The 71,218-nt window shown below is 34.1% G+C and overlaps 7 protein-coding genes and 1 pseudogene across 9 annotated transcripts; 4 read left to right on the forward strand and 4 right to left on the reverse strand.

Annotated features, from left to right (window-relative positions):
• Positions 1-401: 401 nt before the first annotated feature.
• LOC116126675 (protein ALP1-like) lies at positions 402-7,795 on the forward strand. The gene is made up of 2 exons (XM_031412353.1): positions 402-554; positions 7,050-7,795. Exons 1-2 carry the CDS (start codon positions 402-404, stop codon positions 7,743-7,745), a joined length of 849 nt encoding a protein of 282 aa, XP_031268213.1. The 3' UTR covers positions 7,746-7,795.
• A 1,691-nt stretch (positions 7,796-9,486) lies between these two features.
• Positions 9,487-12,605, reverse strand: LOC116126651 (methyl-CpG-binding domain-containing protein 7-like). Its single transcript, XM_031412324.1, has 7 exons — positions 12,402-12,605; positions 11,714-11,836; positions 11,461-11,565; positions 10,577-10,696; positions 10,373-10,483; positions 10,056-10,269; positions 9,487-9,871 (listed from the first exon to the last, which is right to left on the reverse strand). Exons 1-7 carry the CDS (start codon positions 12,570-12,572, stop codon positions 9,843-9,845), a joined length of 873 nt encoding a protein of 290 aa, XP_031268184.1. The 5' UTR covers positions 12,573-12,605; the 3' UTR covers positions 9,487-9,842.
• Positions 12,606-28,679: 16,074 nt separating this feature from the next.
• On the forward strand, positions 28,680-29,365 carry LOC116126672 (zinc finger protein ZAT11-like). The gene has a single exon (XM_031412351.1). The coding sequence runs from the start codon at positions 28,736-28,738 to the stop codon at positions 29,201-29,203; it is 468 nt and encodes a 155-aa protein (XP_031268211.1). The 5' UTR covers positions 28,680-28,735; the 3' UTR covers positions 29,204-29,365.
• Positions 29,366-30,952: 1,587 nt separating this feature from the next.
• Positions 30,953-34,299, forward strand: LOC116126670. Of its 2 annotated transcripts, none has more exons than XM_031412347.1 (6): positions 30,953-31,085; positions 31,347-31,420; positions 32,576-33,640; positions 33,723-33,788; positions 33,867-34,065; positions 34,213-34,299. In XM_031412347.1, the coding sequence occupies exons 2-6, from the start codon at positions 31,418-31,420 to the stop codon at positions 34,275-34,277; spliced, it is 1,398 nt and encodes a 465-aa protein (XP_031268207.1). In that variant the 5' UTR covers positions 30,953-31,085; positions 31,347-31,417; the 3' UTR covers positions 34,278-34,299. The 2 variants fall into 2 exon arrangements, with proteins under 2 accessions (XP_031268207.1, XP_031268208.1); XM_031412348.1 differs by having other exon boundaries at positions 32,585-33,640.
• A 617-nt stretch (positions 34,300-34,916) lies between these two features.
• On the reverse strand, positions 34,917-39,195 carry LOC116126671 (ras-related protein RABE1c-like). 2 transcript variants are annotated; one of them, XM_031412350.1, is made up of 9 exons: positions 39,071-39,195; positions 38,866-38,938; positions 37,553-37,625; positions 37,358-37,458; positions 36,224-36,289; positions 35,899-35,996; positions 35,559-35,621; positions 35,392-35,484; positions 34,917-35,277 (listed from the first exon to the last, which is right to left on the reverse strand). In XM_031412350.1, exons 2-9 carry the CDS (start codon positions 38,936-38,938, stop codon positions 35,197-35,199), a joined length of 648 nt encoding a protein of 215 aa, XP_031268210.1. In that variant the 5' UTR covers positions 39,071-39,195; the 3' UTR covers positions 34,917-35,196. The 2 variants fall into 2 exon arrangements, with proteins under 2 accessions (XP_031268210.1, XP_031268209.1); XM_031412349.1 differs by having other exon boundaries at positions 38,866-38,974.
• A 7,264-nt stretch (positions 39,196-46,459) lies between these two features.
• Positions 46,460-48,301, reverse strand: LOC116126673 (40S ribosomal protein S15a-1). The gene is made up of 4 exons (XM_031412352.1): positions 48,193-48,301; positions 47,494-47,641; positions 47,219-47,379; positions 46,460-46,744 (listed from the first exon to the last, which is right to left on the reverse strand). The coding sequence occupies exons 2-4, from the start codon at positions 47,624-47,626 to the stop codon at positions 46,646-46,648; spliced, it is 393 nt and encodes a 130-aa protein (XP_031268212.1). The 5' UTR covers positions 47,627-47,641; positions 48,193-48,301; the 3' UTR covers positions 46,460-46,645.
• A 10,934-nt stretch (positions 48,302-59,235) lies between these two features.
• Positions 59,236-71,218, forward strand: part of LOC116126662 — a 12,154-nt pseudogene continuing 171 nt past the window's right edge.
• Positions 63,836-65,549, reverse strand: LOC116126667 (glycine-rich RNA-binding protein 2, mitochondrial-like). The gene is made up of 5 exons (XM_031412339.1): positions 65,335-65,549; positions 65,117-65,185; positions 64,919-65,025; positions 64,757-64,822; positions 63,836-64,201 (listed from the first exon to the last, which is right to left on the reverse strand). Exons 1-4 carry the CDS (start codon positions 65,414-65,416, stop codon positions 64,775-64,777), a joined length of 306 nt encoding a protein of 101 aa, XP_031268199.1. The 5' UTR covers positions 65,417-65,549; the 3' UTR covers positions 63,836-64,201; positions 64,757-64,774.

Here is a 71,218-nt window from a genome sequence, read left to right on the forward strand (position 1 = left end):
AAGAAGAAAGGATTTCGAGAAACATAGGCGAAATATAAGGTAGTAAGTTGCAAGAAACGGCACGGTGGGCTCGCACAATGAGAAGGAAGAAAAAGGAAAGGTTTGGAGAAATCCTATGAAACTGTGTTGGTGAAGTTTGGGATTTTGTCTATTTCAGCTTGGAGTTTTGGGCTGGAGTCAGCACAGTTTGTGGTTCGGTGTTAGTGGGGATTGAATTTGATCTAGTTTTGTTTATTTGATGCTAACCCCATTACCTTTTTTAAGCCCTTCTTTTGACTATATGAGGACTTTGGAACATGGGAAATGGAATTTTGTCCTAGGTATTACCATCTACTTTAGTTCATCGTCTTCAAGTATGCACATGAGTCACGAGGAAGTTAGCTATTTTGACTCAATACGTCATGGAGATTGAAGAGGTCGAGGCTCTCTCAATCTCCGAGAAATTAAATGTAGCTTTTGCTTTGCATTTTCCCCTTGGCCCTTGGTGTGTAGGTTATGGAAATTTGGACTTTGGAACTCAACCAGCCACTAATGCTGTTGAAGCATTTGTACTTGTATGCTCACCGTGCTTGTAATTTACATTCTGACTTTGTTTTGTAGCAGAAATATTTGATGTATTTTCTTCTCCACGGTGGCGTATTGTATGTGCAATTATTAGGTTCATGTAATACAACAAACTGCGCGCATCTTTGTTCAAGTTCAAATTCAATGGTGTTTCTATTAATTTGTTTGATGTTTTCTTGTTTTATCGTACAACAATTACACCGATTGTTGTTTTTGTATGCTGTGAAGAAGCCAGTTTTGAGTACCAACATGGAATGGATCTGCCACGTGAAGATAAATAATACAATAAAGAAAAATCTATTAAACAGACAAGAAAAAGGGTACCAATACGAATATAGGCTTAAATTTAATATTCGTACGAGCTTAAGTTGAAGCTAGGAGAATCTAGGAATAATGCTACAATTACTAAAGGATGCGCACCAAATGACGTGGCGTAATCCTGATCGTTGATTCATTATAAGTTGATATTAATCAACGATCAGGATTATACTACATCATTCGATGTGTAATTTTCGGTAACTCTATTATTTTCTGAGAATCTAGCCCACTATATTACAGTATATGAAACTGTGATATATAAGCATAAAATAAGTTACTCCCGATGAATGAAGGTGGTACTAATTCGTTGTGGAGTAGGAAACACTGCTATTTTCAAATATTTTATAGATTGTATATAGTTGTCAAAGCTTGGTTTTGGATGCGAAGAGATCGTTTTAAAAGAATAAAAGCAATTTATTTACCTGGTGCAATTATTAAATAGTACAACGTAGTGGTCTTGGGCTTGTAGCTTCGTTATAATTTACAGTTAATTTAAGCCCAATAATTATGGGCTATTAGACTTTTATGATCCCATTCCTGAAAAGGAAGTCAGATAAATTGCTAGTCTTCGTTTGAAACATGTGCCTGCTGCCCTTTCCAGAAGAAATTGAAAAATCAGAATTGGATGCAGTCAAGCAGTCAACCAATGTAATCCTTTATAAAATTGATATTTGTCTAATCATAATATGCTTTTCCATTAGTCTCTACATAAATTGTAAAAAAATAAAAAACTGTGTATTAAAACCATCAAAATCATCTTTTCCAATCACTCATAATTATTCTAATTAAGTTGCTCAAAAGTAAAAACAAAATAATCTTCTTCTTTTAGATGAGGTTATATTCAAATTGTCTAATTGAACCTATATTATATCGGCCGAACTCTAATAAAAACTAATATGATTGTCCATTTAACCCAAAAGGGCCAACAGCAAAAAGGTCTGACCGCTGCTGTCAGTTTACTCACTAAATATTAAAAAAGTTAGCTTCATCACTCTTATGAAGTTTGTATAGCAACCATACGCCGCAACCGTGAGGTGTGGCTTAACTGGTAATTAGGTTTCAAGTGAGGCAAACTTTACTTATAATGTCAAGAGTTTAAACCGCACTGAAAACATCTTGTGGTCATGGGTCGTTATCCGAGCCCCAATTGAGATTAGTCTCATACTTTCAAATATGGGAAGATTCAAGACTTTCACACAAAAAAAAAAAAAAAAAGGCAATCATTCGCCAGAAATAAACAGATTGTGCACCAACTTGCAATATACAATTGCTCAATTCGTCTTCAATTGCAATTTTGTTCTGATTTTACTCTGAATTTCTAATATTTTCATCCACCAAAATCAAGTTTTTGTCNTAAACCGGTTTTGCCATTCAATTTGGTCACGGATTTCAGTCGATTTAACTTGCATTTAAGATTTTGTTGTATTGTTTTAGATTTAGGGTTTTGATGGAGTTGTTGGTTTAGGATGTAAGATTGGGTTAACTGTTGTTTGATGGTCCGAATGTAGGTGGTTTTAATGGCTTTCGATGGTGGAAAGGGACTTGCATTTTTTGGCCGACAGAGGGTATCAGCCGGATTCATTCAGATTCGGCTATTTGTGCAGTTTAAGGTTGAAGACGACAAAAAATGGCTGAAACCGACCAATAAAGGGTATGGACACTTTTCCTACCTATAGAGGTATCTGAAATTTTCATAGAGGATTATTTTATATTGTACAAATGAGGTGCCAACTAGTTTAAATTACAAATACCCCCATCAACCAGAAGAAAGTGTTTGATACACTTATTGGTCGATTTCAGCTGGTATCGACCCTTTTTCATTGTCTTCAACCTTGAGCTGTCCAAACGGTCGAATTCAACCAATAGGCAGTTCCAGTTTTCGTCAAAAACATCAAAATCCTTCAATTTTCAACATGCCTATCTAAAAATTATCCCAAGCAACCAATATTAACCACCCATCTACATAAATATCCTTTGATTTAGTAGGGATTGTAGTTATTAGATGAGTTTTAAGGGTTGAAGGATGAGTTTTGGTTTAAGGTTGAAGAAAGAGTCAAAAGTGGCATTTCCGTCCACAAAATGGAATTACGCTATATTGTGAGAGACTTTCCAAAAAGTGCTAGTTTTAAACTTAGACCTCAAAATAGTGCTATTTAATACAATTTCTCTTTTATTGGGCAACCTAGAATTGTAAATCTAATGCCAAAAATGCAAAAAGTTTTGGATTATTTGTGAAATGTTTTTTGTTTGTGATATGAAAAGGAGGAAAGGAAAACTTAATTTTCTTGGATTCCATTACCATATTTTGCATATTTAAATTGTGTTGTCTTAATTCCTGTGTAAGTCTTGATCATACTTTGAAAAGCAATTCTTTGCTTGCAAGTAAGAGGGAAGCCTCCCACAAACTGAAAGCAAACTTAATTTCCAAAAGTGTATGCGGGTCAATTCGTTGAGCACACCTACTACAAGTCCACACGCTACTTGTTCCATTCCTGTAACCTACCAACCCTTTGAGAATTTCAGACGTATTGCAATCCATATCGAATCTTCCACAAGATAAATACATAGTCGAACCTCTTTATAGTGATACTTTATATAAGAACAATCTCCACGTAATCATAAAAAATTATGGTCTCAACTTAAGTCAGTTATAAATAAGAATAAATTTCACATTATAATAAGTTATAGTTTTTCTAAGTCTCGTCTTAAGGAACTTGCCTCTACATAGTAATAATTGTATGTATATTATAAAAAAATATGTGTTATGTTACATTAAATGTTTAAGATAAAATAAAATATTTATCTAAAGTTGTTTGAGATAATGATTTCTACTTTAGAGTTGTTACCATATCTTTTATCTTGCGGGTATATAATAGGTCGCCAACATAAACACCTTCTTGTTGAAGCTAAAATATTTCGAGCTCTCAAACATGTTTTGAGCTTCTTGACACAAAACTTTTGGCATTTCCATACTATATTCATCATCAGGATTATCTTTTTCCTCTTCTTGTCTAATTCCAGTAATGATTTCTTCTTCAGTTAAAGTATATACAACTTATTGCTCATTTAGATGATTAATGAAGATATAAATATTCATTTGATTAGTGTAGTGAAGTTATCAAATCTGATCACTTAATTTTGTGATGACTCTTTGATATCTATATCCATACTATCCTAATGCTACTAAAACAATGAATTAAAATCATAATACTACTAAAACATGAATTATAAAATCAAAAATCAAAACAGTAATTCTTGTAACTACACCTCTATTAAGTTATAACCTCCTAATAGTAATAAATTTAGTTAGTCCCTATATTATGACTATAGAGAGGTTCTAATGTATCATGTTACATACACGTAAATATTTATATAAATATTGTTTGATATACATCATATTTAAGATTTTTTTATTTTTATGTATAAATATCAAAATAATAATTCATTTGCCGATGGTATGTGAATAATTTTTAGAGTTCATAACAATAATGTCTCTGAGTTTTAATTAAATAATAACAATCTCTCCAAGGATTTTAAATAACAAAAATTCATCTATTGTTAAGTTTTATGAGTTAAAGATAAACTATAAGGGAGTAATTTAGTAAATTTTCATGCACTCAAATAATATAAGTTCTCATTAACAATAAGAGGAATTTTGTTATTTAAAAAACTTCAACATCATTTTCATTATTACACCATACCTTAGGGTCAATATCTGTGGCTGTGTTTGTTTTAATATTTTTACACTATTATCCTACTCAAAATATATATTTGTTTCCCTATTCGGAAAATCATATTCTATTTATTCAATTATTTAAAACCCCTTAGGTTTGTTAATTTAATTAAACATCTTCAAAATAAAAAAGTTTAGAAATTAACAAAAACGCCTCCACCTATCCACATTTGCCAGGAATCTGACGTAATGGCACACTACCGGTTGGATTTGGTCAGTAGTGTGTCGATGTAGCCTTTTCCGGCCTAATCTTTGGCTGTAACTGGTCGTCAACGATGGTCAAGATATGGACGTCGTTGACCATCAACGACAGCCATATCTTTGGGCGTCGTTGATGACCAAATGTGGCTAAATCTAGCCGTCAACGACCAGATCTGGCCGTAGATCTGGCATTTTTCGACCAAATCCACAGTGAATATGACCAAAAAATGTCATATCGACACACGATCGGCTAGATCCAATCGGTCGTACACCATTATGGCGATAGCCAACCACCCTTCGGTGATGGTGGCCGGCTACCGGCTTTTAATGGGTAGGTGGAGGTGTTTTTATTAATTTTTAATATTTTATTGTAGGAGTGTTTAGCTAAATTAACAAATCTAGAGGGTGTTTTATTAATTTTTAAATCGTACCTCGCAGTAACTATCCAACTTTAACTTTTACAAAAACCATACCTAAAATAATAAAACAAACACACCCACGTAACGTATATATGATTAATAATGATATTTTTGTTCATGTTAACTGTATTTGATCATATTTATTCTTAATATTAAAAAAATCCATATCTTAATGTCCTTAAAGAAAATAATTAGAAGCGTGCAAATTTCTACGTTAATACGTATGTTGGTCATGTACATAATCTAAAGTCAAAAAATTTCTAGAATGAGAATCTAGACTTATAATGTGTCCAATTTAATAAAAAAAATAAAAATTCAGCACTTAAATTCTAAAACAAAATGCTAATCTCTCTATTAAAATTCATCAATTGACTGATATATTCAAATAAAAACAATAACAAAACAAAAATGATGTATTTACCAATTTATATTAGAAAAAAAATGTAGATACGCTCGTTTGATAAAGAATTTAAGTACAAATTTTGTTTTTCAAAACAAAAGATACAAAAAATCTTATGAAAATATGTTTAGTAGAAATAAATCAAAATGTTTTTAAAAACAGTTTTTTAATACAATCCTAAAAGGTTAGTGTAAATATAGAAACGATTAAGAGTTGTTTTACAGTTTTCTGTAAGTCTTAATTTAAAAACAATCATTAAATGTTACATCAAATATATTTTAATACTGTATTAAGAACTACTCAAAAATTTGGATCATATTTCAATTATTGGAAATTATTTTCCAATCACAAATCAAAATTTTCAATAAATTAATTTTTTTTCTCCTTGGTATGTCATACTTTATTAAAAAAAATTATGGAAATTGATATAATAGTAAATACAATTTTAAGAAGTAGATATTTTGTAAGGTAATTTTGCAATGAAATTGAAGTGATGCCATAATAAGAAAACATGAAGAACGTGAGGTCAAGGTCAAAAGTCTGCTGGGCGCACGTGTGGGGAATGATGTGGAATTGAAAATAAATCTGAGTGAAATTATTAATCAAATCCACGAGACCACGAAATATAATATATGGTCTAAATTTGGTGCACATGGGGGCACCGCACCACCACCCTAGCAGTTTATGCTGACTTGTCCAGATTTAACAAAATCTAATTAAGCAACTAACCTCAATTTTGACCAAGAAAATTAATGGATTACGATTTAATTAGGTAAATCAGCCACCTCATTCTTTTGAAACTAATTTATTTTGCAAATTTTTCCATTGATTTTTTATTTTATATAATGATTTGGTAAATCTCTTGGATTATATTAATTAATTTATGGTTACTGTTCCAACTTTGCTTTTGACTTGATTAAAACCTTCAAAAACACACTAATTATTATTATTTATTAATTTGTCTTCTCGTTTATGTAATTTAGCTAAAAATATGCACAAACGTCCTTGATTGGTCATGAATGAGGTGTTACAAACGTCTTACTAAGAGAAAATATATGAAAACCATATACTAAAAAAACAAAATTAAATTAAGTGGAATATAGAAAGTGTAATTGTGGACCAAATCTTGAGAATGAGTTAATTTTTAATTTATTTTTTGATGGTAAATTAAAATATAAACAAGTGGATGTACAAATTGAGTGTGACATTTGGTCATCACATTCACATATATGTCAATTTGCTTTTTATTTATGTTGATGATCATATAATCCATAGAGTATCCTAAAAAATTGAAATATAATATATATATATTATAAATTGGGTTTGTGGATGACTGTATAATCCAGAGAATATCCTAAAAAATCTTCCTTCCGATAAGGATTATGTTTTATATATATATATATATATATANAAGATACAAGGCCTCCCTAATTGCTGTGGTGTGGTTGATACCACGCATGTAATGATGTGTTTGCCTTCCTCGGACCCCACAAGTAATGTGTGGCTTGATCAGGAGAAGAATCACAGCATGATCTTGCAGGCAATTGTGGACCCTGAAATGAGGTTCCGAGACATAGTCACTGGATGGCCAGGGAAAATGGAAGACTGGTTGGTCTTTCAGAGTTCAAATTTCTGCAAAATGTGTGATAAAGGGGAGAGGTTGAATGGGAAAAGGTTAGAGCTCTCTGAAGGATCAGAAATGGGAGAATATATAATTGGGGATTCAGGCTATCCTTTACTGCCCTATCTTATGACTCCTTATGAAGGAAAAGAGCTCCCTCAGTTCAAAGCCGAGTTCAATAGACGGCATTCTGTGACGCAAATGGTGGCACAAAGGGCATTGGCAAGATTAAAAGATATGTGGAAGATCATACAAGGAGTCATGTGGAGACCTGACAAACATAAGTTACCAAGGATTATTCTTGTTTGCTGCTTGCTTCATAACATTGTTATAGATTTGGAAGATGAGGTGCAGGAGGAAATGCCTTCGTTTCATGACCATGACTCAGGTTATCACCAACAGATTTGTGGAACCCTTGACATAAAAGGTGTACATTTGAGAGATGAGCTCTCTCTCTATTTGTCTAGAAAATTGCCGCCAGGCTTCTGAAACAAGATTTCTCAGTGAAAATTACAAATATGAAGTCAGTTTCTATATATATATATATGCATCATTTTGACAATTGGTGTAAGCACTTAGATTTATGAGGCAATGGTTGAGACGACAAGTTGAGGAACTGAGATTGTTGTATACATCATTGGGTGGGTCAGCAGAATTATCATTTGTGACTTGTGAGTTAATTTAATTGTCTGAGAATGTGGATCATTGCATTTTGGTTAATAATGGTCATTGCTCCATATTTTATCTGAAAGATGATAAATTTCTGTCTTTTTTTCTGATTCATAACTAAGAAGATTTTGTGGAGAAATGAGCATAAATAGTTTTAGCAGATTTTTCAATAATTTTTTTTTTCTTTCATACGTAACTCACAAAATAGAATTTAAGCCATTGCAAGTTTGGTTAAGTGATAATGATTTAAGATGTTATGTCGATTACACTCAATCAGTCAAAACAACGATATGGTTGAAGTATGAGTAAGAGCAGGAAGTTGTGATGGTCGAAGTGTTTTGAGTTAAAACAGAACTTATAGTGTTCATTAAAACAGGGAAGTTTCAGTGTTTAATTGTGTTTTAGTACATGGAAGATGGAAGATAGTGTTTCATTATGATGGAATTTATAGTTTTGGAATTAAAACAGGTAAGAAATGTGTTTAAGGTTAAATTTAAATGAAAGAGCAAGTCGCACAGGATTTTAGTGAAGAATATCAAGATGCTTGGTAGATTTCACTGCTTGAATAATTTTCAACTTCAGGGTTTCGAAATGTACTGTTTTCTTGTGCTATTTATCTTAATATGGAGACAGGAAACCTGGGCTTCCAGAGGCCTAATTTCAATGATGGACAGCCCAATTCTTGTTCCTTAGCTACTAGTTCGTCTCTTTCTCACATCCGATAAAAAGGGGTTAATCTCTGACCCCAAAAAAAAAAAAAAAAAAAAAACTGGTTAATCATATAATGAATTTCATTACAAGATAGACCCGATCCGTCTTTCGATATCCCACCAAACACCCACGCAGGGGCATCCACGTGTGATTATAGATCTACACGAGAGTGAGGTGGACGGGTAGACAAGGGGCCCCACCTGTGACGAGAGCGTCACAGGATCTCTCGTCACAGGATTGGGTGGGAAAGAATGTAATGAATCCCACATCAGAAGCGTATTGAGGAGGTCTTATGCTTATAAATGGGGGGAGTCCCTCCACCTAATAGGTTAGCCTTTTGGGTGTGAAACTCCCAACCCGTGACAATCGACAGTTGTGGTGCTGGTAGAGGTCGTTCTCCTCGTGGGGTGACATCACTACCGTTGTAAGAGTCAGAGACAGCTAGGGACATTCAGGTCCTAATCCAAACTGAAAAAATGCATAAAAGAAAGTCTCAAGGCATTATGAAGATCAAGGAGTCTTAGTCTATAAGAAGCACAGAGAAGAAGCTTCAGTGAATTGCAGACTTGCAATACATTTGTTAATGGTTTTAAAAGATAACCATTTCTGGCATAGAATGAAAGACCTCTATTGATCTAGGGGACTGAAGTCCACAATAAAACAAAATAAACTGATGGGTAATTGGCTCAATCAATTATCAGCAGGCACTGCTCTGATTGCTATAAGTAAATTACGATAAAAGGAGAGCATTATGAGAAAGCATATCATCACAGAATTTTGGATGAATCCAACTTCTATTCTTCCTTTTAATTTCGTATATCGTTTCTCAAGTACAGAATTTTGGATGAAACGGCTTATTCATTTGAGAGTATTTTCTTATGAATATTATTCACATGTAGTTTTGAAGATAACAAATTATAGCATAAGAGGTTCACATTAAATTATCCTGCAGGGTTGATATAACTTTAGATAGCCTTAAACCAGGTTCACAAATCAAAATGGAACGCCTTCCTCAAGTTTCATATATAGTTCCATGTCTAATACATCGATATGAAAAGCAACTGAAGGTTGGACCTACACCTCCAATTTGGAACTTTGCCTGAAAACTTCATCAACAACTGTACAAGTTGCTTCACATCTGTAGTCAACTTGGAACCTGGCCTCACCTGAATCTCTAATAAGGTTTCCAGCACCATTTAATCTGCCTTAAATTCCTGTGCCTCCATTATCAGTGGCTGCAAAATAAATCAGACAGATTGTATTATCAAGAAAACAATTACATTCATCATTATAATATACAAGAAAATGTGTACACAAGAACATAGAATAAATATTTTCTATATACTTTAGAAGACCCTCTATTTTCAACTGTTATATAAAAAATTTCAGTATTTGCAGGGAACTATAAGAGTTAATTACCTAGTAACTGTATAGAGTTTACAAATGTCTCGGACCATTCTTGCTTCACAGATTCTGGGACCATAGATTCACCCACAAAAGGATTCCACATATTTCCTCCAGGGCCACCAAGAACCCATTTCACTTTTGCTGGTAGGCTGGGAAAATCAATTGTTGAAGGATTAACCGCCATGACAGAACTATGTTTCTCCTGAAAGCTAAAATTCTTTGAAGGCTGAAAAAGAAGCACAGTTCAATAAGATTAAAAAAAATAAAATAAAATAACAGTTCATATTTATTTTCTTTTTATATCATGAAGTTAAAATTGTCCAACTCACCGCAGAATGATTGTCTAGTTTTAGTGCCTTGGGTTTAAATTTAATCTTTCCTGCATCTTGAAGGTGTTTCACCATGATTCTCAAGGTTTGGTTCTCATCAGAAATATCTTTCTTCACATAGCCAATATAGTATTGAGTTAAGGACAGTATAAAATAACCCAGAAAGTAACTTTCACAAATAAAACATTTTATCATCAAACTCACAGTCAACTGATCATCTGATTTTGCCTTGCTTGTGGACGTAACTTCTCTCATTGCTGCAAGATATCTCTCAAGGGCTATCCGAGAACGGAAGCGTAGTCCAGTCCCTGTCTCAATGTAATACTGCAGTATGCAACTTAAAGAAAGAACTGTTCACGAAATTAAACATTCACTATTTTTTAACTAATTAAGATCACAAAGATGTTACTAACATACGTTATTTCCACAATTTTTTCTCAGATTCTTAAATTTTAGAAGGGTTTAATTTTCAGCAATTTATTTTACTAAAAAAAAAAAAAAAAAAAAAAAATCACAACTCAAATGGTGAAAGTTTTTTAACTCTGATGATATTTCTGGGTTCTAAAGTAGCCAGATTCTGAAAAAGGTAAAAGCAAAAGATTTGAGCAGATTTATTAGGAGGGAATTTGGAAATTACTTCAACCCAGGAATCAAATCTAACCCTTCCTCTTTTTTCATTTTCAGTAATGGTTTTGCCTGTACATCATAAATTCATGCAATACTTTTAGTAGGCACCATTGTTCTTTATTTAATGTTTTAATCAAACCATAATATACTCAATACTAACATACTCCCTAGAGATTTCCTTGTTTTTTAATCAATGGATAGTAGAAATAGTCCAAACCACAAATTAAACCACTAAAATAAGCTTATGGATCATTCAGACTTTACCCTGAAACATATCTCATATACATGGCACCCGTTATTAACCATAAGGTATCTGCATTCGTTCTGGAACAAACACTTATAAATTTGTGCTTACAGTTTTCACAAGCATCCCTTTATCCTAATTATAACCTACAAGAAATTGTTTACATAAGAACACACCTAGACACACCCTGTCACAGAAATGTAGAGTAAAAGAGTACCTTGTCAATGATGCTGCCTCTCCTACGAGGCCTTTCCTCAACAATCCAATGGTTGGGCAGTCCAAATGATGAGGTATTCTTGGTGTTGAAGGGCACAATTTGCATCTGCAGTGTTATTGGTATGGGAAAGAAGGTAAGCTGATACCCAGATTCAGACACAAAAATATGAACACACCAGCTGATTCTCATAGCAAAAATTCCCAAACATGAATAAAGTCTTGTCATCATAAAAGAAATCACTTTCAAAACTTACATGTTTTTCATTGCCATACTTCACTCTCTTAGGCATAATTGCATATTCTGTTTCCCCGCTCAGATATTTTTGAACAGATATCAAGGAACGAAACTTCCGTCCGGTTTTGGGCTCATAGTAATACTACATAGTCATCAAAATGCAATGAATATAGCTGAAAGGTACAATAGCTATAATGTCCAATCTTTTCATCAAATAAATAATTAAAACTCATCAAAGATGGGAAAAATTAAGCTCCAATTTTATCAATCTTTCTCTATAAACTTTGAAACTCTCCAACTATATATGCATACTTTAAACTGCAAACTTTATACTTAATCAAACACTAATTCACTTGCATATCTCCAAATAAACCCCAAACATATTCTTCTAATGTATATACATACACATAGACATACATTCGAGATACATACATAAAAATATATGCTTAAATTTATTCAGGTAAATTAAAATGTGGACAGTTATATGAATTGTTTTGCTTTCTTTATAAAATGGTCAACGCTTTCAAGTTTTGTATAGTTTAGACATTCGTCCTAGAGGATAATTATAGTTTCAAACGTTTACATACAATACATTATACATAGACATAACTTGCAGATATAATGCTAGTGCTTTAACAAGTTTAACCGGAGTAACAATAAACATAGAATAGGATTGAATAGACAATTAAAGAAGAGAAAGAAAGAACCTTGTCGACACGGCCAGGGTGGCTCTGAGAGTTAATACGGGGACGTTCTTCGACAGACCAACCACGAGGCAACTTGAAAACTGATGATGTTGTGAGGTCCACTATCTGCAACTCCCTTGTTGTTTCTTGTTCAGTTGGACTCGACAGCGACGATTTCTCCTCCTTATTCATGATGGCTTTGTGTTGTGCACCATAACCGTCACTCTTATCAGTTCAGCGATATTGACTGAAAATGACAGAAAAGCTTTCGTTTTTATACTGGGTTGCCGAGTCAGTGACCCGATAAAGTCTGATTTCGGGTGTTTCGGATGTATTATTCGGGTGTCTTAATTTTTTGACTGGTGTCATCGGGCACAAGCTTGCTGTCTCCCTTTAAGTACAACACCTGTAATGCTGTCCCTTTTCAGGCAATTTTTCAGTTACATTGTAAATGTATTTTTTAATATAAAATAAAACCCTTTTCATTTCCTTTTACGATTACTTCAAAGCACTTCCAAGTTAAGAATAACACTGGACATGAAACAGTTTGCATATAAAATCTTCTAAGTGTAATATATTCATTATTTAAAGAATATATAACTGATTTTTAAACAACGCCTGCTACATAAATGAAATATTCATTATTTGAGAGAATGGAAACTGATAATACAAGAGAAAGTTGGCAGAAAGCATTATTATGTACTAGAATAAGAAAGTTAGCAGATCAGGAACAGTTTTCAATTTGTAACAATACGGGGCCCTATTATATCATGAATCCGTGATCCTTGCTAAAGGTCGAACACTGACTGCTCTCATTGAGAAGATCAACCAATCCAAATAGTTTGTGACCAACCAGTACACCACCATTACTTATAAAACCTTCTCTATTGTCGAATGAAAGGCTCCTGGGACTTTACGGATGGTGATCCAATGCAAGATTCCTGGGACTCGACAGATGGTGGTCTTGGCGGTGGCCATGACGGCTGCAGTGGCATTGTGTCAATTACTATCCGACCAATTCCATAACTGGCGTGTCCCTATAGTCGGATTAAAAGCTATCAAAACCCTTTATAAATAGCAGAATGCCTTGACTTCCAATACGTTCAGAAACTTACACAATAATAAAATCATTTCTCATCGATAGCCTATGGTTAGGTCAAATTAGAGATAACGAGGATAGATACATAATCTCAAGTAATACTACAAGTACAATATTTTCTATACAACATTATGTGGTAAGATATGATTTGTTAATTAAAAGTTAAAATTAAACTTTTACCCAATCACATCTTGCCATATAATGTTGTATGAGAATGATGTATGTGAAGTATTATTCTCTCAGGTTTGACTCCCCATCTAAACATCCGTCATTTAAGTGGAGATTATAACAGTAGATTATTGCGTTAGTCTTCCAAAGATTAATCAAGATATACATAAACTGACCTCTCAAAGATTAATAAGGTGTGCATATTTAATTTTAAAAAAAAAAAAATCAACCTAAGATACTTCTAATGCAATACACCTTAGACACCCTGGTACTGTCGCTGCCAACAGTAAAATCATGTCGTTGCCGACAGTAAAATCATGTCGTAGAAAGGGCGTCACCGGGTTGACACTACAAATCAAAAACACATCATTACGAAGCTTGAGGGTACACAAGTCAACAGAATGAGGATCACTCGATAAATAAATTGCAAAATGTTCTAATACCAAGACAATTATACGAAAGCTTGTAATCGCTGGATTTTCTATAGAATTCAAACTTTATATGTTCTTCATTTAGTTTTCGTTTCTCAAATATGCCAAAAATATTCTACTGTCTTGAATGTTGTTTATGACAATCATCACAATTTCACTTGCAGTTATCATTTTAGACATCTGAGAGAATCTACGCACCAATTTATCATAAGAAATAAAGTACAAGAACAGTAACAAAGAATCCTAGGATGCAATTATATGTCAACATGTTGTAAGATGGCGGCGTTGGTCGTGGAGGAGGTGGTCGGGGACTCAAAAGGCGTATGGCCATATCTGTGTCAACCACCCTCTGACCATTCCAAAACAGCAGGCGTTTCCCCTACAATCAGATTTATGCTATAATAAAATCTAACACAACCTATCTCAAGGTTAATTAATGCAAATAATATTTCATATGTAATGACTAATGAATACTTTAATAGAGAACAATATTTTAAACAACACGAGTAACAGACAGTGTCCTTTAAATTTACCATAACTTTTCCTCGATGGTCTTCCATATCGGGCAAATAACGTTAAGAGTTCAGGATGGGCGTGACTTGTGATTTTACATTTTTTTTTTAAGTATAAACGAGATATACCCACCCAAGGTTTGGCAAATTTACAAGTTTCTACCTATAGTTTCATAAATTCCATATTTACACCCTTAAATTAACATTATTAATGAATTTTGACTTCTCACACAGTTGCAAAATGTGCTATTACCATATTGCCCATAACTTTTGATTACACAGCCACCCAGCCACCATCACCACTACCACCACCCTTCAACACCATCACAACCGAAACCCCAAAGTCACTACCACCCATCACAATTCCACCCATCCACCACCATCGACATAGTTGCAAACAGTGCTATTATCATACTGCCCTTGACTTTTGATTACACTGCCACCCAGCCACCATCACCACTACCACCACCTTTCAACAACATCACGACTGAAACCCCAAAGTCACCACCACCTACCACCATTCCACCCATCCACCACCATTGCAATCCCTCTAAACCCCAAAGTCAGCCCCATCGTCACCAAAGAACCACCAAATCACTCACAAATTCAGCCGCAAACTCAGCCACAAACCCACCCAAAACCACCATAAACTCAACTACAAATCCATCCAAGACAAACCACAAACCGAGCCCACCACCACCATTCCACCCATCCACCACCACCGCAATCCCTCTAAACCCGGCCCAAAGTCAGCCCCGCCGCCACCAAACAACCACCACCAAGTTACTTACAAATTCAACCACAAACCACCGCCCAAATCCACCACCCACTCACAAATCCGAAAAATGAAAGACGATTGCAAGCATGAAACGGCAACAGTGCGACCTAAGATGGTAACCGTTGTGTCAAGGGAGAAGAAAGGAGCTTGATGTTGGCGGTGGACAGTAGACTAAGTGAAAACACAACAAACTTAGGCACACATCACGGTGGAGAGATGCAGTAGCGAAAGGTGGAAATGAAAGCTGTTGGTGGTAATGTTGGTGGGGTTTTTGAAGAGGATGGTGAGAGGAAGATGATGATGGAGTCAAGTGGTTAAATCGACGCCGGAAACCGTCCAAATCGGGCTTGAGAACAGTTGATCGAGCAAGATTGGGGGTCACACAAACAATGCAAAAATGGTGCAAGATCAGTCCGAAAACGAACCAATCCGGCTTGGGAAAGGTGTAATCAGTGATGAGGAGATGATTTATGCAGATTTTGGTGCAAAATTCGGCTGAAATCTGACTAAAATCTAGGAGAGAAAGGAAGGATTAAAAGGAGGGAGAGAGAGGAGTAGGACGGCTGTGTGTTGACCATTTTACCCTTTAACAATTAAATTAAACAATTTTCTAATTTAAGGGTGGAAATTGGAATTTATAAAACCATGGGTGGGAATTGGAGATTCGCCAAACCTTGAGTGGGTAAACGGCATTTACTCTTTTTTTAACCCAATTGAATAATTCTCTCCCTTTACCTACCCCGCTGATTATTTTATCTCACTCTTAAACCCTTAATTAAAAATTCTAAGTGGGTCTAAGAATAATAAATCCCTCATCACTCCTTAAGAAGCCACACAGAGGTCTGAAGTTTGAACTCACGGCATATAAAAAGCACAAAAGGGCGCCGTTATCCCGATTTGACTAATCAAAATATCCAAAGCGAGAGTTGATATTGATTTTGTCTTCTGCACCAGACGCAAGGGCTGACGACCATATAGAAAATAGTAGGCGTCATTAAAGTAAATAAAAGTCCAGGCTGGTTTTTGTCGACTTAAAATGAAAACTGAGGTTCTTTCTCTCTGCGTCACTGCTTTTGTTTTCTTTCATTTTCGAATACTACTTGTATTCGTGCAGAAATGCTCACGACTTAAATGTGTTTTTCCAAGGTTATTATTTAGACTTGGATTACGTGCAAGTAAATTACAATGAGGAAACGGTAATAGTGAGCTTACGAGGCTTCGCTAAGTAGGCTTTTTGTTTAACTGTGTTTTTCCAAGGTTTTTACAAGGTTATGTGTGTGTGTCCCCTCTAAAATGGAGTTGACGCCCCCTTTTATACATGCATTCTAATAATAGTTGAGGGTTGATAGGTTACAATGTGGATTACACGATGTTAAGAATTTCTTCTCTTTCGATCTGAAGTTTCTATGAGTGATCCATGCAGGTACCATTATGTTGACCAATACTCCATGCAACAGAACGCAAAGTTCAAAATTCTCCTCGACTAATTCATGTGCAATTATCATACAGTAACCCAGATTGGCTTTAAAATTTTTTATATATATATGATCCAGACCAGATCCTGTGGGAATGTTGAATAGAATTTTTCCAAAATTTCAGAACAACCTTTTAAAAGTATTTCATCCTATGCTTGCTCCAATCAGGATTTGTGTCTGAATCTTTGAATCTCCAAAAGTGGGTACGTATAGTGATTTTGACGAAGCAGTTTCAAGGAAGGATGGTGAGCGTGTTATGTGAGATCCCGCATTAGTCATGCACTCATGCTTCTTCTAAAATAATATGATTAAGGATTAAAATAATTCCTGCATTGTTACAAATAGACAAAATAAGATTTCCCACTAAATACTTAGCCTCCGTTTGGTTCATTATTATGATAGTTTTTAGAATAATCTTTTAAAAAAAGTTAAATTGGACAGATATTACGATGTAGGATTTAGAAATTAATAAAAATATCCTCTATGTTTATTTATTTATTAAACACTCCTATAATAAAATATTAAAAGTTAACAAAAACACTTTCAACCCACCCATTAAATACGGACAGCTGGCCACCACCGTCGGAGGGTGGCCGGAGTGTTTTTGCAATTTAAAAAAAATATATTTGAGGATGTTTAGTTAAATTAATAAATTTAAAAGGTTTAAAAGAAATTGAAAAATATAGAATAATAATTTAGGAATAATGATATTTTACTGTTTAACTTTTTTAGGAATACTAATAATAGTATTCCCAAAAGTAAAACAAATGGAGCCTTAATTCCTGTGTTCCACACCCACAGTTCAATTTTTCATTTTATGGAGCCTTAATTCCTGTGTTCCACACCCACAGTTCAATTTTTCATTTTATAGTCATTCAAATCTACCTTTTTTTTTTTTTTTTTTTTTTAATCTAAAGGTTGGTTTGGTAATTAAAGAAATTTATTTTTTATAAGAGAAAAAATCAATAATTTAACTACTCTGAAGTGATTGAGTAATTCAATAAGGACACTTAAATATATTATTTAAGAGATTTTGAGTTTGAATTTCTTTCTAACTACTAATAAGATAATTATTAATATTCTTATTTAATTATTAATTTTGCGATTTTAAAAAATTAATTGTTGTGTGCTTAAGCGGACTCCAATACTCTCAATCATTCAGAAAAAAAAAAAAAAAAAAAAAAATCAATGACTTAACCCTTTTTTAATTATGATATGACCATAAATAAATAGAAGGGTAGTATTAATTGTGATGGCGTGACACGGTGCGTGATGTAAGAGCGAGGAAGGTGTGTGTATGTTGTGAATTAGCAGTACAGGTATCTAGAATTAGAAGCGTAGTACTAATAGTGTGAAAAGAGGAAGCTTACACTCAACTTACTTAGAAATGGGTTAAATATGGACCGCGTATATTTACTGACAAGGCGCCAATTGAGTTGAATACTTGCCAAGCACGTTTCTTATCTTCCGACTATTCCACTGCATTAACTATTGTACTTTTCTTTCTTACTTGCTCTCATACTTAATCCCCCATTACGTCTCCACGCGCTTTGCTCGATTGTAGTCTGTAGCAGCCTTTATGGTCTGATAATACAAGTTTGGAGGATGATTTTTCTTCCATGTTCTGTTTATATCTTTTTCTTTCTGCTTCAGTTGACAAGGTGTGAAATGGTTGTGAAAAAAGAATATGGTTATAAAATGGTGATGTTCATTTGTGTCTTTTATGTTCTGATTAATGCCACAGCTGTGGATGAGGTTTTAGGCTCTATTATATGATTGGAATCTGATAAACATGGATTGTTAAAGTGTTTTTGTCAATTTTAAAAAAAAAATTAAAGATTGTTTAGTTAATTTAATAAATTTAAAAGGTTTAAAAAAAATTGAATAATATAGAATAATATTTTTAAAATAAAAAAATAAATATATATTTTAGATAAAATAGGAAATAAAGTAGTGAAAAATTGTATACAGGCACCCTGCGATTCTTTCTCTCTGCATCACTGCTTTTGTTTTCTTTCATTTTCGAAATGCTCAGGAGTCACGACTTAATGTGTACGGTGTTTCTATTTTCCTAGTCAACCAAAACCAAACCTAACCAAGTACAATTACAATTACAATTTTAAGAAAAATAATAGTCAGGTTCCAAGATAATACTTTGACAATTTAGGACGCCTATAGTGGAGTATAATATTTATACAATATACTTTTCAAAACGCGTCAATTGGGATAAGATTTATTATTCTTTGGTTTTAAATATTTAAATACAGTATATAAACATTTCAATTTGTGTTAAATATAAATTTTAATAATTACAATTTTTATTATTATTTATTTTACAAATACTTTTTTTAATTTTTAACTTAAACAAATAGCTAGTAGACATCTACAACTTGCAAGCCTTTAAACACATTTAATTCTATTGTTACAAAAATCCGCAACAACAAAAAATATCCGATCCACCAAGATGGGACTAGGTAGGATGTGTGTAATTACGGGTAATTAGCTACGTAATGGAGTTTATGTCAAATAATGAAAGACAAACGAGATTTTTAAAGTGATTCGACGGATTAAAACCAAGTCTATGTCCGCTGCTATCTTATTATTTAGACTTAGATTACGTGCAAGTAAATTACAAGTAGGAAACCGTAATAGCGAGCTTACGAGGCTTCGCTAAGTAGGCTCTTTGTTTAAGTGTGTTTTTCCAAGGTTTTTATAAGGTTATGTATGTGTGTCCCCTCTAAAATGGAGGTGATGCAATCCTTTTATACATCATTCTGATAGTGGTTGAGAGTTGGTAGGTTACTGTATGGATTACACGTATAATCTCTCGTAATTTGAACCTGAGTCAGTTTTGCCCATACTTAAGTTAGAGTAATGATGTTTAGGTCTAAAGGATTTATTGACTAAATCATTTGTTACGGGGTCGACACATGGGATGATCATGTCTGTTCGATCTTGGCATGGTTCGCAATCAGTTGGCGCGAATCGGACTGTAGGAAAATCATGCACAACAAATTCTTGAATCAGACCGTTGGAAAATCATGCACAACAAATTCTTTTAAAAACGTATATATAATCAATATATTTCCTAAAAAACGTATATATAATCAATATATTTCCTAAAGCGTTTCTAATTATTTATACTCATGCTATAGGCATACCCTCTATATAAATAATTGATCAACAATATCGGGTTTTACAAATATTCGATACTGACAAAAAGCTGTTATTAAAAAGATGCTCAGCTTGGCTCATGTTAAGAATTTCTGCTCTTCGATTGAAGTTTCTACGAGTGATCCATGCAGGCACCTTTATGTTGTCCAAGACTCCATGCAACAGAAGTTACAGAACGCAGAAGTTCAAAATTCTCCTTGACCAATTCACGTGCGATTATTATACAGTACCCCAGATTGGCGTTAAAAATTAAAGTATATTATGTATATATTACCCCAGATTGGCGTTAAAATTAAACGGATATATATATATATATATATATATATATATATATAAGAGTAAAACCTATCTGATACTCTATATAAGAATAAACTTTATATAGTCATAAAAAATTATATTTTTAATTTGGGATAGTTATAAATAAGAATAAACTCTACGTTATAATAAGTTGTAATTTTTCTAATTCCCGTCTTAAGAAAAATTGTCTTCATATAATAATAATTATCTGTATATTAGAAAAAAAATATATGTTATATTACATTAAAGGTTTAAGATGAAATAAAATATTTATCTAAAGTTGTTTGAGATAATGATTTATACTTTAGAGTTGTTACTACATCTTTTAATTTACGGGTAGATTACTCGCTAGCATGAACATCTTCTTGTTGAAACCAAATATTTCTAGTTTCTCAAGCATGTTTAAAGCTTCTTGGCACAAAACTTTTTATATTTCCGTACTATCATCCTCGTGATTATTTCTTTTATATTTTTATCTAATTGTAGTAATGATTTCTTCTTTAGTTAAAGCATACATGACTTATTACTTATTTGGATGATTGAGAAAGACATTAATATCAATTCGATTAGTATAATGAAATTATCGAATCTTATCACTAAATTTTACAATGATTCTTTGATTCTTCTTATCCATCTCGTTTGTAACTTGCAATTCATCGACATCGGGAATCCTAATTTGGTAATGATTAAAACAATTAACAATAGACAATAGTACGTGGCTTCACATCAATTTGCTACATAATTTTGTAATGATTAAAACGATTGGCAATAGTTTGTGGCTTCACATCAATTTGACAATATAACAACTGCATTTACAATTTCATCTGTTTAAAGACACAATCTTTTATCTGTTTCAAAAATAAATAATTGAAGCGTTGAATTGAAATCTTAATAGTATTAAAACATCAATTGAAATCCTAATATTATACTATTAAAATATGAATTATAAAGAAATTTTTGTTACCATACATCTATTAAGTTATAATCTTCTCATAATAATAAAATTAATTAATCAAAGCATTACGATTATAAAGAGATTTTACTGTATATATGTGTGTGTGATCCAGACTAGACCCTGCGTGAATGTTGAATAGAATTTTTCCAAAATTTCAGAACAACCTTTTAAAAGTATCCAATCAGGATTTGTGTCTGAATCTTTGAATCTCCAAAAGTGGGTAGGCATAGTTGATTTTGACGAAGCAGTTTCTACGAAGGCTGGTGAGCGTGTTATGTGGGATCCCGCGTTATTCATGCGCTCATGCTTCTTCTGAAATAATATGATTAAGGATTAAAATAATTCCTACTTACTTCATTATTACAAATACACAAAATAAGATTTCCCACTAAATACTTGTTAATACTTAATTCCCGTGTCCACACCCACACCCACAGTTCCATTTTTTATTTTATAGTTGTTATGCCTAAAAAAGTAGGGTTGATATAGAGTCCTGTCAGTGTAAGCGGTCAGAGTTTAGATAGGTCCTACAGTCATTCAAATACAGTCACGTCGCATGCTGACATGAACGAAATGCTCCTGATAGTGTAGTGCGTGTGCGCCAGATTGACGAAAGGCTAGGGACAGCCCACGTGTCCAATCCCTGCACACGTCGAGTAAATCACTCGATTAGGTGAACAACGAGACATAAGGAATGATTTGCACGGCAACCTGACCCACTCATAGATTTAGTAATCATTACCTTAATTCATCACACTATAAATAGAGGGCTCCTCTCCCATTTGCGGGATTGGCTGATTTCTCTCTGGAATAACATATATTCTCTCCCTTGTAATTACTTGTATTCTCCAAAATATACATCAACTCACGGAACGCAACCTGATCCCATATATTAATACAATACCAATAGACGTAGGATTCGCTTACTTAAGCATCTGAACCACTTTAAATATTGTTCTCCATCTCTTACTCACTTCAATACCCTCATATTCACGTATGTCTTCTGAGCCAGCTCAACATTTCCCACGTGCGGTTAGTTGGTGTCAAAATCAAGCATCAACAATATTCATTCCTGAGATGGTAACGGATGGCGATCCAATGCAAGATTCCTGGAACTCGACAAATGGTGGTCTTGGCGGCGGCCATGACGGCTGCAGTGGCATTGTGTCAATTACTATCTAACCAGTTACATGACTAGCTTGTCCCTATAGTCGGATTAAAAGCTATCAAAACCCTTTATAAATAGCAAAATGCTTTGACTTCCAATATCGTTCAGAAACTTACACAAGAATAAAATCATTTCCCATTTATGGCTAGCTCAGATGGTTAGGACAAATTGGAGATAACAAGGATAGACACCCGATCTCAAGTTTGATTCCCCATCTGAACATCTATCATTTAAGTGGAAGTCGTAGCAGTAGGTTATTGTGTTAGTCTTCTAAAAATTAGTCAAGGTGCGCATAAATTAACCTAAATACTTTAATTTAAAAAAATATATAAAAAATAAAAAAAATAAAAATCAACCTGAAGATACTTCTAATGCAATACACCTTATACACCGTGGTACTGCCGCTGCCAACAGTAAAATCATGTCGTAGAAAGGGAGTCACTACAAATAAAAAACACAAAATTCATCATCATTACGAAGCTTAAGGATACACAAGTCAACAGAATTTATCGAGGATCACTTGATAAATAAATTGCAAAATGTTCTAACACCGAGACAATTATACGAAAGCTTGTTGTTGAAACGTGATTTTGACACCAACTAAATACACGTGGAAAATGCTGAGCTGACTTAGAAGACACATGTGTATGGGAGTATGGAACTGGATAAAAAATGAAGAACGGTGTTTAAAGTGGTTCAGATACTTGCGAATCCTATGTCCACTGGTATCGTATTAATATATTTGAGAAAGCGACCTGATTTACAGAAGATTACAAGAAAGAGTATATATGTTGTTCCAGAGAGAAATTAGATAATCCCACAAACAGGAGAGGAACCCTCTATTTATAGTAGGATGAGTTGAGGTAATGATTACTAAATCAGTGAGTGGGTCAGATTGCCGTACAAATCCTTCCTTGCGTCCCGTTATTCACCTGCTCGAGTAATTTACTCGACTCTTGCAGGGATTGAACACGTGGATTGCCTCCAGCCTTTCACCAGCCTGGCACACACCTACTACACTGGCAGGAGCATGCTACTTGCGTCAGCGTGCAACGTGGCTGCGTCTGAATGGCTGATGGACTTACCTAAGCTTTGACCACTTACGCTGATAGGGCACTGCATCAGCCCTGCTTTTCCAGGCATAACACTTGTAATCGCTGGATTTTCTATAGAATCCAAACTTTATATGTTCTTCATTTAGTTTTCGCTTCTCAAATATGCCAAAAATATTATATTGTCTTGAATGTTGTTTATGACAATCATCACAATTTCACTTCCAGTTATCATTTTAGACAACTGAGAGAATCTACGCACCAATTTATCATAAGAAATAAAGTATAAGAATATTAACAGAGAATCCTAGGATGCAATTATATGTCAACATGTTGTAAAATGGCGGCGTTGGCCGTGGGGGAGGTGGTCGGGGACTCAGAAGGCGTATGGCCATATCTGTGCCAACCACCCTCTGACGATTCCAAAACAGTAGGCGTTCCCCCTACAATCAGATTTATGCTATAATAAAATCTAATACAACCTATCTCAAGGTTAATTAATGCAAATAATATTTCATATGTAATGACTAATGAATACTTTAATAGAGAACAATATTTTAAACAACACGAGTAACAGACCTTGTCCTTTTAATTTACCATAACTTTTCCTCGATGGTCTCCCATATCGGGCGAAACGGAAGGGTGTGACTTATGATTTTACTTTTTTTTTTTTTTTTTTTTTTTTTTTAAAGTGTAAACGACATGAACCCACCCATGGTTTGGTGAATTTACAAGTTCTCACCCATAGTTTCATAAATTCTAGATTTCTACCCTTAAATTAACACTGTTAATGAATTTTGACTTCTGACACAGTTGCAAACAGTGCTATTACCATATTGCCCTTAACTTTTGATTACACCGCCATCCAGCCACCATCACCACTACCACCACCTTTCAACACCATCACGACCGAAACCCCAAAGTCACCATCATTCCACCCATCCACCACCATCGAAATCTCTATAAACCCCAAAGTTAGCCCCGTCGTCACCAAACAACCACCAAATCACTCACAAATTCAGCCACAAACCCACCAAACCCACCACAAACTCAGCTACAAACCCATCCAAAAACAACCACAAACCGAGCCCACCACCACCATTCCACCCATCCACCACCACCGCAATCCCTCTAAACCTCAAAGCCAGCTCCACTGCTACCAAACAACCACCATCAAGTTACTCACAAATTCAACCACAAACCACCACCCACTCACAAATCTGGGAAATTAAAGATGATTGCAAGCAAGAAACATTAACCGGTGTGACCTGAGATGGTAAACGATGTGTCAAGGGAGAAAAGAGGAGCTTGATGTTGGCGGTGGATGGCAGACTCAGTGAAAACGCAACAAACTCAGGCACGCATCACGATGGAGAGATGCAGAAGGGAAAGGTGGAAATGAAAGCTGTTGGTGGCAGTGTTGGTGGGGTTTTTGAAGAGGATGGTGAGAGGAAGATGATAATGGAGTCAGGTGGTTAAATCGACGTCGGAAACCGTCCAATCGGGCTTGAGAATAGTTGATCGAGCAAGATTGGGGGTCACACAAACATTGCAAAAACGGTGCAAGATCAGTCCGAAAACGAACCAATCAGGCTTGGGAAAGGTGTAATAAGTGATGAGGAGATGATTTATGCCGATTTTGGTGCACATATCGACTAAAATCTAGGAGTGAAAGGAGGGAGACAGAGGGACTGAGGGGTGGGACAGCTGTGTGTTGACCATTTTACCCTTTAATCATTAAATTAAACAATTTTTAGTTAATTTAACAGTGGGAATTTGGAATTTATAAAACCATGGTGGGAACTGGAGATTCGCCACCTTGGGTGGGTAAATGTGGTTTACTCTTTTTTTACCCAATTGAATTATTCTCTCTATTTACCTACTCCGCTAATTATTTTATCTCACTCTTAATCCCTTAATTAAAAATTCCAAGTGGGTCTAAGAAATAATAAATCCCTCATCACTCTTTAAGAAGCCACACAGAGATCTGAAGTTTGAACTCACGGCATATCAAAAGCACAAAAAGGCGCCGTTATCCCGATTTGACTAATCAAAATATCCAAAGCGAGAGTTGATATTGATAGTGTCTTCTGCACCAGACGCAAGGGCTGACGACCATATAGAAAATAGTAGGCGTCATTAATGTAAATAAAAGTCCAGCTTGGTATTTGTCGACTTAAAGTTAAAACTGAGGTTCTTTCTCTCTGCGTCACTGGTTTTGTTTTCTTTCATTTTCGAGTGCTACTAGTATTCGTGCAGAAATGCTCACGACAAATATGTGTACGGTGTTTCAAAACGCGTCAATTGGGATAAGGATTTATTATTCTTTAGTTTTAAATATTTAAATACAGTATATAAGCATTTCAATTTGTGTTAAATATAAATTTTAATAATTACAATTTTTTTAATATTTATTTTACAAATACTTTTTTTAATTTTTAACTTAAACAAATAGCTAGTAGACATCTACAACTTGCAAGCCTTTAAACACATTTAATTTTATTGTTACAAAAATCCGCAACAACAAAAAATATCCAATCGACCAAGATGGGACTAGGTAGGATGTGTATAATTACAGGTAATTAGCTACGTAATGGAGTTTATGCTAAATAATGAAAGATAAACGAGATTTTTAAAGTGGTTCGACGGGTTAAAACTAAATCTATGTCCACTGCTATCTTATTATTTAGACTTAGATTACGTGCAAGTAAATTACAAGGAGGGAACCGTAATAGCGAGCTTACGAGGCTTCGCTAAGTAGGCTCTTTGTTTAAGTGTGTTTTTCCAAGGTTTTTATAAGGTTATGTATGTGTGTCCCCTCTAAAATGGAGGTGATACAATCCTTTTATACCTGCATTCTGATAGTAGTTGAGAGTTGGTAGGTTACTGTATGGATTACACGTATAATCCCCTGTAATTTGAACCTCAGTCAGTTTTGCCCATACTTAAGTTAGAGTAATGATGTTTAGGTCTAATGGACTTATTGACTAAATCATCTGTTGCGGGGGCAACACATGGGGTGATCATGTCCGTTCGGTCTTGGCATCGTTCGCAATCAGTTGGCGCAAATCAGACCGTGAGAAAATCATGCACAACAAATTCTTGAATCGGATCGTTGGAAAATCATGCACAACAAATTATTTTAAAAACGTATATTTAATCAATATATTTCCTAAAGCGTTTCTAATTATTTATACTCATGCTAAATGCATACTCAGTATATAAATAATTGATCAACAATATCGGGTTTTACAAATATTCGATACTGACAAAAAGCTTTTATTAAAAAGATGCTCAGCTTGGCTCATGTTAAGAATTTCTTGCTCTTTCGATCTGAAGTTTCTACGAGTGATCCATGCAGGTACCATTATGTTGACCAATACTCCATGCAACAGAACACAGAAGTTCAAAATTCTCCTTGACTAATTCATGTGCAGTTATTAAAATTAAAGTATTATTTATTTATGTATATATATATATGTGATCCAGACCAGACCCTGTGTGAATGTTGAATAGAATTTGTCCAAAATTTCAGAACAACCTTTTAAAAGTATTTCATCCTATGCTTGCTCCAATCAGGACTTGTGTCTGAATCTTTGAATCCAAAAGTGGATAGGTAAAGTTGATTTTGACGAAGCAGTTTCTAGGAAGGACGGTGAGCGTGTTATGTGAGATCCCGCATTACGGCATTAGTCATGCACTCATGCTTCTTCTAAAACAATATGATTAAGGATTAAAATAATTCCTGCATTATTACAAATACACAAAATAAGATTTCCCACTAAATGCTTAATTTCCGTGTCCTACCCACAGGTCTTGAATTTGAATCTTTTCTCGATTACTAATAAGATAGTTATTAAAGTTTTTATCCGATTGATAGTTCTAAAATTTTAAAAGATTAGTTAAAATATCTGTAAGTGAATTCGAACATTCGCAATCAATTAAAAAAAAAAAAAAATCAATGATATGGGCATAAATAAATAGAAGGGTAGTATTAATTGTGATAGCGTGACACGGTGCGTGATGTAAGATCGAGGAAGGTGAGTATGTTGTGAATCAGCAGTACGGATAGTGTGTGAAAAGAGGAAGCTTACACTCAACTTACTTAGAACTGGATCATATATGGACCGCGTATATTTACTCACAAGGCGCCGCTTGAGTTGAGAGTACTTGCCACGCACGTTTCTTATCTTCCGACTCTTCCACTGTATTAACCATTGTACTTTTCTTTCTTACTTGCTTTCATACTTAATTCCCCTATTACGTCTCCACGCGCTCTGCTTTACTGTAGCCTAACCGCCATCTACAAGTTGTTTGGTACAACCAATCTCTATCTAACTATCCGACTTTTATTAAAGTATTCAACTTCGATTTTATGTTTTATTGACTCACTACTTATTATATAAACTATTTAACTTAAGAATTTATTTTTTATTAGTTTACAAAGTTATTTCATTTACTAGTGACTTTAATAACAGCTTGTGAAGTAAGTAAAATAAAAGTCAAACATCATAAATTTCAGATACATGAGTATATAAAAGTCTATATTATTTAATTTTTTTGATAAATAGAAAAAAAAAATTGTTTGATTGGGATATGTAATTTAGAGTGGCTTTTATTGAATTTTTACAAATTCTAGCATAAGTCTAGATACAATGTTTCTAAAAATAAAAAATAAAAAAATAAGTAATTTTGTTGCTAAAATCTAAATCATGAATTAATCAAGTCATAAATGGTTTAGTCTATTCAAACTATAGAATATTGTCGCACTTTCACAGAACTGTACATAATTTGAATTATTTCAATGTTTTCATAATTTCTCTTGATATTTTCAGCATGTATTTGGCACGCGCTATTAGTGCGCCTCGAATAGAATAGATATCTAGAATCGTCAATGCTGAAGGAAGACTGCTGGCTTCAAACGGCTCTTTACCAAGTTTAGATCATCACATACGCGGACACGCTAACGAACGTGGCACACCCGGCGTTCGTACTTTCTTATCCATAAGTTCGGTCATATTTACACTAGAACCATCATGATTTTTCTTAATCCCCAAGTCATCAAGGGCATATCTGCCATCTAGTCAACGACAGATACAGGTCATACTTCGCTAACTTACAACCTATAAATACAACTCCCACATGTATCAAGCTCCATTCCATTCAACAATCAACAAAACAAACTCACAAAGTAGAGTAAATCTTTTAGTTTTCAGATTCATCAATTCAGTTCACACTTAAGCGTCATGAAGAGAAGCATTGCAGAAATTGAAGGTGAAGTTAGAGCCATGGACATGGCCAAGTGTTTGATGTTGCTCTCTAAGGTTGGCGAAACCGATTCGGGAAACCGTGTCTTTACGTGCAAAACATGCAACAGGGAGTTCTCGTCATTTCAGGCGTTGGGCGGGCACAGAGCTAGTCACAAGAAGCCGAAATTGATGGGAGGAGAGTTATTTGATAATTCCCAGATGCCTGCTTCTCCTAAGAAGCCTAAAACACACGAGTGTTCGATTTGTGGGCTTGAGTTTTCCATCGGCCAAGCGCTTGGTGGCCACATGAGGAGACACAGGGCTGCTATGACTGGTGATGCGTTGGTTACTCGGCCTCTTTTGCCGGTTCCAGTTCTGAAGAAATCGAACAGTAGCAAGAGAGTTCTGTGCCTGGATTTGAACTTGACGCCGTTCGAGAATGATTTTAAGTTATGGGTGGCTTAGATTAGTTTATTGTATCTTAGATACTAGGTTTAGTTTCTTCTTCTTTGTATTTACCAACTTGTTGGAATTTTGTTCCGGTATTTGTTCATTTGTTTCTACCGACAGTCACAGATATATATTTTCGTTTAATTTCTTGTATATGATTCAGACTTGTTTCAGTGAGATATTATCTATGATTCTATTTGAGTTATTTTATTTATTTAAACTTTCCTCAGCAGTACTGAATTTTATTCTTCTTTTATTGAGAGGTTTCTGCATATTTAAAATTGTTTGATTTTCTTCAATTCATAAAGTTTGCCTGGGCATGCATCTGTACAAATTAAAAGGAAACCATCCTTCCTAACTAATTTGCCGTTTGTCATGGCGTAGAACATTTGCAGAGTGATATTCTCTCCATTTTATGCATCTGAATTTCTCAATATCAACCTTGATTGCCAGAGGAAGAAGATATAATTTAAGTTTTATTACTTAATAGTATGTATAAGTATAAAAAGCAATATCAGAATACTAAAATTATACACCATGTTATGTATTCTACTGTATTTTTTGCTTAATATATCCTATCCTTTATGCTTCTCAGTCCATTAAACAAATTATATTTCGAATGAGTTGGAGAATCTATTTGTGAAAAAATAACGAAAATGATTAAACCTTTACGTGTTTGGAGTTTAAAAAATAAAATAAAATAAAATTTAAAGAAGAAAATGTATTTCAATTTCAATCGCTTTCATCTTGATCACGCCAATTAAGCAATCTATAATGCCTATATATTATGATAGGCAAAAAGTATCCAATCACACCTCACTTTATCAAGTGCCGAAACTTCTTCAACCGTTTTTAGTTTATCTAACATAGTATTCTAAAGAGAGTAGTAATCAGATAAGCTCCAGCCTATACTAAAATATTGTTTTCTCTTGTTTCTTTATTTTATTCTCAATTACGTCAATTAACCACTACAAAGTCTTATTAATTCGTACTAGAATTAATGACTTTTTACCCAGTCAAATAATGATTTAATGACACTTTTTTATTCACAAACTTTTAAAATATTATTTTAATATCTAAATTTATGTTTCAACAAAGAACAAAGAGTAAACTCGATCCAGACTATTAGAGTTTTTAAAAAAGAGTAGCTGATAAGTCTTTTGATGGTGAATGTTGGATTTTAATAATTGAAATTGATCAGAATTTGATTTAAGAGGGGTAATTATGTAAACTTTAATCGTTCGATTGTCGACGATTAATAAGGTTGGCGAGAATAAGATTTAAGAGGTTTTAGTAAGTGATGATGAGGAAGAAGAATAGTGATAGTGTGTTATCTGAATCGAAAACGAAATATAAATTTAGATAATAAAATAATATTTTAAAGGTTTATAAGCGAGAAATTGTGCTTACTTTTCGCAATTTTCTTAAAAATCATAAACATAAACAACGTTAACACTAACTTTTTCTTAACGATTACAGGCCGAAACTTGATTGGCTACATAAACAAGTAACCTAATTTTTTACTCTTTCATATTTTATCCATCCATATTCGGCCACGTGTTATGGTTACAAAGTCCACCCGTTCGTTTAAGATTCTTTTACTATTGCTATATCCAAAAGACCAAAAACTCCCTCAACAAGGTGGTTTCACAAGATCAACGGCTTGTATTCATCATCCACCATACACGTGTACGACAAAGATGACATGCAACCTTGACTTACTGATCATGCAGGTGTATTCTATTTTTATATTTCGAGAAAAAATCAAGTGCTCCTCACGCACACCACATTAACCGTTTGTTCTTTAATTTATCGTCGCCGGTATCGCTTCGCCGGAAATTCGAGGCGCTGCCGCCTACGATCAACTGTACGATCAGGTTTCCGGTGATCGTTGAAGGTACGCATACACAGTCGAACAATTATTTGTACACATTTATTGAGTTGAAATGAATTGCATGTAAAATTCTTAAAATCAAAGCACTTTTCTGAGAAATGAACGGCCGTTGTGGAATTTTTTGTGTTTACATAAGCTTTGTGTACTGTTACCGTGTAACGTTAATTTTCTATTTTGTAAGTGTCTCTGTGTGTGTTGTTTTTTTGAGAAAGAGCGTGAAGGATTTTGTTAGTAGGCTAAAACGACTGTCGTTTGTGTGTTCAGAGGTTGCTTGGAATTTTGAATGAAAGAAGAGTGGAAAGTGGAAAGTTTAGTGTACGGATTGAAGACGAAAAATGGTACGTTCTAGATTTTTTTTTGAAGCTTCTTGCAGTATTTTTTTAGTATTTTATTATTTATCTGTACTTCTTTAATTAGAACTTATATTTTAAATATAATAAGAAGAAAATTAGTTTAAATATATATCATGGAATGTGATTGTGAAAAGGGAAAACTTTAGTGTTTTAGTGAACATTCGAAGGTGAAATTATGCAGTGGACCTTGACTGAGTTTGGATAACAGTCTCTACTTGAGGTACTAATTGCGAATCAATTTTTAGTTCAATACTCAGAGCAGTATAGACAGTGCTTCGAAATCAGTTAAGTATTGGAGACTTCAGAACACATCTTTCATTGTTTTCAGTTGAAGCTACTCCAGGGAGAGTAAATTTGGAGGGTTTGCATTTATTACTTGTAGTATCTCTTTTTGAAGATTATTTTTTATCCACAAATTTGAGAAGAGTCTCCTTTATTGTAATTAACAAGTTAAATGATTTCTGGGAGCTAGTAAGTTAGGTTCCCATAGAATGCCAATCAATGGTGGTACTTGTGAAAGTATTTAGAAAGGATTTCCATAGTTGTTACAGAGAAATGCTTTTTGTTGCTTGAATATTGCCATTGGGCACGGTGAATGAGCTGGTTCCTAAAAAATGCTAGTGCCATAAATTTTTCCATTGGCTTTCTGTAAATGAATTGTTCCTGAATTTATAGATGCTATAAGTTTGCTGAATTTATTAAAGTATCCATTATACTGGTCTAACAACTTTCTCATCAAAAATTTTTTTTGTTTTGATGTGTAAATGTCAATCCTTATTGCTATTAGTGGGTAAAATATGGTTGGAAAGTGATATACCTATAAAAATAATTGTTTTATGTTTTATAGTAGAATTTGGTGCAAAATGATGGGGGACAAGGTTTTGTGAATTATTTTATTTATTTTATAGTAAATTTGATAATCAACAAGTGTACAATGGTCTTTTAAATATTATTGTTTTCAATGATATCGGTGAATATCTGTTTTGAGTTTTGAACATATATTACAATCAGAATTCAGTTTTGTTTACACAAAAGAGGGAAGAGCAACGGTAGTTGTATTCTGAGTTGTTGCCTGGATTAAAGTTTTTCATTGTTCTTGGTGAATGAAATGAGCAACTTCATAGTGATTGTTTCTAACAGTCTTTTCAGAACAAAGGATTTTGGATGGCAAAGGGTCCTGGGCATATAGCTGATGGAGATGCAGCATTTGATAATCCTTCCAGGATTGAACCAAAAAGGCCTCATCAATGGTTTGTCAGTACTGGTGAAGCAGAGCTGTTTCCAAACAAGAAGCAAGCTGTGCAAGCTCCAAACGACAAATCAAGTGTTGAAATATCTAATGCAAATGTTCCTTACTGGGGAAACACGTCTAATTTTCAATCAGTTCCAAACCAATTTATTGACCGGTTGCTTGGATCTGAATCTGCAAGGACCGTCGGTTTTACTGAAAGGAACTTATCTCCTGTTGGAACAGATGACATGAGAAGAAAGGGTATTGAGGAACATTTTGGAGAAGATGCATCAGCTGGATTGTCAATGTCTCATGCTATGGAAGATTCTGAAACATTTAGCTATGGTGGATATAGAAAAGTGAAAGTCAATCAGGTTAAGGACTCCAACAATGGTATGCATCCTCCAAAGGAACATAGTCTTGATATTGATAGTAATAATGACTTGTCTACAGCACATGCCTATAACAAGGAAATCCAAAGTAGTTATATGACAATGGGGCAAGCCTATAATAAGGAGGATGACAATGTTACATTGATGGGTCATACCTATAGTAGGGGGGATGTAAATATTAGATCAACAGGTCGAACTTATGGCAAGGTTGACGATGGTGCCATATCTTTTTCTGACACCTATCGGAAAGAAGATGCCAATATAATATCTTTTGTTGGATTTGATGACGAACATGATATTATCCCTGTGGGGCAGCCCATTAGTGGCTATGACCCACCATACTCTTCAGTTCAAACTTCAGAAGCAGCCTCTGGAAAGCAGTTGAATGCATCAAATGTGAATGCGTTTGCAGCCGTGCCTCGAGTTGCTAAATCAAAACTTGAATCTGTATCCAAGAATAAACTAGAGTTGAAAAGTTCCAGGAAAGAAGCTCCAAACAGCTTCCCTTCAAACGTTAGAAGTTTGATATCAACTGGTATGCTTGATGGGGTCCCTGTGAAGTATGTTTCTTTGTCACGGGAGGTAAATTCCCATTTTTTTTTGTCTGTTACTCTGATTTTTATGCTGTTTAGTGACTTATAGTTGTATCTTGGCATCTAACTAGGAGCTTCGTGGTGTTATAAAAGGCTCTGGTTATCTTTGTGGGTGTCAATTATGTAATTACAACAAGGTGAGTCGTTCAACTGTTTCTAAGTTTGCATGTGAAATTCTTGATGGCTAACAACTAGGATTTATGTGGTTGTATAAGGTGCTAAATGCTTATGAGTTTGAGCGCCATGCTGGTTGCAAAACAAAGCATCCGAACAATCACATATACTTTGAGAATGGAAAGACTATCTATCAGATAGTGCAAGAATTAAGGAGCACTCCTGAGAGCTTGTTATTTGATACAATTCAAACTGTTTTTGGTGCACCTATTAATCAGAAATCTTTTCGCATTTGGAAAGGTATGGATTCTTGTTTTGATTTTAAGAGTTCTCTGTATGCATTTGTATTTCCCTGACTTAGCGTGTCTGAGGATTTTGGTTGGGTGTGGAGTGGGTCTTGTTAAAAAGTTTTTTTCCTGCTTTGTATCATCTACTATTTTTCCACAGAGTCATTTCAAGCAGCGACTCGGGAGCTTCAGCGAATATATGGAAAGGAAGAACTGAACCTGTAAGATGCATAATGGGCATTTGGAAAGATGTAAGATAGAATAATCTCTGTGCATAGTAACAAGTATTTTGGTGGTAACTTATGTACTCTCTCATGATGAGCCAACTTAAGAGGTTTTTATTAGATTGGTGCACAATTGTTTAGGACTTACAATTGTGCTTCTTAGTTCATGGAGAACGATGTTTTTGACTTTTGATATACAAAAGGTGTGTAGTTAAGAATACAAGAAGAGAGCTTATGTAATTTAGGTTGGAGATGTAGGCCTTGTGTGGCAATGTGTCACATTTTGGTGTCATCAAAATTATTCTGTGGCAATGTAATCACCCTTTGGTCATTCTAGTTTCACATTTTGTTCTATAAATTATTATGTGACATAACTCTTAATCGTAATACTCTTCGATCATCGAGGTGTTTATTTTATCATTGTGTTTCTGTTTCATAAGTTAGTGGATTCTTGACATATTATTAGACATATCCAAATTTCATGGTCTTTAATTAATTCATAGAGAACTTTAAAAAAAGGGCAAATGGTGGCTTCCTGCAGCTTTCCAAAAAAAAAATAATAATTTCGAGGCAATTGCACCAGGATTTGTAAGGAAAACCAGTATTTTTTTTTTTCTTTCTAAAATTACAGAGACTAACAATATAAACATATATTATGACACAGTAAAGAGGCCGGAAGAAAAAAAGAAAAGAAAATCGTGTCAGAAGATACAAAGAACTGTTGCCACAAAATAAAATTCTCGATAATTAAAGACTACATTTCACACACTAAAGCAAGATTCAAAAGAATGACATAAGAAATATTACAAGCACCCATCATATTGTCAATCACAATTAGTTCTTTTGTTTTCCATTTACCATTTTCCTTTTCCATGTGTTACACCAGGATTTGCCTCCCGCTCAGAAATAAATTGAGCTTCTTAAGAACCACAGCAAGCTGATTTTTGGGAAGCTTGACCAGCCCCGCCTGCCTCTGCTTGATTAATCTTGATCGTAGCAGGCTGCAAACAAGACAAGAACATTTTAAGTCTACTGAAACAAGGTATAGTTTCTAAAGAGACCATTGAATTTCTTTTTAATCTCTTTTAATAAAATTCAGCAAGGTGTTCATATACCTCTGCCTTTGAATCAGTATCGGCAAGCCTTTGTTTTATATCCCTTGCTATTGAAAAGAAAACTTGCTCAACATTTAGATTTGTCTTTGCACTCTGCAGTACAGAATGTTTGTTAGATTAACCATCATCCACCCAACTAGCTTCAAAAATCACAAAGTGACACTTACAGTTTCAAAAAATTTGATACCATACTCATCAGCAAGTGCTTGGCCCTTAGAGGTAGGCACTGCCTGAAAACAATAAAATGCACAAAGTACCATCAGAACATTGAACATGAGCACTCCCATCAAAAGATAAAAAAGTTAAGGCACCAGCAAGAGAGAATAATTTATCCTATAAGATATAGATGCAAAAAATAGCCACTCTTCTTTTCTTTACAAATACACAGAAAAGGTCCATGTCCTTCCTGTGCATAGATGCACATATCACAAACTCACTCAGTAACTATACAGCAATGGAAAGATTAAAAAAAAAAAAAAAAAAAAAACAATATGCAAACTAGCATACCCTTTTGCTCTCATCCATGTCAGCCTTGTTCCCTACCAATATCTTGTTAACATTATCAGAAGCATGTTGTTCAATGTTGCGAATCCAGTTCCTAATGTCTGAAAAAGGTAAGAAGCCAAGTTGTATAAGAAAACTTAAGATAAACAGATAGATCCATATAATAAGGAAATTGTAGGGTAAAATCACTGCATTTCTGAACCATCCAACTCAGTGAAACAGAGGACCTTAAAAACATACAAATGTTAAGCAAAAAGATTTAACTTAAGAATGTGAAGGGACAACTATCCTAAGTATTAACTAATATAAGTAGGGGAATGAAGATTACTATTGAAAGATGATTCATCTGTCACATCATAGACCAGCAAAATTCCCATAGCTCCACGGTAGTAAGCTGTAAAAAGAGATAACAAAATAGAGTTACTAAAGCAAAATTCAAATGAAACATATACAGCTCTAGAAAATAGTGGCAACAATACCAAAGAACTAAGAAAACTCCACAAAATGAAACATTGGATCCATATTTGACTAGGACTAAAAGAATCAGATTAAAAATATCTACAAGCTTCCCTGCTGCCATTATATCAGGCATTAATGTTACTTCTAGTACCAAAGTATTAGCTCTGGTGTGTTCTATGCCACAACAAACTCATACACTGCCTCTCACACAATGTAACACTGATGCCTACCTGAATAAAAGAACCAGGAAGCTATTTGAATTTGAGTGATAACTAGAAAAAATAAAGTACGCAAACACTTGCTCACAAGTATTAATCAGAGCATTGCCAGCAGCTATGGAATAATCCAGTCAATTGGCTGAATGGCAGTATCTAAGACATCAACCAACCAGAAAGGAAGGGTGCTACCACTAGGACCTCTGTAGCTTAACATGCAGATCGCAATGATCTCCATGGACTAATAAAGCTGGACATAAACTAGTATCCCTATGTTTACTAAGAATCAAGCCCAACTCGCCATATTCTCCAGCCATGTTATGCTTAGTTTGATCTCCAGTTCCACTTGCACTTAGGAAGCCACATACCATTTCCACGAACCTACTAGTGGTATTTCAATGGGACAATTATTCTACAAACCAGATTTCTGTCCTCGGTTACACTCTTGCAACCATATCCACCTTCCAGAAATCTCTAAGGCTGCCCTCTTACCCTACACATGGAAGGTTTTCACTTTGTTGCAAAATTTTATTTGGTACACCTATTCCATGAAAAAACAGTTTTCAATGTTTCTTCCATATTTAAGAAAAACATAAAAATAAATAGGCTTATGAAATCAATAGTGTTCAGCTCGATCATCTCCAAGGTAAATAACAAATCTCAAATGCACCATGATTTTAGTTTTCTTTAAGTCATTCAAGTAACCTGTGATAAGCCGGGCAACTTCCATACATCTAATCTACCCTGTACGATTGAAATGAATGAAATTATAAAAACAAGATATTTACCAGTTGTGATTGTTCGAAACCGCTCCTGACCAGCTGTATCCCAAATTTGAAGCTTGATCCGTTTTCCATCAAGCTCAATGGTTCTTATCTTAAAATCAATGCTGGATGAGATAGAATGACTGTGTCAAGACTAGGAATTCATAAGAGGCAAATCTAGATACTACAGTATAACTCCACAATTCAGAGAATACACACCCAATGGTGGTGATAAAACTGGTGGTGAATGAACCATCTGAGAAACGCAAAAGAAGGCAACTCTTACCCACACCTGCAGAGGTACTAACAAAATGAAGATTAAAAGGCAAAATTATTAATGCAATTTTGTCTGAAGCAAACACAAGCTACAAACAGAAACTAGATGAGACTTCTTGTCTGAGATCCTCACTATTTAAAATATGAAGTTTAGAAATAAAAATTTAAACAAATTAAACTAAAGAGAAAAAAGAAGATATGCCTCAAAGGTTCCAGAAGCTATCCATTAAGGCAAAAGGAAAATCAGAAACATGTTACTAAACAATCAACTTGCTTTGATGTATAACTTTCACATAAGATAATTGTCCTGAACATAAACTAATTAGAATCCACCAAATATTATCAGAATTGTAAAGGAGTGTTTGGGCTCACAATATGTCAAATTAGCTTTAACAGAAACATCTTACTCACTTGTAGAGAGCCAAAAACTAAACAAGTTGTTCTCATAATATTAGGAAAAATTCTACTATACCCAATGGTATGAATACCAGGTAATATTCAAACCACCCGATAAAGATGAACAGATATTAATAAAATAATAAATCCTTAGACAATGGTGTTCTCCCCCAATATGATATTGTTTTAAGTATTATGGAATGATCCGTGAACTATAACACATCGTTTCACTGAAAGGGAAAAGAAGAGAGCAACCAATCCAGTAACACCCAAGCTATACCAAAGGTCAAAAGAGCTCCAAAAAATACATTTAAAGTCTAAAACAAATGAGTCGTCCAAATATCATTTCTGTTTGGTCCTTGAATCTCCACAATCAAGAAGTAAACTGTAAAATTAATTAAATAATTAATATAATTACCTCACCGTTATAGTTACTAGTAAACTAGTTCAAAGTCCAAAAGCCAAGTTCTAGTGAAACACACTCAAAAAGGTTTATAGGTTTGAAAAATGAACAAGGAAGCAAGCATTTCATGAGGAAACAGCATCATTTTGATCAATTAAGACATAGAAGATCAACTTCACGTTTTCGAACTAACTACGGCCAAACTGCTTCTTAACATATAAATGTTAATAAAAAATAGAATAATTAAAATCCTCTTCCAAACTAGATCCTTTAACACAAATGCAAACTAAATCTCAGCAATGAAATTGAATCATTAAATGCAATCAGATCTTAGTCAATTCAGAGAAATGATAACCTAAACAAGTTTTAAACTCATAATGCAACCTAGGCAAACTTTGATCAGTTTGTTTCTCGCGAAAACCACGAGAAAATAAAAAGGAAAAAACAAATGACGCACCGCTATCGCCAATCAATAGAAGCTTAATGAGATAATCGTAGTCAGCTCTAGCCCTCGCAGGTGGAGCAGCCATCTATGATAGAAATCAACCAAAAAAATTTCTACCTCTCTGCACATCAACACAAAAACGACAAATCAAAACGCCGAAAACGACACAACACATCCATATTCAGTCATGCAAAAGAAAATTTTATAAAAAAATTACCAGATCAGAAAAAAGTTAGAAAGTTTAGAGAGACAGAGAGGTTTGCTTGGTTGAATTTGAATGGAAATGAGATTTAAGTTATGATAGGTTCACCACCAGCTACAGGGTTACAAAACCAATTAAACCTCTCCGAAGAAGGTGGGTGGGGTGGCTAAAATGCGCCTTGTTTTTAAATGGCTTTTTGGGTGCGCCGATTACCTCCCTGCGCACGCTAGCAAGTCCTTTAAACACCAGCAAATGGACAAGTGGTGTGTTTTTATACTCTCTACTCGTTTATTTGGAACCAATGAGACTGTGACATCTTTTATAAAGCTTCTCTGAGCTGGCATCCTAATCATCACCAGAATAGTTCTTCCATAGACCATTCTTTTTTCTTTTGCATTTACTGAAATTATTAAGACTGACAGCCTTATTGATCTTGATACATTCTCTTAAAATCAAATATTAAATATAATTGATGATTATTTATTTCTAGACAGATTTTTTTGATGTAACGCGAAATTAATTAATTAAGTATAATCTAAGATTTTTATGAAATGATTTAATAATGGACCCATTCAAATTTATTAAGTAAAAAACTTAATGAGGTTATGTGACCCAGTTTGATTGACCTGGTTTTCTTTTTTATGGAAAAAGAAATATTGGTGTGTTTCAAGAACTACAAGATATAATATGGGTTAAAGTATCTTGAATGATCGAGTAGTTTGATAGAGACTCTTAGGTATAATAAGAAATACTAAGTTTAAGTCCTTCCTTGAATGCTAATAGGGTTACCAATGAGCTATTATTCGACCTATAGTTTCAACCTCCAAAGTATCAATGAAATAGTTAAAGTGCGTATAAATTAACCCGGACGAAATTGATTGCCAAATCTTCAAGTGGTGTGTTTAAATATAAATCAGTAATGACTAATGAATGTCAGGATGAATATAAGATAACAAGGAACTTTGTAATATAACATATGAATTTAAAATTAAACTAAGATTATATAATATACTATGACTTTCATTAGTCACCATACGTTTTATTAAATTAAATATAATTAACAACTTTCACAAGTAATCCTTTAAACAAAGATTAATATTACGGTAAATATTGATTTATCTATTACCTGCATGGTAGATGTATCTACTTAGGTGCAACAGTTCTTTCTGAGACAATTATTTAGCAAAAAAATAACTTTTTTTTTAATAACCAAAGATGTTCGAGTCAACTTACGTGTACTTCAATTAATCATCTGGGACCCTAGAATTACTGATCAAATAAGAACTTCAGTGACTACCCCTATTAACAACTAAAGCAAAAAAAAGAACTTAGAGTTCTGCAACTACTCATTTGTAAACTGAGTTATATATTTCAATTTCTCAGCAACACCAAATTATAAAAGAAAATTTGAAACGGGGAGTTCATTTACCATGCTTTTGGGGCATAAAAGGTTCTTGGTTGCAGAGACACTTAAAACATTTTTTTTTATATTGCTTTTGGAATTGAAAACAATAAGAATCTAGCTGGAGTATTATCTGTGTTTTTGGGCAATGGGGCCTTTGCGAATCTGCATTATTAACATTTGATAATTGATCTTTAATTATCTACCAGACAATAAATTTTATAGTTTGTAAAAAGTTGACATTTTCTTTGTAAACTTTCTAGCAACTTTTCAACAATCAAACACTGAAAAAATAAATTATATTGGACTTGAGTACTTAACCAATATTGGGCTTTACAGCCTTATTATATATATATAAACGGTGGTCGGTCCACTTATTAATTTAGGATACATCGCCAATCTTCCTCTCCTGATAAATATAATATTAAGCCCATATGCTCATCTCAAAGGCCGAAGCTTGAAAGAATATGCTAACTCTAAGAATTAATTAAAAAAAAAAAAGTGTACAATAAAATTAAGAAAAAAATCCTCTTGGAATCAAACTTTTGATTAATGGAAAAAGAATATTAGGATTATTTTTAAGAGTAAAAGACTTTTTTCCCACCCAAGGTTTGCCTTAAACGACACTTTCTCCCCTAAAAAGTTTTAAAATACCACCTTCTCACTCAAAGTTAATATCCAAAATACGCTTTACTTTCTCAGTCGACGTTCGGCGAGTTATCAAGCCAAGGTAAAAGGGATTTTGTAGAAAGAAGACTAAAGATTCAAATGATTGTGATAAAGAGAATTTTCGCCGTTAGAATCGGCCGGAATTGGATTTAGGTAGAAACGGAATATTAACTTTGGATGAGAAAATGGTCTTTTGAAACCTTTTGGGTGGGAATGTGTCATTAAGGAAAACCTTGGGTAGGAAAAAGTCGTTTACTCTATTTTTAATATAGAATTTAAGAGAGGTTTTAATGAGTTGAAACATGTTATTAAAGTGAGTTATAAAGAAACTGAGTAGGGAGAATGGGTCTAAATTCTGAGAACTTGGCCCGAAAATGGGTATAAATTCTGAGAACTTTCTTGGAAAGTATCTTTTGGTATGTTATATTACATATATATATATATATTACACAAATAAAGTCCAAAATACAGTGACATGGCAAAATATGAAACCAATAGCCAGAAGGGCAATTTACTAAGAGTTCCTGCTTTCACATGTATCCCACTCTTTGGCCATTATAATCATAAAAATAACAAAAGTTGATGGGAAAAAAAAGGGGGCATCAACTTAATGCTTCAAGCATATACTTAGAAGATCCTCTTCCCACAAACTTAATCCGCTTCCTATAAACCCCTCTCTAACCTCTCTTTCATTCTTTCTCTTTTAACCAAACCATCATCTCCATGCTTCATCTTCTTCAACTACTGCAAAGCTGATTTATCCCATGTGATGCTTCTTCTGATGGCATCCTTCACTGCTCAGAACGCTGATGATGAGATTAGTGATGATGATCATCACATGAATATTAATCTTGGCCGTTGAAGTTTGTTTTCACAGATGGGCAACTATCTACCCCTTTGGCAGTACGTACATCTACAGGATGAGATATAATGCTTATGTGGTTCAAGCATGCAATATTGCTATCACCAGATAAGCTATTTTTGTAGAAAATAAAAAACCTTTTTTTTTTTTTTTTTGGTTTAATTTTGTTTTGTTTATGTTATGAGTACTGAGCTTGGATGAAACATTAATGTTGAAGCTCAAGTTTATTAATTATATGAGCTTGTTCTAGTGTTTCCTTCCTTGGATTTATTGGATATGTCATCTTTATTTACTCTCTGTTATCGTAATATATATTATATTATATCGTGTGTCATGTTTGATTTTAAATTAGATCAAATTGTTAACAATGATGGTAAACAATGTGATTCATCAGAAGGAGCTTAAAAATTCAAGGGTGCCTTATTTTAGTCTTTCCTTCTGCAATATAGAAGGTTAAAAGGTGGCAACCACCGTTGGATGATCTAATGATAAAAAAGTAAAATAAGATTTTATAAATTTCTGAGTTCGAGTCCCTGGAGGCTCTAATAGAGGTGACCACTGAAATGGTTATCTGGTCGTCAACTTCAGGATCCTATTGGGCAAGGCATCAATAGTTTTTGGGAGAAATGTTTTGATCTATTTAATTATTTCGGGCTTGTACAATGAGAAGTCTAAGGTGGTCGAATTGCTACACAAAGAAGATGCAATGAAGAAGGGAACCTAGGAACTTAGGAATAGACATACCACTTTAATTATTCCAATCCTTGATTGAATTTGACAATATGAAAATCTGGTTGAAGGCCTGGCCCGATGAAATCTAGTTAAAGGCCTGACCCAAAACAAAGTTGATGTACTACCAAAGCTGTAAAACCTGGAAGTTCAGTTCCGTATGTGAAGTAATACTAATAGAGGTATTTAATTAAAATACTTCTCACGATTTTCTCTTACAAACATCATAATTTTTTTTTACAAATATTAATATGGTAGTTTATAATTAATCAGTTCATATTTGGTTAAACAAGACTCATTGTTAGACAAACAAAATCTATTACGAACTGACCAATTACGAATTGACACGTTATATTTATGAGAGAAAATTAATAAAAATGGTTTATAAATACCTATTACTATTAAAATATTGATGTGACAAAACACAATACAATGACATGTCATATCATATGTCACATCAATTAGACATGACTTTGTTTTCAATATACTGCCTTCTAAATTTTAGCTGACTAATAACGTAATTAATGTAATTATAATTCACTCTCAACCTAGTAATTCACGATAGGACATATAGCCACATAAAAACATATGATTCAATTGAACTCACTCAACTTATAAAACAAATAAAAAAAGTCTTTATATTTTATAGAATTTACAATTTTGACCCATTAAAAATGAATTATTGATTAACATTTTTTTTTTTTTTTTACTTTTCTTTCCTCTTCCTTTCCGCATATTTTCTCCACATTATCTATTTTTTTGGCTACATACTCAAGGCAACTCCTTTGCATTAAAGGTAAAATGATGCTCCCCCTTTTTTTTTTTTCCCCTTAATTAAATTCTTTTCTTTTATCTTTCTTAATTAATAAAAAATCATTAGTTATGAGTTTTTATTGAATTTAATAAATAAGTTTTAAATTAGAAGATTAACTTCCTATATTTTGATGTGGGTTCTGATTTAATCTTATTTATTTTGAGGTATAGGTTAATTAGTTGTTATTTAAAGTTGGGTTTAATAAATTTTGGTTAGTTATTGAGTTAATTTTGAATGGTTTGAATAATTGATGAAACGGTAAGTCGTAGAAATTTGAGGATTTGGTGTAATCTTGATATATTAGTTAATTGTTTGATATTTAGAGTTGGATTTGATAAGTTTTCATAGGTCTATGAGTTGAACTTTACTGGTTTAGTAGAAATTGTTAAAAAAATTTAAGTTATAAGATTTGGAGTTTCGATTTATAATTAATGTTTTGACCAAAAAACCTAGCTACGTCCCTACTCACAATTGGTCAACCCGCATATGGGTCCAATTGTGAGCTGATACATCAGAGTTGTGAGATTGGGTTGTAAACCAATATTTATTGTATTGATAAATGTCAAAACACTATCTTTTTCGCTCTTAATTTAATATGTATATAGAAGACAAAAAAAAGTTAAAATAATAATTTTCATGTATTTTTCATACATATTATTAGGTAAAGATAAGTAAGACTATTATCAACTGTTAGAGTTGTAAACTATTATTAAATGGTTGCATGATTCGATAGAAAACTCTTGAATGTATTATTTAAGAGGTCTTGAGTTTAAATCCTTATTCTATTGTTAATAAGGATAACCATTGAATTTGGAACATTTCTCTTTAATTATTAATTTAAATTTTTTGATAATTTGTCTAATATATTAAAAAAAAAAGAGAGAATAAAATCCAAGGATATTTTCTTTTTTAATATTAGAAAAAATTATATATATATATGCCCCGAAGGATAACCCTTCTTAATTTTTATTTTTATTTTAATCCTCTAAACACCATAAACTCATTTGCTTCCAGAAATGTGTTGTCGAATGCCGTGATCAACTAGCTAGTAAGCTTTCTGTTGTTAATGTTTAATCGGGGTTTGTCTTTTGACAAGAGGACCAAGCAAAACAGCTAAGATCTCGCTAAAAACCGGTACCTTTACAATTATTCTGCATCATAAATGCTTGATGTAGCTTTAACTGCGATTAATAAATAGCATTTCGTAAAATTTTCAGAGTTAACAATGAAGAGAACGCGGCGGAGCCGTGAACCTACCCGAGATCAGGTTCTTCTTTTTCTGTCTCTGTTTTTGTTATATAGCTAATTTTTCATGTCAAAAGACAAAATTTTGGCTTCACATCACGCCAAGAACTCGGTTCCGCACATCTAAATGACTAGTATAATATGTATATGTTATTTTAAAGCTAGCTAATGGTTTTGACTGATATTTATTTGGTAGTTTAGAAAGTAAGCTTTTCGTTAATGTAATTTGTGAGATTAAATGTCTGAGTTCTCTTTGTTAATTTTTATTAGTTATTTCTCCAGCAGGAGAACACAGAAGAAGTTTTGGTGGATTTGTTCAGTATACTTCCAGATGATATTGTTGTCAATATAATTCGTCGGTTAAGTTTTAAGGAAGCTGCAATGACTAGTGTTCTTTCGTCTAGATGGAAATACTTGTGGAGATATAGAACTAACCTTAACTTTAATGCTCCAAGGAAGCTGTGGAATGTTAACAAAGTGAATATAGTTGACCCTGAAGAAAAAAGGTTCCAGTACATCAACTGGGTGAATCATGTTTTAGCATCAATATAAATGAATTTACAATACGCTTTGGGTTGTTTGACTCTCATCAGAGTACCATTACTAATTGGGTTAGCACAGCTATAGCGAAGGGAGTTCGAAAGCTTGAGTTGGATTTTCATCAAATTTTGGGAGAGAGTCGGTAGCTATATAGATTTCTGCTGGATTTTTTTAACAATCTTAAAAGTCCCAGTGGGTTATCCAGTATCAAGTCTCTACAGTCTCTTTCTTTAGTTCGTGTGGAGGTTACCAGAGAGATTCTTGAGTTTTTTGTATACAATTGTCCACTTCTTGAGCGATTAAATGTGGAATACTCCTCACATTTATCAGGTTTAAAGGTTGTTGGGCCATCAATCCGATTGAAGTATCTAAAGCTTCACTGTTGCTTCTCAGTTGAAGAAGATGAAATTACTGCCCCCAGCCTTTTGTCATTTAAATTTTGTGGATCACAAATCAGGTTAAATGTTGAGAATGTTCCCCTGCTTCTTGATGTATCAATTGGTGCGAGGAACCATGTTCTACTGCGTAATCTTATAGGTCCAATTATAAGCCTCTTCCCTCAATTAGAGACTTTGGAGTTGCTGTTGAATTTGACTGCGATTAGTAACTCTCAACTAAGGATTTGTTTTCTAACATAACTTTTAAATTATATTATCTCATGAAAAATGTTATCCTTACAAAGACAATACAAAAAAAGTTAACATTAACAGGAAGGAAAAAACAAAGAAAAAACAGAAAAATAGAGAAAGAGAGAGAGAGAGAAATCATGAAGATGAAAGATAAAAATTGTCTTTATATGCCCTCTTTGTTTTTGTCTTTGTAAGACTAGTATTGCTCTTATTTTATACCTGATTCTTATTTTTTATTTGCTTGCCTTGCCACGGTTCAAACTAAGAATTCTTTTCTACTGATCCCAATACATAAGGGTTTATAGTGTTTTGAACTTCACTTTAATCGCATGTCCACATGTCCCCTAAAAATTCTATGTATTATAATTTATAATATTAAAGACAACAAAATTAAGTTTTACTAGGGCATCTCAAAGATGTGATAGGTCGTCATTAATCAGTACAGGAAAGAATGAAATAAATGAGCGGCTAGGTAAAATTTCGATATGTAGAGATAATTAGGCAAAACAACAACTGCAAATAGATAAAAGCGCATTACGCAACCAAACCCCAAACTTGCATTTAAGCACAATACTAAATCAACAAAAAGGTATACCATAAAATCATCCCAAAATACAAATAAGCATATGATTTCCAACACTCAAAAAGGAAAAGCTACTCAGTAGTAAGGCAAAATTCCAAAAGTTTCCTCACTTTTGCTTCAATAAAAGAAACCGAGTACTTTGCCACCAACATTCTTTCTCCTAGCTTCTTCGTGATCCATGATGCCAGCAGATGTTGTCAGCACAATATACCCAAACTGCCAATTTTATCAGTTTTATCAGGACACTTATTTAGTAAAAACAATAAATTGACCACCAGTTGGCAGTACCCATGACAGAAAATTCACGAAATGCAAGTGGTTGATATTCTTAACAATAAGTTGTTACCACAACTCAGTCAGACCCACACCCTTCCCCATCAGGCACAGAGAATAGGAAGAGCAATTCCTCATGCAAGTCCAGGCACATGTTTAGAGGTTCTTGTCTATTCATATACAATTATATCATTAAACATCTAACATGCAACCATCCCCCGTATCTATCCGCAGATTAACCATCATTTTTTCCCATGTGATTTTACAATATAAGCTAGCTTGCCACTCTTACTTTACATCAGAATTTTTTTTTTTTTTTTTCAATTAAAACCCTTAATAGTCCTGCACACTACCATTATTATATCCATTACAAACAATCTATTCCAAAATAAGTTGGGGTTTAAAGACCAAACTAACCTGTCTTGAAGGAAGCAGCCTTGCAGTCCAGCCCTCAATCTCTTTGACCCCGACATCAAAACGAGGACTGATTACCCCACATTTGTTCAGTCTTCCATTCAATTCCACCACAATTTTTCCAGATCTGTGATCATCAACATACTCAAACTCTCCAATGTAACCTATAAAACCAATTTTCACGAAATAATGAGGACACATATATTCAATTATCCAAATAGTTTCAGTGAAACATGAATAGAAATGAGAAAAAAACTATAACAAAAGAATAAGCAAACCATGTTTCTGCATGACCAAAAGAAACTTGATAATCACTTTTGAAGATGGTCTGATCATGACCTGTCGTTTCCCTCTCTTCTCTGCATTATACATGCTCTTAAGAGCATCATTCAAGACACTAACTCTCACCATCCTCACAAAAGCAAGCTGCCATTAATATCAGAGAGCATTAACCCCTTTCGTAAACAAAATTACACAACCTAAAGATATCTATAAAAACAGTAAACAAATTCAATGAGGCAAATTAGATAATCTACTTTTCACTTATGAAATAAGTTGTGGAAGTCTATTGACTTAAATTGTTCTAACAAACTCACTTCTTTAGTGACACTTTCTTTTACAACATCTTGGGAACAAGAAACTCATTCGTGTTTTTCTAACACCTAAAGATTCATTCCACGAATTCTCTTCCATTCAAGAATTTTTTTTAAACAAAAACATTCAGTAACAAATGATTTCATTTATCCTAACTTTGATCTATCACAATCAAATCGTACCAGCTCCTCAAAGCCAATAATAATCAATAGACTAGATAAAAAACATAAACAAAAATTCCAAATTGAACATGTTGCTGCCCTATAACAATGAAGCAATAATTTCCGGATAAAACAGACACTAGCTCAAACGAGAAACAAAAATAAGAATGAAAAAGCAAATCAGATCCGTTGAATGTAGCGATAAGTTGTTAATAGTTTTACCTCAGAGCAGAAACAGCGGCTGCGGTTTGAGGCTTCAAAAGAGTGAAGAAGCGCAGAGAGAAATAGAAGAAGTAGGGTTTTTGTTATAGGAGGCGTTGAAAGGGAGAGTTTTATTAGGGCTTATTTGGACCCTGGACAGGAGGATATTTTACAAAAATGTCCCAAGTTCGGGTGCACCTCGTGGGCCTGGACTCATTGGTGGGGTGATTAGGCCCTATTGAGACGAAGCATTTTGATAGGCATGGGAGAAATATCATATCAACCCTAAATGTTTCCAAAACATCACTTTCGGTGATAATGTCTCATTTTTTATCAAATGGATCCTGAAAGTTGCAAAAATACATCCTTTCTATCATCAATATGGCTATTATCCCAAAATGTTGAATCTGACCGAAATGAATTACTAATATCTTAATGACTTCAAAGTCGCAATTTTGACAGCAATATCTTTTTATTTTTTATGATTAATGTGTCTAGACCAACTTATACGCACCTTAACTAATCTCCTAGACCCTTAAACTATGGACCGGATAAAAGCTTCAACCTCTATTAGCATCCGAGAGGGGATTCGAACTCATAAATTCTTAAGTAATATACTTAAAATCCTTATCGAATCAGTCAGCCATCTAGAGGTAGTTGACACCAGTATCACTTTGTAGTTTCCCCAACATTTTTTACTTTTTTTTTTTATGTATTTTAAGTAGAATGTTGCCGCTTCTTTTCATACCTTTTGTCATATCTATAAAGTATTCATCGTCTAAGTGATAATTTTGGAAATGCTAGAGGTTATTTGTGTTAACAAAAAATGAAAAATTCATCGTCTGTTAATTATATACATTTATTTTTCTTTTTTCGCTTTTTCATTTAAACATCAATGTCATTAATTTAGTTTGAATATTAAATCAATGGATGCTAAATGACAAAGGCTTGCTGTGCACATGATATCCGATGTGGGATTTGCAATGTAGCAACGGAATGATATTATACATATGGGATAAAAGGTAAAATTGTTTTCACAACATAAGATGACTCTTATTTTTGTTAATTATCATTATCATCTCTTAAGACTTGGTAGTTATGAATGGATTGAATAATATATTTTACCCGCTTGTAATTATAAAGGCTTCATTTGGTACACTCTTTAAAATACTATTTTGGTTTTCCTAATAAAGTTAAACAGAAAATTGGTCTTTGGTTCTCTTATTCTTAAAATATTATTCTATATTATTCAATTTCTTTTAAACCTCCTAAATTTGTTAATTTAACTAAACACCCTAAAAAAATTTTAAAAATTGACAAAAACACCCTAGCAACCCACATTTACCAGATTCTGACCACCACCGCCGGAATCTAGTATAATGGCACACTATCGGCTGAATATGGCCGGTAGTGTGCCGATCTAGCTTTTTTCGGCCATAACCAGTCATTGACAACCAAATGCAATCAGATCTGACCGTCAATAGCCAGATCTAGTCGGGAAAAGGCCAGATTCACCGTGGATCTGGTAAAAAAAGGTCATATCAACGCACGATCGGCCAGATCTAGTCGGTCATGCACCGATACAGCGACTCCAGCCACCCTCAGACGGTGGTGGCGGGTTGTTCATATTTAATGGTGGATTGGGGGTGTTTTTGTTAATTTTTAATATTTTATTATAGGGGTGTTTAGTAAATAAACAAATATATCGGGATATTTTTGTTAATTTTCAAATCCTACATCGTAATACCCATCTAATTTTACTTTTTTCAAACTATTATTCTAAAAGGTATCAGAATAATGAATCAAACGGAGCCAAAATCTCTTACAATATGTAACAATACAATTAATCAATGAGAAGATGTCACATCAACGTGAGTGAAATACACTTATTTCTTTTTATTGCCTTATTGTATGAAATATTTTTTCGATTGTGACAAATGTAAAATTAAAAAGGTGTATGTGTTATTATCTTATTATAGCGTATTATTAATAGACAGTTTAATTGCGATTGCATTTTGAGAAGCTTTTGTGTATTTTCTTATATTGAAATTGGTATGTTCATCTCATTTTTTACATCTCTAAGTGTTGTAATATTATTTTAAATATTATGGCTCCGTTTGGTTCCCTTTTGAGAATACTACTATTAGTAAAGTTAAATAGTAAAATTGCAAAAACTCACAATATTATTCAACTTTTTTTAAACCCCTTAAATTTGTTAATTTAATTAAATACCCCTAAATAATTTTTTTTTAATTATAAAAACACCCCAGCAACCTACGTTTTACCAGATTTCGGCCAACACCGCCGGAAGATTGCCGGAATCTGGTAAAACGGCACACTACCGACTGAATCTGGTCAATAGTGTGCCGATCTAGCCTTTTTCGACCAGATCCACGGTGGATATGGCCAGAAAATGTCAGATCTTTGGCCGTAGCCAGTCGTCAACAATGGCCAACATATGGTCGTCGTTGACGAGCAAATGCGGCCAGATCCACCTTGGATCTAGCCGGAAAAGGTCATATCGGCCCACGACCAGCAAGATCCAGCCGGTCATGCGTCGATACGGCCACCCTCCGGCGGTGGTGGCTGGCTGTCATATTTTTTGGGTGGGTTGGGGGTGTTTTTGTTAACTTTTAATGTTTTATTATGGGGTGTTTAGTAAATAAATAAATATAAGGGGTATTTTTATTAATTTATAAATCTTACATCGTAATACCCGCCCAATTCAACTTTGTTTTAACTTTTTTCACAAAAATTTTCTAAAAAATGTAAAAAATTGAACCAAATGGAGCCATATAATCACATTCACATATTTACATGTAGCTTTTAAACAAAATTACATTACTTTAAAAATTATGATGGACAATGTTATCCATATTTATGTACTATATATTCATAAAGGACGTCAATTGTGCATATTTGAGTCCATCACTTTACAAGGAAACTAACTGCTAAACCAAACAACAATTTGATAAAAGTGTAAACATGTATTAAAGGTATATAAATATATAAAAAAATATAAATATTACATTCATTAAGACTTGATTTATACAATTTATATTTATATATTAACGGTATATAAATATAAAAAAAAAATATTACATTCATTAATTTGATCCAATAGCCTCCTGTATATAAATTCCCAATACCAAACTAAATTCAGTTTATGGTCAAATGAATTAATATTCATTTTATTTAAAGAAATTAAAAATCAGAAAATCCTTATTCTTTTAATTGTAGTATCATGTAATAACACTTTGTTTAAAATTCAAAATGATTTTTATGTCAAAGTTTAACCGAATATTAATATAAATAATTATAGTATAAACATTTTGCAATTTAATACTTTGATTAAATCAAACAGTTTCTCTTTAATATTTTGTAGTAGATAATTTCTCCAAAAGAAATTACAAAAAAGCTATTTAATTTAAAAAAAAAAAAAAAAAAAACCCTATTCTTGTCTCTTTTGAACTGTGTTTTAAAACCCGACCCAGCCTAGCCCGATTGGTTTAACCAGTTTAACCGGGACCTAGGTGAAAGATGGATTGCATGGAAGAATATGAATTGGAAGCATATATCACTATGTTATGCATCTTAGGGTTTTTAAATAAAATTCAAAAAACTTGAATTAAATAAGATAAAAACTTGTTACCTTAGTTCCTTAGTAGGCAGGAGATCTTCCAATTTCAAGAGAAATTAGCAAAAGAAAGTCCACACCAAGTTGAAAGAGAGAATTCGACCAAGGAGAGAAAAATGCTAGGGTTTTTCAAATTTTCATTCTATTAAAAATTGATTATCATTTTCTTTATATAGACTAGCCAATAAACAATTTAATAATTGTTTAAGGATTTCTTTATGCAATATCATAATTATTTTAGGGCTATAACTAATTCCATAATTATGAAATTGGATTAACATTTAACCATAATTAACAATTTAATTTTTAAATTGTTTACGTAACAATTTAACCCTTAAATTGCTTATATGTTTACAATTACAACCCATTATTAAATATAATTTAATATAAAGAAAATGATTAATTATGAACTAGAATTCCATTTAATTCTAATTAGCAATTTAACTCTTAAATTATTCATAATTACTAATATAACCCTCCATTAAATCTAATTTAATGATAATAATATAAATAACTTTATTACTCTTGGTACGTGCTAGCCAACCTTTGATAATCAACTCTCTTTGGTTATTTCTCCATTCTTCTTAGTTTTTATGTGTGGTCTCTTAGGCTCACTATGACCTAATCGTGGGCTCAATATCGTAGTCTATTCCGATATGTTTCGTCATAACTCTTTATAATCGAAACTCCCATCGATTACGGTAGACATTTAACAATGTTCCATAACTCCTAAGTCACGATGAAGATATACTATGATGAACCATTTTATAATTGTGCACAACGTGTAATATAATATCTCCGTTGTTTAATCCCAGTTAAGAACGGATTCATGGTATGTCAAAATCTTTGTCTTAATCTTATATCAAATTGACAATTAATACATTTGGAACATGTCACCATGAAACAATATTTCAGGTAACATTTTATATACCCCGGTCGGAGATTTTCCTTTTCCAATGTATCTTGACATTTATATAGGAACTTGATATTAACCTATACCAAGTCAACGGACCCCATCTTGACTATCACTCGTCTTCACACATAAATAACACATGGCCAAATCGGCTTTTTTTACACATGACATGATTAGCCTCGTGTTTATACATCATATGAACCATATGCATTTATGCATCCAACCATGATATCTCAGGTCTAAGAATTAATAATACACTGTACAATCTTATGATGCATCATTGATTATATTCTAAATGTCTATGTGATTTATCATAAATAACCATATTTGATAAACAGTTCACTAACCGCTTATCCATACTAATACCCTAGTGATTAACTTTTATAATCACCCACACTTGTACCATCACATGATATTCAACGGAGAACTTCAGCATGGCTATTATGTAAAATTATTGTCCAATTAATATTATCTATGTAGGGAATACTTTAATGATTTTGATTTTCTAAAAATTTGTATCATCCAGACATTTATATATATGTGAAGTAGTAAACTACATGTGAAATAAGAACACTTTCTTTTATTAATAAGGTAAAAATGTATATACAAAATAAATACATTAACATATATATACAAAATATAATACCTTGAAACCGACAACACGATTGGTTTCTAAAGCATACACTAACACTGAGCCCTTCACCAAGCCGAGTAAGGATGTTGAGCGTTTTGGAAAGGAAGGGTTGGTGAGTTGAAAGGTGGCGATGCAGGCAATTTTTGGTGAGTGAAACGATCGAAAATTGCAAAAATTGGTAGTGTTTTCATGGTGATGGGGAGTGTTGTTGACGTCGAAAACAAGCCTATTTAGCCTAGGTTGTTGACGTCGTTGCGCTTTTTTTTTTGGGTGAAAATTTGTCGATTTCGGCCCAATCTTTGGCCAATTTGCTGGGGAATGGAGTGGGAGTTGCATTTGGTGTGGGGCCATCGCCAACCAATCGACTGCTGATTGCATTTGGCCAGATGACAGTGGTGTGTTTGTTGGATTGCAAAGTTGTAGGGAGTGATGAGATATTTCCCGAGGAGTGGTTGTGGATTTGAAATCTATGGACAGAGTAACGCCACTAGTTTAATCGTAGGGTCAAACCAGTTTAATCAGCCAACCCGGGACCCGATCACTTTGCCAGGTCTCACCGTTTTTAAAACATTGCTTTTGAATCATGGATCACCAGCAAACCCGCCAATCAAGGATCTCAAAACCAGCAATTAAGAGCCTGTTTGACAGAGTTTATGAAATTTGGCTTATAAACAGTTAGTACTTATAAGCTAATTTGAAATTTTATTAAAATGACTAAAAATAGTACTATATTATTTTATCAAATAATAAATTATGTGATAAAATTAATAAAATAATGTGGTAATATATTTAATTAAAAAAAAAAGAGTAAATTCCTCCCATTTTTGTTTTTCTTACAAACTCATCTTATAAATCCAACAAAGTTATAAAACACACGAGTCAACATAATTTTAGAAGTTATAAGCTCCGGTTAACACCCCTAAAAAACGACAATGGCTTCATATAATTACAACAATTTGGATTTGATTTTGATTCAATCATTGATCTCCTTAAACCACAACCAAACCGGCTTCACTTCTCAACAACAACCTCAACCCCAAAAGCCCGCCGCAAGCATCACGAACAACAACGCTCAAAGATCGCAAATACACAAAGAAGAGGCTCAAATCGAGAGAGAAATCATCCAGGCAATCACAAGAGGTAAACTCGAATCGTTGAAACCGAATTCGGGTCAATCGATATCCATTGGAGAGCACTACGTGTGCGTGTCGTTTCATGAAGAAATAGAGTCGGATTGTAGAGTGTGGGAGTGGCATGGACACGTTGTGTCGTATGATGAAGAGTGTGGGTACACGCAAGAGTATGTGTACGGGAGTTACTTTGAGCGGATGCTGAAGAAGGTGGTTTATGATGAGAGTGAAGAAGAGAAAGAACAAGAGAGTAATTTTGGGTCGAGAAAGTTTATTGGTGGGTTGAATTTGATGGATGGGAGGGTCTTTTGCAGGAATTTTACTGACAATTAGGAGGTAATTATTTTGATCTCATTGCATTATATATTTAAGGTTTTGCATGCTTTTATTTTTTTAGTTTTGAGGGTTTGGTTTGACATGTATTTATTATTATGAATTGTGAAATATAAGTTTTTGAGGGTTTAACCGTTTAAGCATGTGGGGTTGGACTTCGAGCTTCATTTTTTATGGAGTGTTTATTCATCAAAGCGTATTTGTAAATTTGAGGGTTATATTAATTTGATGTGTTTTGGTTGAAACAATCAGGGTTGATTGTGTTTTAGTTGCTGATGCTCTATATTAATTTGATGGTAAATAGGAAATATTAGATACAAAGAGACAATTGTTTGACATGGGTATTAGTCTGCACTTTCGCTGGCTGTACTGTTGGATTTTATGAACCAGGCATGCTTTTTTTTTTGGTTGCAGTTTCTTGTTTTTATGTTTGTTTGGGCCACGTTGTACTTGTGATCAATGAACAAATTGTCATTACAAAATGGAAAAAGGAACTCATTTCAATACCATCTCAATTTAGTGATGCTGCTTATTCTGCCACAGTTGACTTTAGATCAGATTATGTTGGATCATAGGGCATTTTAGTGATGTTTGATCAGATTTTACATTATATCTATGCATAGTTGTATATGACCATGGATTAGAATCCTTTATGTTGGTTGGATGTTTTCTTTATGCGTTCTAATGAAAATTTTGGTTTTCTTCCTCTCTTCCACCCCTGGTTTGGTGGATAAGTATTTATTTTGGTCAGAAATGTAGTTGCTGCATCATTTTATTTCTAAATTTTTCTGCTGGTGAGGCTGTTTAGAATCTTGTATACTATGACTTTTTCTACATCTGCCATGTTTCTGACTGTTGGTTGAATTTGTAAATTAATTGCTCCTTAGCACATAATAGATTTCTAGTTGTCTTCTATCTCCTTGGAAAGAGGGAGAAGGAAAAAAACGATTTGCTGGAAATGTGCATTGTTAGATGTATTCTTCAATGTGTAACCTTGTATACTTCAATATTTGATGATAGTTTCATTTCGAGGCTGTGCTCATGAAATCTCTTGCCCAAAGAGCTCTCTATCAAACTGTTAATCTCGTAATCTATTACTCATTTTCTTTAAAATTGCCTTTTTTACACCATTATTTATTTATAAGACCAAGCTTTTGCCTTCTTCATTTAATTCAATGAATTTTTATTGTAATTTTTTCTTATATGGTTACTAACTATGGTATTGGGTTGCTGGGAGAGAGGTGCCAATTTGAGTTGTGTATTCCCAAAAGTAAAATGATGCAGCTGTTAAAAGGATAGTCGTCGTCCATTAATAATCAAACTTTATGATTCCTGAGTAATATTTTCTTTAAACCGCTAAATTTGTTGTTTCCAAACAGATTTAGTGCAAATTAGTATGTCATGTTGGCTCACTAGTAATAAAATTCTGATACACTGGCAACACTGCATTATTGAGATTAGTGAGGTTGGAAATATGAATATAAAGCTATAATTTTGTGAGACTTGCACACATTTTGAGTCAGAGAACTAAGCTTTTGGACAATCCAGCACATCTTCTACACATGGGTGTAAAAACTGTCTGTATCACTTATCCACGCATTAATTTTCTATTTATTTCCATTTTTTAATTTCGCTCATCTGGTTTAGATCTGTCTTCAAAAACTTCTGGTTTTTTAATAATACCCACATAAGCTGTTTTTAAAATCTATTTCTCTGTCTTTTTCTTTCTAAATATAAAAATACACATGCAAATGTATATCAGTCTCCTCACTTTGACCAAATGGCCAAATTTTCTTCATCAATTTTTCTGGCCACCCTAGTCTAACTCTCTCTGCCCTCAGATTGGTTGACTGCATAAATTTCTTGCTTGGTTTTCTGATAATTACATCATCTACCATTTGTATTGCTCAACAGTATACTTATGTATGCTTTTCGAGCAATGTCAGTATTTGTGCTCGTTTCTATACATTTATTGTGCATCATTTTTGTTGTTCAGAATTTGTGATATGTGCCTTGCCTTATAGTTCTGTTGTTTCTAATTTGTTGGCAGGATATAAGAGCTGCTGCCTGTGCAGTTGTTCCAAGCAAGCCTGAAGATTTAAAGAACTGGCTTTGCTTTTTTCTCTTTTCTTTATTAGTTGCCTTCTAGGTTTTAAGTTCTGATTATATGGTTCTCTTTTCATGGGAGCTTCTTTGGGGAAAAAGTTGGGGCGCTGCTTTTTTACTATTTTAATTATTTAAACTTTAGGTTTCTATAGTTGTTTTAACTACCAATATGGTGCACAGGTACCTTTAATTGGCTAGGAATAGCTTATTTATCTGAAGCATATCTTATATGACAATTGGTATCGGAATTTTCCTTTGATTGAAGGTGAAAAATGGCTCATTTGCTTAAGATTAGTCTCCCCTGAACTTTGTTGCCGATTTGTTCTTTACCTCTCAAGGCATAGTTTATATACTCGTTGTGAAACTGAATGTAAGTTCTGTATTTTTTTTTACCAACTTATAAGTTATGTGGTCTTGTGTGTTTGAAACAGCTTGAACCGAATTGCATATATATTGTCCGAATGCTGGCATCTTTGTTCTCACAAATTTGTTTGTTTGAATTTGATGCAAGCGTCCTTCACAAGATAATGCATCTGCTTTCCCTGTTTTCTTAATTTGTTGCTTATCTTCTTCTCATAGACATGTTCATATAAACTTAATCTTTTATAGATACTGAGAAATGAAATGTTGGAAGCAGCTCAATGCTTTTCTGTTGATCCTTTCCTTGGGAATTTGAAAGAAGAAAAGGAAAGTTTAATACGGCTCTGATGAACTTGGATTGCTTGTGATATGTAGCAACTGGTGAGTTATGTCAGCACGTCTATTATATCCAAACTATGTCTTTGTCCGGCTGAAATTCGTACAAGTAATATTGTATCTTTGATTTGAATGAATACTAATGCCAATTTCACATATTATGTTTCTAATCAAACGATTTGGATTTTTATATATACATTATTAAGATTTCATTTTGATTTTAATTAAATATGGTTAAAAAAGCATTTAAAGGATCTTCACAAATGGTTTATTACTCTTAAGGGACGTTTGGTTAAGAGAATGTTGGATTATTGAAAAGTTATATTATTTTGAAGATTACTGTGAATCTTTGGGAAAATATGTTTGGTTAATTGGTGGGTATGTTATATTAATATGATTGGTTGGGAGGAATAAATTGATGGGTATGTTATTTAAATTACTGAATTGTTTTCTAATTAAATATTATTATTATATTATTTTTTAATATTGATTATTATTTAGATTATTATAATCCCTCTGCATTTAAAAACTTAGCAAAAACAACCCTATAATAGAAGTGTGAAAAATCAACAAAGCACCCCCACCAACCCAGCCGTTGTTGGCTGTCGGCAACCACCGCAGGCCGTCGGCAGTCGGCAATCTAACTGTGCACGGAAGGCAGAAAATGGTCAGACGTGACAGATCTGGCCGTCGACGGTCAGATCTAATTTGGCCATCAATGGCCATATCGGCGCACAGCGGTCATTTTCGGCCTTTCGTGCGCTGTTTCGACGGCGACGATTGCTGGCGGCAAGTGGCTGGGGGTGGTGGCTTGGGTATGCTGTAATTTGTTTTGAATTTAAGGGTAATTTTGTCTACAAAGTTAATTAATTGGTGAGAAATAGTAAAATTTATATTCATGTAAATAAATTTAAAAATAAGGGTATTATTGTCCTAAAATTTTATTGATAAGTAATAAAATTGTAACAAAAAAAGATAACCCTGGTAATCTTAGAATACCTAAGAAAATAAAGGTGATCAGATTACCTCCAATATTACTAACAATAACTACTATTGATATTTGAAGATTGCCAGTATTTTATATTACTTAACAACCAAACATGATAATTAAGTAATATAAGATGATTTAACCCCCAACCAAACGCTCTCTTACTAGTTAGAACATGGGAATTGGAATTTTGGTGGGAGGGAATCGGATTTGTAATTCAATTCACAAACTTACCCTTAATCAATAGCTTGTACAGTCATAGAATTCAAGGGTGTTTCCGTAAATGGATTAAAAGTGTGAAAGGCGGTCCTCCTCCCGCGCAAATTTAATACGTCATTAATCCCAATACTAAAACCTTATACCCGCCTCGACCATCTATTCACCCAACACTTGAACCGAATCCAACAACCCAGAAAGATGCCAAGTCATCAATCTCTGTCACAAACTAGCACACTTTAAATTCGAGCCATATCTGCCGTCGATTTACTACTTTCCCAAAGTCCAATCCAACGCTTCAGCTTCACCACGTTCTCGATCCTCGTGAACCCCGAACTGACCAATTATACTCCATGTCTCGTTTCTATATATAACCTCCAACGCATCTGTCACTTTATAAGGCAATTCTCATCCAAACACGAAAGAAAATATCCAAACCCTAGTTTTTTCAATTTACCCGCAAAAAATCAATTTTAATGGCTCCCAAGGCAGAGAAGAAACCTGCTGAGAAGAAGCCAGCCGAGGAGAAGAAAACTTCGGTGGCAGAGAAGGCACCAGCTGAGAAGAAGCCTAAGGCCGGAAAGAAGTTGCCGAAGGAGGCCGCGGCCGGAGACAAGAAGAAGAAGCGCGTGAAGAAGAGTACTGAGACATACAAGATCTACATCTTCAAAGTCCTGAAACAAGTCCACCCTGATATCGGAATCTCTTCAAAAGCTATGGGAATCATGAACAGTTTCATCAACGATATCTTCGAGAAGCTTGCTCAAGAAGCCTCCAGGTTGGCAAGGTACAACAAAAAGCCCACTATTACTTCTCGGGAAATTCAGACAGCTGTGAGACTTGTACTTCCTGGCGAGCTGGCTAAGCACGCTGTTTCTGAGGGTACCAAGGCCGTAACCAAGTTCACTTCATCTTGAAGGAATTTATATCAATTTAATTGATACTGTGTGTCTGTGTAGCTAAGTAGGGTTAGAATTTTAATTTTAGTAGATTAATATGTTCTTAAGGTTTTTTTTTTTTTTTTTTTTTCTTTGGTGGGCTTTTAGGGCTTATTTTCTTGTATTTTGGGATTTGGGTGATTGAACTGGATGTTCATGCCTATTGTGCTCTGAAATGAAAGTGAAATATAATTTCGTAATTTTTTTTTCTTCAATTTTAGTATTGTTATTTCAATTGAATGTCTGTTGTGGAATCCCTAAATTCCGTCCGTGAATTATGGTTGTGTTTGTTGAAGTACTTGTAAATTTTATGCTGATTATGTTTTAATTAGGTTAGGGTTTATGGTGAAAATACTTGAATTGGGTTGGGATGAGGTTAAGTTTTTATAGATTGTCAACTCTATTTTAACCAGTAAATTGTTGTAGTAGCAGCAAATGCCTTGTTAAGGACTTTTGTATTTGATTATATCAAAACTCAGGAACAATGGCGTGGGCTATTGGTGCTTTGACCCCTCTTGTTTTAGAATTTATTTGTTAATTTCATGTATTGCACGTATGAATTTAATTATGTATAAAACATAGTTTTTTAAGTAGTTAGCATAGTTGCCAATTTTAAGAGTTTGTTGTTCAATTCATAAGGTTCTTTATTCATGAGGGCAATGGAGTTATGCACAGAGGGATTCGGTATAGGTTCTACATTATTGATTGCATTCATGTAATACGCTTGAATCTTGATGTTTAGAAAATTAGCTGAGGCATAAAAACTGTATTCTATTTGTTTAGATTTGTTTTCCAAAAGTTATGGCTTGTTAATAATACCCGCATGAGCTCCCTTTTAATTCCATTCGTCTGAATTTTCCCCTTTAAATGAGAATTAATGTATATCAGTCTCCACGTTCTGACCAAATGGCCAAATTTTCTTCATCAGTTTTTCTGGTCAGCTCCGTTGAGCCTTCTCTGTACTCGGATCTGTTGACAGCATAAATTTCATGCTTGGTGTTCTGATTATTACATCATCTACCTAGGCGTGTCAGCCGAGCCTGGCTTGGCTACAGTGTCAGAGACGAGTTCAAACAAGCGGAATCTCAGCTTAAGCTATATTACGTTTTTTTTCCCCTTCCCTTGTCTGTTCTTTCTCTCTTTTACGATTTTAACATTTACCTGTATCTTCTTTCTCTCTTCTTCATCCCATCTCATCTTTCCCTCTTCCTCTCTTCCTCATCCCATCTCTTCTTCTTCTTCTTCTTCTTCTTTGTCATTTCTTTTTTCATCTGTCCCCAGTTTTCTAAATTCCAATTGAAATCCCTAAACTCAACTGAAAAATCCCAATCCCTAAACGATTTTCACCGGCTGATATTATTTTCCTTCATTATTTTCTCACATTTTCTTGCCTTTTTCTTTCTGGGTTTGTGAGCCCGGATTGGATTTCATCTGGGTTTTCATTACTTTTGAGTGCTGGTTTCTGGTTCTGAACAATGCAGAGAGATACACCTACAATTATGGGGTTCTTTCGGCCTTCTGGGTATTGAATGTTTTGCACATTATTGATGGTGATTGTTATTCTTGTTCGACTGTTTCAGCTCTTTGGCTTATGGCGGATAATGTATGATTTCAATTAGGAATACTTCTTAATGTTCTACCAATTCCGTGTTTTTCTTAGTTGTTATTGTTGATCTTTTTGGATTAGTATGGCAATGGCTGAGAGGAATGCTTCTTCCATTGTGATTATTTCTCGAAACTGCTTGTTTAGTTTGTTCCTAATATCAACAATTTTTTTCAAGAGTCTAATATTACTACAGTAACCAAGCCTGGCTCAAGCTCGATCTGGCTTGAGCTCGAGTAAGGTTTCATGAACACAAGCTTGAGCCTGGTTTTCCAGGCTCGTCAGGCTTGAGCTTGAACTCGAGCTCGTTCTTGTAGCAATCGAGCCTAGCTCGTTGAGTTAAAAACTTGACTCGACTTGGCTCGATTACAAGTTTAAATCTACCATTTGTGTTGTTCAACAGTGAACTTATGTTTGTTTTTGGAGCAATTTCAGTAGTTGTGCTTGTCTCTATATATTTATCGTGCATCATTGTAGGTAACTATTGTTCGGAATTTGCTTAAGAATTGATTTGAGTTCATTTGTATCTCAAAATTTAGGTAGTATTTGTGTAGTATAGAATCATTTATTTATTAATTTCAAAAAGAATAAAAAAGAAAGCAGAGGCCAGGTTGCACCCTGAGGCCTGAAGAGCCAGAACCGATCTCTTGACAAAAACACCTATTAACAAGAATTCCAAATTTTTTCAATGAAAATCATGTGATATGCTACTAAATACTACTGATGGATGTGTCTATTATTAATTTGTCATCCTACGTATAGGTAATTAGATAACCTGACTTTCCACATCTTACTCAGTGTAAGCTAAAAGGGTTAACAGTATGAAGGCAATCTTCTTTGTTGTATTTGATATGTTGTTGCTCTTTGTCAATATGCCCCATTCACTGGTTTTTTTAATACCAAATTCAGGGTTTTCACACTTCTCCAACGGAAGCTCCAAAATGTGAAACCTTTTACTGCATTTCATTGGTGATTGTATTTACCTGTTTGTAGATGTTATAAAACTAATACCTATAAAACCTCCAGTCTAGTTATTTGAGTTTTTGTTGTTTTGTCCAGATGGTTAATGGGAAGCTGATCTTTGTTGAAGTTGCAAATAATGAAGATCCTGGAAAGAGTCCTAGCTCATGACTGAAAAAATGGCAGTTTTCAAGATGTTTCTGAATCAAACAAGTGGTCTATTTGTTTGCAAAATTGTGGCATTCCGGGCTATTCCGGCCTTTTTTCCATTTCTTCTGGGGCCTTTTTCCCCTTTTTACCATGCTTAAGATGAGACTCCGGGCACAAAATTCCAGATTCTAGGTCTTCACAGCCACCCTACTTGACCATTGCACTATTAATCCATTCACAGCTGCAACACCTTCTTGAACTATGATGTTTCAATGGTGACAGTTCAATAAGATGACATTCCGGGCACAGAATTCTACTTGTATTGTGGATGTCAGAACCACATTTATTCGCTTCAAGACGCCTTTTAGATAACTAGTAGCATCTCTCTTGGATTATCATGTTATCAGGCTATTAGCCTCCCTTTCTTTTATATGTCTTAACTTTCCTCATGCTGTTATACGTATTATTCTTCATTTATAATTTTATTGATGATACACCAGGAAGGCCTATTCTTGTTTTCTCTCGATGATTTATGCAAAATATCAAAAAAGTCCTTATTTTCTCACTGGATCATATAGGTCTTTATAATTCTTTGCAAAAGAAAACACATTGTTGTCTTCTTTTTCTTTAGACAACACAAAATACTAGTATATAGAGATGGCACAAATAGTTTAGTTGGGTGGCAATCACTTAGGCTGCAAATGCTTAAGAGTTTTTATTTTTTATTTTTTTTATTACCATGTTTTGTATTTCTTTTCCATTGTTTTAGTTTAAACTTTCATAATTTATTATATTCCAGTATTAGGTCGACAATGCACTGGTGATGATAGATTCCGGGAAGGGATGGTTGAATTCATTTTTGTTAGTTCAGAATTTTATGAAAGTAATTAATGAACGCCTACTCCAATACACTTTTGTAATTTGATTGAAAATACCGAATAGAGGCATTTCTTGTTTTGGGATGCAACCCAGCTAATGTTTGCACACGCACAAGAAGCTTGGTGCGCAAGGTGCAATGCCTTTATGGGAGGACAATGATGATGAGATGCCAGATGCATGGGAAGACGAAGGTGATATGCAGTTCTGGGAGGGGTGTCTGCTGCCAGATACCATAGACATGATGCTACCAGTTGCAAATGGCGGTAGACTGCAGTTTGATGAACATCAGATACCAGCAGCAAATGTGACGAATGTAAGTGTGCTGCGGTGGGAGGAAAATCAGATACCAGGTAAAGCTGATATTTTACAACCAGAACACTGGAGAATGAGGGATGATTGCGAGCTGAACTAAGAAAATATAAACTGCAAATCATCAATTCTGGATACTTCTTAAAGAGGAGGTGTATTGACATGGTACATGTATCAAACAACAATACTCTTGATTCAGTAATTTCAAATGAGTCCATTCTTGCCATATCCTAATTGTTCAGGAATCCATTTCCGCACATATACCCATACCCATATCCACATTGGAGCTTGATAGGTTTTGTTTATTCTTTGATGACATATCATATGCATGATAGTCCTACCATATGTTAATCTTCGAGAGAGCAAGCACACACCATTGCACTTCATGGACTTCACCAGTTCTTCAATTTAATAAGTGATTCAAGAGGAGTAGCACAACTGGTACCAATCTTTTCCCTTTCAGGCAAGCATACATATCTAGCACACTACTGTAAGAGTTCTTCTGGTAGTTGATGTGATGGTGCTGCAGCAGTGCTTCCTGCCAAGGGATAAAATAGAAGTCTTGAATATATAGAAACCGTAAGTGGAAAAAGAATACCGAACTGAATTTGGCATTGCTTTCATTCACTTCCCTTCCTCGTGTAGGAACCAGAGGAGATCATTTTCTGATTCTTACAAGGTTCTACAATGGGACTAAGAAATTGATTTTTCTACTAGCAGCCTCAACTTAAGGTAAAGCCCATATACTCAATTTCCCTAACAAAGTTTCTCATCTATTTCATGCAATGCCAAATGTGATTATGGAGTAAACTGACCCAAACCTACCCAGAAGTTCAAATTAAAATCCACCGCTTCCATAAAATCTAAAATTGAACAAATAACTCCACAAACAGCCAAAACTCCATATTGAAATTATTTTGGAACCCAGCAAATGGTGCCATCCTCAAGTTACCATACATCAAGCAGAGCGAAAAGAATCCAGAGACCAAAACAGATATAACCCAATCCCACAATCTACTTCGCTTTTCTTCTCTTAATCAAATAAATAAAAGATTATTTTTTACCAAATAATAATTTACTAGAGGAATGATACCAGTGTTTACAGTACTCGTCACCCCTTGTGTGCATACTGCACTCGAATATTTCTACCATCCAGTAACTGAAATGATCATAAGATAAAAAATGAATATCCAATACCCTTATTTATTTGAAAATAAACTGGCACTTAACAATGCTTCATTAATCTCAAACATACCATGCCATCCATTTCTTTAATAGCTGCACTAGCTGCAACTTCAGAAGTGAACTGCACAAACCCGTATCCTCTTGACTTGGAACTCACGTGATCGCATAAAACTTTAACTGATACAAACATCAATGTAATTAACAGATTAGAATTGGTAATTCTAAAGAATCACAATAATAATATGGGATAAAATTACGACGACGTCACCTTCAACAATTTCACCGTGCTTTCCAAAAGAATCCTTCAAAACAGTTTCATTAGTATCATAAGAAAGCCCTGATTCAAAACACACGTCACACCCCAACTTGTATATAGTACTTCTTTTTTTTTTTTTTTTTTTTTTTTTGAGCAAAGAACAACAACAATTCAAGTTTAAAACTCTGAAAAGCAAGTTTTCGAAAGTGAGAAAAGGCGAAAGAAGAGACCTCCGATGAATAATTTTGTGCGAGACTTCCCAGTCGAAAACCACCTGGTTAAACGAACGCTGCCATTTAGATAGTGCATCATCTCCAAGCGTTATTTGTGCGACGGCGAATGACAGCGGCGGATTGTGAAGACAGGCCTAGCAGAGGTAAGAGGTAAATGTTCCTGATAATACGGCATCGTTTTGGGGTGTCTTAACACTTAACTTCTAAGAACCAGAAAGCCCATTTTTGTTTTTCTTACAAACTCATCTTATAAATCCGACAAAGTTATAAAGCACACGAGTCAACATAATTTTAGAAGTTAAGCTCCGGTTAACACCCCTAAAAACGACAATGGCTTCATATAATTACAAACATTTGGATTTGATTTTGATTCAATCATTGATCTCCTTAAACCACAACCAAACCGGCTTCACTTCTCAACAACAACCTCAACCCCAAAAGCCCGCCGCAAGCATCACGAACAACAACGCTCAAAGATCGCAAATACACAAAGAAGAGGCTCAAATCGAGAGAGAAATCATCCAGCAATCACAGAGGTAACTCGAATCGTTGAAACCGAATTCGGGTCAATCGATATCCATTGGAGAGCACTACGTGTGCGTGTCGTTTCATGAAGAAATAGAGTCGGATTGTAGAGTGGGAGTGGGCTGGACACGTTGTGTCATATAATGAAGTGTGGGTACAGCAAGAGTATGTGTACGGAGTTACTTTGAGAGGATGCTGAAGAAGGTGGTTTATGATGAGAGCGAAGAAGAGAAGAACAAGAGAGTAATTTTGGGTCGAGAAAGTATTGGTGGGTTGAATTTGATGGATGGGAGGGTCTTTTGCAGGAATTTTACTGACAATTAGGAGGTAATTATTTTGATCTCATTGCATTATATATTAAGGTTTTGCATGCTTTTATTTTTTAGTTTTGAGGTTGGTTTGACATGTATTTATTATTATGAATTGTGAAATATAAGTTTTTGAGGGTTTAACCGTTTAAGACGTGGGGTTGGACTTCGTGCTTCATTTTTTATGGAGTGTTATTCATCAAAGCGTATTTGTAAATTTGAGGGTTATATTAATTTGATGTGTTTGGTTGAATCAATCAGGGTTGATTGTGTTTTAGTTGCTGATGCTCTATATTAATTTGATGGTAATAGGAAATATTAGATACAAAGAGACAATTGTTTGACATGGGTATTAGTCTGCATTTCGCTGGCTGTACTGTTGGATTTTATGAACCAGGCATGCTTTTTTTTGGTTGCAGTTTCTTGTTTTATGTTTGTTTGGGCCACGTTGTACTTGTGATCAATGAACAAATTGTCATTACAAAATGGAAAAAGGAACTCATTTCAATACCATCTCAATTTAGTGTGCTGCTTATTCTGCCACAGTTGACTTTAGATCAGATTATGTTGGATCTAGGGCATTTTAGTGATGTTTGATCAGATTTTACATTATATCTATGCATAGTTGTATATGACCATGGATTAGAATCCTTTATGTTGGTTGGATGTTTACTTATGCGTTCATGAAAATTTTGGTTTTTCTTCCTCTTCACCCTGGTTTGGGGATAAGTATTTATTTTGGTCAGAAATGTAGTTGCTGCATCATTTTATTTCTAATTTTCTGCTGGTGAGGCTGTTTAGAATCTTGTATACTATGACTTTTTCTACATCTGCCATGTTTCTGACTGTTGGTTGAATTTGTAAATTAATTGCTCCTTAGCACATAATAGATTTCTAGTTGTCTTCTATCCCTTGGAAAGAGGGGAAGGAAAAAAACGATTTCTGGAAATGTGATTGTTAGATGTATTCTTCATGTGTAACTTGTATACTTCAATATTTGATGATAGTTTCATTTCGAGGCTGTGCTCATGAAATCTCTTGCCCAAAGAGCTCTCTATCAAACTGTTAATCTCGTAATCTATTATTCCATTTTCTTTAAAATTGCCTTTTTTACACCATTATTTATTTATAAGACCAAGCTTTTGCCTCTTCATTTAATTCAATGAATTTTTATTGTAATTTTTTCTTATATGGTTACTAACTATGGTATTGGGTTGCTGGAGAGAGTGTCAATTTGAGTTGTGTATTCTCAAAAGTAAAAGATGCAGCGTTTAAAAGGATAGTCGTCGTCCATTAATAATCAAACTTTATGATTCCTGAGTAATATTTTCTTTAAACCGCTAAATTTGTTGTTTCCAAACAGATTTAGTGCAAATTAGTATGTCATGTGGCTCACTAGTAATAAAATCTGATACATGGAACACTGCATTATTGAGATTAGTGAGGTTGGAAATATGAATATAAAGCAAGATTTTGTGAGACTTGCTCACATTTTGAGTCAGAGAACTAAGCTTTTGGACAATCCAGCAATCTTCTACACATGGGTGTAAAAACTGTCTGTATCACTTATCCACGCATTAATTTTCTATTTATTTCCATTTTTTAAGTTCGCTCATCTGGCTTAGATCTGTCTTCAAAAACTTCTGGTTTTTATAATACCACATAAGCTGTTTTAAAATCTATTTCTCTGTCTTTTTCTTTCTAAATATAAAAATAACATGCAAATGTATATCAGTCCTCCACTTTGACCAAATGGCCAAATTTTCTTCATCAATTTTTTGGCCACCTAGTCTAACTCTCTCTGCCCTAGATGGTTGACTGCATAAATTTCTTGCTTGGTTTTCTGAAATTACCATCTACCATTTGTATTGCTCAACAGTATACTATGTATGCTTTTCGAGCAATGTCAGTATTTGTGCTCGTTTCTATACATTTATTGGCATCATTTTGTTGTTCAGAATTGTGTGATATGTGCCTTGCCTTATAGTTCTGTTGTTTCTAATTTATTGCAGGATATAAAGGCTGCTGCCTGTGCAGATGTTCCAAGCAAGCCTGAAGATCTAAAGAACTGGCTTTGCTTTTTCTCTTTTCTTTATTAGTTGCTTCTAGGTTTTAAGTTCTGTTATATGGTTCTTTCAGGGAGCTTCTTTGGGGAAAAAGTTGGGGCGCTGCTTGTTTACTATTTTAATTATGAACTTTAGGTTTTATAGTTGTTTTAACTACCAATATGGTGCACAGGTACCTTTAATTGGCTAGGAATAGCTTATTTATCTGAAGCATATCTTATATGACAATGGCATCGGATTTTCCTTTGATTGAAGGTGAAAAAGGCGCATTTGCTTAAGATTAGTCTCCCCAGAACTTGTTGCCGATTGTTCTTTACCTCTAAAGACAATTTTATATACTCGTTGTGAAACTGAATGTGAGTTCTGGATTTTTTTTAACCAACTTATAAGTATGTGGTCTTGTGTGTTTGAAACAGCTTGAACCGAATTGAATATATATTGTCCGAATGCTGGCATCTTTGTTCTCACAAATTTGTTTGTCGAATTTTATGCAAGCGTCCTTCACAAATAATGCATCTGCTTTCCCTGTTTTCGTTAATTTGTTGCTTATCTTCTCATAGACATGTTCATTTAAACTTAAATCTCTTATAGATACTGAGAAATGAAATGTTGGAAGCAGCCCAATGCTTTTCGTGTTGATCCTTTCCTTGGGAATTTGAAAGAAGAAAAGGAATGTTTAATACGGCTCTGATGAACTTGGTTGCTTGTGATATGTATCAATTGGTAAGTTATGTCAGCACGTCTATTATATCCAAACCGTGTCTTTATCCGGCTGAAATTCGTACAAGTAATATTGTATCTTTGATTTGAATGAAAACTAATGCAAGTTTCATGTATTATTCTAATCAACGATTGGATTTTTATATATATTAAGATTCATTTTGATTTTAATTAAATATGGTTAAAAAGGCTTTAAAGGATCTTCACAAAGGTTTATTACTCTTAGGGGCGTTTGATCAGGGGTAACGTGGGATTACTGGAGTTGTCATTTTATATTTGATTACCACATTTGATTGTAAGTATATAAAATCTGATAATCTTCAAAACTAATAGTAGTTATTGTTTGTAATATTGAGGTAATCTGATTATCTCTATTTTCTTAGGTATTCTAAGATTACCAGGGTAGTATTATTTTGTTACAATTTTATCTCTTATTGATAAAATTTTAGGACAATAATATCCTTATTTTAAATTTATTTTACATGAATATGACTTTTACTATTCATTCCAATTAATTAACTTTTTGGACAGAATTACCTTTGAATTGAAAACAAATTGCAATACACCAAGCCACCACCCCCACTCACTTGCCGTCGACAACCACCGCGCAACGACGCCTGTCCATTTCTTGCTTTTTGGCCATTAGGTTGCCGGCTACCAGCGGCCTATAGTGGTTGTCAGCGGCCGGCAGTGGTTGGGTCGGTGGGAATGTTTTATTGATTTTTAAAACTTTAATTATGGGGTTGTTTTTGCTAAGTTTTTAAGTGCAAGGGGGTTAAACAATCCAAATAATAATAAATATTAAAAAATAATATAAACTAATATTTAATTAGAGGACGACAGTAATTTAAATTAGGGGTGTTCAAAAGAACCGATTGGAACTGGAACCGACAGGTACCGGGGTTTGGTTTTAGTTCCTATCCAGAATCGGCCGTCAAGGATAGGTTCTGGTTCCAATATTTGAAACTTTTATTGGTAGTTCTGGTTCCAGTTCTTATAGTTAGGAACCAGAACCGGAATTGGGAATTGAGACTAATATAAAATAAAATTAAAAGTAAGGGGTTATAAAAACTTTGCAGAAAAAGTAATGTGAATATATTTATATTTATATTCATAACATTTAAAGTAATTGGCTTGACTTTTGAGAATCTACTTTACAAAGTAATGGAATTTGTAATTTATAATTTATTTTGTTAACAAGTTCTAGGGGGGGGGGGGGGATTTGTAAGTTTTTAAGGGTTTTTTGTTATTTTAAAAACTTTTGGGGCGTCATGAATTTACTGGTACCAAGAACCAGAACCGGAACTGTTGTTATAGGTTCCAGTTTCGATTCCTTAAATAATACAGGGTACCCGAAACTGAAAACCCCTAATTTAATAATATATCTACCAATTAACCAAATATATTTTTTAAATTTTCTTATAATTTATAATAATCTAACTTTTCAGTAGTTCAATATTTCTAAATCAAACGCTTTCTTACGGGTAAGAGACTGAGAATTGGAATTTGGTGGGAGGGAATCGGATTTGTAACTCGTCAATTCACAAACTTACCCTTAATCAATAGCTTGTACAGTCATAGAATTCAAGGGTGTTTCCGTAAATGGATTAAAAGTGACAAAGCGGTCTCCTCCCGCGCAAGTTTATAAATCCTTAATCCCAATTCTAAAACCTTATACCCGCCTCGCCATCCACTTCACCCAACACTTGAACCGAATCACAACGACCCAGAAAGATGCCAGTCATCAATCTCTGTCACAAACTAGCACACTTTAATTTGAGCCATATCTGCCGTTGATTTACTACTTTCCCAAAGTCCAATCCAACGCTTCAGCTTCACCACGTTCTCGATCCGTGAACTCCGAACTGACCAATATACTCCAGTCTCGCTTCTATATATAACCTCCAACGCGTTGTCACTTATAAGGCAATTCTTATCCTCCAAACACGATAGAAGATATCCAAACCCTAGTTTTTCAATTTACCCGCAAAAAACAATTTTAATGGCTCCCAAGCAGAGAAGAACTGCTGGAAGAAGCCAGCGAGGAGAGAAAACTTCGGTGGCAGAGAAGGCACCAGCTGAGAAGAAGCCTAAGGCCGGAAAGAAGTTGCCGAAGGAGGCCGCGGCGGAGACAAGAGAAGAAGCGCGTGAAGAAGAGTACTGAGACATACAAGATCTACATCTTCAAAGTCCTGAAACAAGTCCACCCTGATATCGGAATCTCTTCAAAAGCTATGGGAATCATGAACAGTTTCATCACGA

Source organism: Pistacia vera, unplaced genomic scaffold (genome assembly GCF_008641045.1).
Source record: "Pistacia vera cultivar Batoury unplaced genomic scaffold, PisVer_v2 Contig182, whole genome shotgun sequence".
Lineage (NCBI taxonomy): Eukaryota > Viridiplantae > Streptophyta > Magnoliopsida > Sapindales > Anacardiaceae > Pistacia > Pistacia vera.

What these genes read in the sequence shown, in the direction of transcription:
- LOC116126672 (XM_031412351.1), top strand. Translation starts at nt 28,736, where the DNA reads ATGAAGAGAAGCATTGCAGAAATTGAAGGTGAAGTTAGAGCCATGGAC.
- LOC116126671 (XM_031412350.1), bottom strand. Translation starts at nt 38,938, where the DNA reads ATGGCTGCTCCACCTGCGAGGGCTAGAGCTGACTACGATTATCTCATT. An exon ending in TCTATTGATTGGCGATAGCG is followed by an intron (nt 37,626 to 38,865) that starts GTGCGTCATTTG and finishes GTACCTCTGCAG; the next exon opens with GTGTGGGTAAGAGTTGCCTT. An exon ending in ATACTGATTCAAAGGCAGAG is followed by an intron (nt 35,278 to 35,391) that starts GTATATGAACAC and finishes TCTTGTTTGCAG; the next exon opens with CCTGCTACGATCAAGATTAA.
- LOC116126651 (XM_031412324.1), bottom strand. Translation starts at nt 12,572, where the DNA reads ATGAATAAGGAGGAGAAATCGTCGCTGTCGAGTCCAACTGAACAAGAA. An exon ending in AGTATGGCAATGAAAAACAT is followed by an intron (nt 11,566 to 11,713) that starts GTAAGTTTTGAA and finishes ATAACACTGCAG; the next exon opens with ATGCAAATTGTGCCCTTCAA. An exon ending in AAACTCTATACAGTTACTAG is followed by an intron (nt 9,872 to 10,055) that starts GTAATTAACTCT and finishes TTTATTTTGCAG; the next exon opens with CCACTGATAATGGAGGCACA.
- LOC116126673 (XM_031412352.1), bottom strand. Translation starts at nt 47,626, where the DNA reads ATGGTGAGAGTTAGTGTCTTGAATGATGCTCTTAAGAGCATGTATAAT. An exon ending in TTTGGTCATGCAGAAACATG is followed by an intron (nt 47,380 to 47,493) that starts GTTTGCTTATTC and finishes TTGGTTTTATAG; the next exon opens with GTTACATTGGAGAGTTTGAG. An exon ending in GGCTGCTTCCTTCAAGACAG is followed by an intron (nt 46,745 to 47,218) that starts GTTAGTTTGGTC and finishes TAAAATTGGCAG; the next exon opens with TTTGGGTATATTGTGCTGAC.
- LOC116126667 (XM_031412339.1), bottom strand. Translation starts at nt 65,416, where the DNA reads ATGATGCACTATCTAAATGGCAGCGTTCGTTTAACCAGGTGGTTTTCG. An exon ending in CACAAAATTATTCATCGGAG is followed by an intron (nt 65,186 to 65,334) that starts GTCTCTTCTTTC and finishes GTTTTGAATCAG; the next exon opens with GGCTTTCTTATGATACTAAT. An exon ending in GCACGGTGAAATTGTTGAAG is followed by an intron (nt 65,026 to 65,116) that starts GTGACGTCGTCG and finishes TGTTTGTATCAG; the next exon opens with TTAAAGTTTTATGCGATCAC.
- LOC116126675 (XM_031412353.1), top strand. Translation starts at nt 402, where the DNA reads ATGGAGATTGAAGAGGTCGAGGCTCTCTCAATCTCCGAGAAATTAAAT.
- LOC116126670 (XM_031412347.1), top strand. An exon ending in ATGTTTCTTTGTCACGGGAG is followed by an intron (nt 33,641 to 33,722) that starts GTAAATTCCCAT and finishes GCATCTAACTAG; the next exon opens with GAGCTTCGTGGTGTTATAAA. An exon ending in AATTATGTAATTACAACAAG is followed by an intron (nt 33,789 to 33,866) that starts GTGAGTCGTTCA and finishes TGGTTGTATAAG; the next exon opens with GTGCTAAATGCTTATGAGTT.